Source organism: Pyxicephalus adspersus, chromosome 5, assembly GCF_032062135.1.
Source record: "Pyxicephalus adspersus chromosome 5, UCB_Pads_2.0, whole genome shotgun sequence".
In the NCBI taxonomy this organism is placed as follows: Eukaryota; Metazoa; Chordata; class Amphibia; order Anura; family Pyxicephalidae; genus Pyxicephalus; species Pyxicephalus adspersus.
The window spans coordinates 28,713,742-28,780,148 of NC_092862.1; the positions used below are offsets into that span (position 1 = coordinate 28,713,742).

At 38.0% G+C, this 66,407-nt stretch overlaps 1 protein-coding gene across 2 annotated transcripts; it reads left to right on the forward strand.

The window, feature by feature from the left end:
• The first annotated feature begins 17,415 nt into the window (after positions 1-17,415).
• On the forward strand, positions 17,416-57,450 carry LOC140330681 (uncharacterized). Of its 2 annotated transcripts, none has more exons than XM_072411009.1 (11): positions 17,416-17,455; positions 20,315-20,378; positions 24,137-24,226; positions 28,163-28,241; positions 36,320-36,434; positions 37,856-38,040; positions 39,386-39,540; positions 40,189-40,351; positions 45,666-45,824; positions 47,019-47,186; positions 55,189-57,450. In XM_072411009.1, exons 1-11 carry the CDS (start codon positions 17,449-17,451, stop codon positions 55,363-55,365), a joined length of 1,362 nt encoding a protein of 453 aa, XP_072267110.1. In that variant the 5' UTR covers positions 17,416-17,448; the 3' UTR covers positions 55,366-57,450. The 2 variants fall into 2 exon arrangements, with proteins under 2 accessions (XP_072267110.1, XP_072267111.1); XM_072411010.1 differs by lacking the exon at positions 17,416-17,455 and adding an exon at positions 17,514-17,604.
• The last annotated feature ends 8,957 nt before the right edge of the window (positions 57,451-66,407 follow it).

Consider the following 66,407-nt stretch of genomic DNA (forward strand, 5'->3'; position numbering starts at 1 on the left):
TTGCTTCCACATTTTTCATCACATACATCTAGCTACGCTACTCGGGAAGTAACTAAAGTCAATAACATCTTTATTTTACAGAGGTGGCCCTGACAGTTATCAGTTCGCTACAATAAAGAGCTATTAGTCTTACCCGTGCAACTGGGCAGAACTACTTTAACGCAAAATGTAACTTTGTATAGGAACAAGTAGTAATCCCCCAGCAGCATACAGTATACTTACCTTTCCAGTCTGTGTCCCTGCTGGGATTATTACCTCCTAATATTTCTGATGACCATTGTTAGGTAAAAGGTTGTTAGGTAAAAGATTGAAAGTAAAGGAAAATCCAACATAACGAAGCACAAATAGAGGGGTTATCTTTCAATTGAGAATTTTTTCATGGTAACAACTAAGAAAAGTTTCCTAAATTTGGCATATCGAGTTGTCACTGGAGTTCAAAGAGAAGGGTTATCTTGCCGTTGGGAAATTTTTCTTGGTAACAACTAATAAAAGTTTCCAAAAAAGAAACCAAAAAAAAATTTTAGGGTCTCAGGGAAGGTAGGGTAAACATATGCTCTCTTCTTTTCCAGGGTGTTTGCAGAAAAGCTGCTGCATTTCAAAGCGGAACTAAGTTCCTTTTTTAAAAATCCAGAGCAATTAGGTAGGTCATTTTTTCAAAAATGGACAGGCAGTGTACACTCTGCAATAATTTGCTTGATCGATCGGGTTTCTAGCAAAAAACTGAGCTGTGCATTAGCTTTGGTTGCCAGGATACCCGGCGATTCCGGATTCCTGTGCTTGTTGTGGGAATGAATGGACTCCTGTGGTGCCTTCTCAAGAGTTACATCCAGGGTTGTGGAGTCTGTAGATAAATCCTTCCACTCTGATTCTCCCATTCTGACTGCGACTCCTCTGTATTTACAGGGTTTCTCATTTTATCTTCAAACTTTTGCATTCAAACTTCACAAAAAAACTTTAGACCCCCTAATTATTCATAAATTAATACATTTATTATAAAATTAAACAATAATAAAAATATATGAAAATAAATTGATGATTTGTCAGTTATTATGTTTTTTACTTTCTATAATTTTAAAATTAAATATCTTTATTTCAGGGATTTATACTAAGTTTTCAGATAACAATATTATTCATCTTTTTATCTTCAAAGTTATTAGCTTTATATTTAGTATTGCACTTACTTTTATGGCCAGAGAATTATGTAATGCAGAACGTCAAAGAGTGGTAGACAGTTATCTGAGTGGAACTGATGCCTCCCAGATAGCAATGGTTTTGGGTTGTAATCGTACAACCATAACCCCAATTAAGACCTAGGAATCTTCCGGTAGAGTGGAAAAATTACCAAAAGGAGGTACAAGAAATTCAAAGTCCACAAGGAGGAGTTACGCAAGTTAATGTCCGAAGGTAGCAGAATAAGCCTCAGGGAAATGAAGGATCAATTATTTGCCAAATTTGGAATTACTGTATATATTTCAACAATAGATAGATGCATTGATAAATTCCAATGGTCATTAAAAAGAACTTCTTTATATCCTGCAAGGTGCAATGATTCCCACTCTCTTCAAAAAAGGCTTAGCTATGCTAACAAAATCCTTGATCTCATTGCTTAGGAATGGAATAAACATCTACTTTCTTGATGAAGTAGGTTTTAACATTTCAATGAGAACCAAAAGGGGAAGATCTCCTCCTTGGGCAAAGGGCAGTGCATGTTGTGGCTGGAGTGCGTTCTAGAAATTATTCAATTTGTTGTGTGAGGAATAAAAATGGGACAATGCACAAGCATTTAATCAAGATGCATTCCTCAATTTTTTTGATGAAGTTTTGAATGTTTTTAGTGAAAAGAGTGTTCAGCATGCCATCCTATTTATGGATAATGTCACCATTCTTAAAACTAGCCAGGTAAAGAGCTTGGTTGAAAGTAAGGGACACCAACTCTTACTGTCCATTTCATAATCCTGTTGATAACATGTTCTCTAACTGGAAAGAAGTAGTAAGAAGAAATAGGCTAATTAATTCAGGTGCTTTATTAGAAAGCATCAATAGTGTATTTTTAACAATAAGCGAGCAGGATTGCTCAAATTATTATACAAAACTGTTTAGCTTTTTGCCTAAATACCTAAGAGGGGGAAGCATCATTGATTATTAAATCATTTAATTAATTATTACATATTTTTATTTATTGTTTCTTGAGAAAAACTTTTATGGTAAAACTATTTTGTTATATTTATTTTATAATAAATTTATTGATTTATGAATAATTAGGGGACTAAATTTTTTTGTGAAGTTTGGTTGCAAAAGTGTGAATTTCGAATGCAAAATAATTTTTTGACAAGGGTGAATTTTTTTTGAGAAGTTTGGTTGCAAAAGTGTGAAGTTTGAATGCAAAAGTGTGAAGATAAAATGAGAATGCTAATGTATTTTCCACGCTGATTGAAAGAAGGCAACATACACGCCATTTAACCACAGAACTACTGGCTAGGAAGCTGACGCTCTAATGTATTGGCCAGTTTAAACAAAAGACAAATAAATGAAAACAATAAGGTTTTATTTATTGTTTTTATTGAGTTGCTATAAAGTAGTAGCATAGCATGCATAAAAATCAGGAACAGGGAGGTTACCAGTTTAAAAATATGAACCACATTCTCTCTTAGTTTTTAAACAAAAACAAAGCTTAACTACATGAACAAAAACAAAAGCTCAAAAACCTAAAACAGTTTATATATTAAACTTGGAATATAGTTGTAGAATAGATGTTACATGCAATCCAAAACTAACTCAATGTAGTGTTGTTCTAAGAAACAGAATTGCTGCTGCCAGATCCTCTTTCATAGAAGCTCTTAAATCTGACTTGATTATTTTTAGAGCTGAAAACAGTCTTTCAACACTGACTTGGGTGGGTGGCATTGCTATTACGGTTCTAGCCACATCACTAATAATCTCGGGATAAACAAGGATGGCTACTTCTACGGTGAGTTTCGATAAGCGATCATACTTTTCTACTTCTTTTAATTCTTTAAAAGACTAGTGCTGGAATCTCTTTATTTGGACATTTTCTGGTCGTTTATCTCACGCATATGTGTCGTGGCTTTACTGTTGAAAGTTCCATTTTGTCCAAGTAGGAATCAAAGTCTAATTCTTCATTTGAAGAGGATGATCCTGAGTTACCAGTGATCATAGCTTCAAGCAGTGATGGTGTTTCAGGTAGTAATCCTTTCATGTCTTTTTTGCAGTATCAGTCATGCATAACAAAATTTGGCTCATTGGATCAACATAAATAGCAGCTAACAACATTTGATTATCCAGTAAGAGATTATCTCTATTCTTCATTGAAGATACAATACCATCAGCTATTAACCCTCCACTTTTGTTTAGGAAATAAATCAAGCTCTTCCATATCAAGAAGAATTTACCAGATGTTAAATCTTCAGAATGCAAACACTTGGAGACATTAAGGGGATTAGAAAGTAGATTTTCCAGTGCTTTTGCTTATGTCCACTGGCTCTCAGTTAATAAAATATTTTCATTGTCCAGATCTTCAAGAAAGTCTTTTTGTACAAGCAAACGCTTTACCATCAAAAAAGTGTTTCCCCAGCGTGTTGTTTGATCCAAAAGGTCTCCTTTTCCTGCACGTCTTTTAAAAATACCATCTGTTTTAGGGGCCCTGGCTGCAACAGTTACTTGCCTCAATTTGCCAATTAGAGTAGCTGCATGACGATCTTTCAATCCATCTCTTACTGCAAGTTGCAGAGTATGAACAGCACAACGCATATGTTGAAAAGTAGTACGCTTAGATGCTTCAACAATGTTATCCAAAATGTCACTATTCTCTTTGCTTTCACTTTCTCCAATACTTGCAGAACTGTCTTCCTTTAATATCTGTCTGTCCCTTTATTTATCTACTTTATTCATTTTCTCAATTGTGTTCAACATATTAGAAGCATTATCTGTCACAATACATAAAATCTATTCCTTTATAATTTCAAAATTTTCTAGAACATCCTCCACTAACTTCAGAAGATAGTCACTGGTGTGATGTGCCTGGGTGTCCTTTACTCCCAAGATTCACATTATTGTTTTATTATTTTCATCAACAAATCTAACATTAATAGCAAAATAATTAACCCTGTGATGTGTGCATGCATTCATTTTTATGAAGACAAAATGTTCCTTTTTGCATTTAGCCTCTTCAATAATAAGTTTCCCTATACTTTCTCTTTCCAGAGAAACACCAAGTTTTTTAGACATTTTTTTTCCATTCAGGTCTAAAAAGGCCGGCTGTGAAAAGAATGATAGTGGTACACTATTCTTTACTACAATTTCAATAATGTGTTTTTTTAATTTTTCTGGTGTCATTGGTATGGTACCTTTGTCAGATATATAGAATCTTCTTAGTTGTGTTTGGTCCCCAGTAGATTTCTGAACATTTTTTATTCCAAGTGGATGGAATATTTTCATTGATATCCTTCTCATTCACAACTTCTAACACTGTAGGATGAAAACGCTGCAAGTGTCTTTTCAAATTTGATGCTCTTGTAGGTGCATTTTTGTTAGACCCACTGAAACTGCTAAGTTTTGCATCATATTGTTTTTCACCATCATCTTCAAGAATACTTTGGCACACATAATGTTTCCTATCACTTGATAATGTAAAGTGCTCATAAACAGCAGACTTTATCGTGTTTGTGGAAAGACTTTGCACTATTGCAAACATACATACCAGACAGCACTATACACATGAATAAGCTATACCCCTGCACTAAACTTAGACATAATTTGTCCTATACAGAAAAATATGCATAAACATATATACTATTCACACAACACAGAGCCCTACCTTTTACTCAGAAACATACACACAATATGAACTATTCACAACACTGATACATCCCTGCACCATACATACAAACATACACATAGACCTGCAGTTTTATCCAGAAACATGCACACAGCCTTCCATCATAGTACACAGAAGCAGCCATGCAGTTAAAAAAAACATGAACACTTACAGTTGAATCCAAAAAGCTGTTCCTCCAAGTTCTTCTAAGCTCTTTAAGCGTTGCTTCCTTTATCTTTGTTTGCTGATCTTCTGCTGAAGACAGGGCAGTGGGAGTTCTCGGGGCGGGGCTGGGGCACTTAACTAACTTCCTAGTATTAGGTGGTGTGCAAAATGATGTTAAAGTTCAAGTGCACAAATAATTCCAATGCGTTTCTTTTCAAGGGGCTTCTTCAGGGGGTGTGCTTTTTTGAGAGATTTAACAGTCTGTACTCAAGTACAATGTACAGAAATATCAAACATTATTTTTTGCAGAGAAGGTTATAAAGAAATATTATTATGAAACAAAATGATCAACAATATCAATATAATCAGCAATATCAGCAATGTCAATATAGTACAAAACACAAGAATGATCAGCAATGGTGATAGTTTTATGTTGTGGTTGTAGTATATGTATATGGTATATATGTCAGTGTGTGATATGTATAGCTAAAATGTTATTGGGATGTCTATAAGAGGTGTTGTAAGGTCAGGCATAACTAAAGACGTTAGGTGTATTACAAGCAAAATGGTAAAAGTTTGATATGTTAGTAACATAGTATCTTCTAAATATGTGTACATGGAAAATATGTATCCAATATGAGAACAGCTATATTAGATTAGAAGGTTTAAAAAGTAAGGCTACTTTTTTTGAGACAGATATAAACAGGTCACCTTAATTTTCAGGTTATGGGTCAATCATGTATTTACACTCAGATGAACCTGTTAAACATAATATATCTGAAATAAAATGAAAATACTTTTTGTAATGTACATAATCCAGATTACAATCATGTGAATGTCAGGTTGTATAATAGCTCAGCTGAACTTCAAACTAGTAGAAATACAACTATGCACTGGGCTTTATTATTACATCAGAGAAGTACTTAATTATGACTATTGTTTGTGAAATAGGACATTTGAACTTGCTGTATTTTTTATTATAATTTAAATTTATCAGGAGTCGGAGTCGGCACATTTGCATCGACTCCGACTCCAGGTACCCAAAATTGTCTCCGACTCCTCGACTCCAACTCTGACTCCACAGCCCTGGTTACATCATCAGGGCCCCACCAATCTAAATGGCCAAAGATCGTCTACTGGAAGAGATTAAAGAAGAAGTTGCTGGCGCCCTGCGAGGAAACAGGGACAGGTGAGTAAGGTGCGTTTACTTCCACTTTAAATGACACCTATGTACATCTGTCTGGCGTCTCTGCCTTTTTGAGATGATCATAATACTATGCAGAGCTATCCTCCACTTTGGCTGTAAGAAGTCCTATAAGATAGGTAGGGCTCAATCTGTAAATGTTTTTACCCAGGATGCACCCAGTTTTTATCCACGATCCATGCACTTTCTAATTTAATCCAGTGTTAAAAAATTTAACCGTTAAAGAATGAATATTTGCAAAGAAAAATATAAACACAAAAAGTAATACCCAACTTGAAGCAGTCAAGATCTGAGAGTCTGGTGAGAGGACAGGCACAAAAGAAATCTTAAAGGTATAAAGGTTTAGCCTGATAGTTATCCCTACAGAAATGGCAACATTTATATTATTTTACAAAAAGACTAATGTTAGTAGAATGTAACAAAATCATGTTTAATTTCATGTCCATAGCTGCCTTGGTAATGCATGATTCACATTTACTACATTGGAAAAAAGCATAATTACTTATTATCAGTTTGCAGAGGAAATTTGGTTGTCAGGTTACAATGTCATCCACCAAAGTCACAGATTTCCTCTGACAGATCCCAGGAGAGATGGAGATTTACATTTGTCATTAATTCTTTTAATTGAATTCTAAAATATCTCTGGGAGCAGGGGACCTTCATATATATTTTACTGAAATCTCACCAGAGAGAAGCCCACCTTCCCATAAACAATCCATTATTTATTTTAGCAAACAATCCAAATGAATGGTTTACTTCAGTTCCAATTGTATTTACATCTTGATGAAATAGCCAAAATCATATAAAAGGTTGTCTCCATTTTGATGCCATTTGATAAGAAACAGAACAAAAAAGCATACAGGTTACACAGCTTGATACAAATAGGATATTTAAATGTCTGTGTATTTTGTTTTCACTTTGGAGTATAGTATTTCTCTTACATGGGAGCTTTTACATTTTAAATGTACATGAAAAGACAATGAAAGGCAGAATTTTAATGTTTTTGTTGCTTCCAACTCTACTGTGTATAAACAGGATGAGTTCCCTTGTTCTCAATGTCAAATATCTATGCAAGTAACAATATAGTCCGATCCTACATCAGTTATCCCTGGTTTCTGCCAAAAATATCACACAAATGATCTATATATAAAGGGTGTCATTAGTTTACCTGTTGTGTTTTTTCATGGATTTTTTTAGTTATACCTGATTCATGAAACATTTAGAATTCAACATCAACTATACCAATTCCCAAAAATATAGTTGTGCATAAAATTGTAGAGGAAATAAAGGGGGGGAGGGATTTAGATATGGCCAATCATAGATTTGTATGTGGATATTCATACAATTACAATAGTGTAGATACAAAATAGTAAAAAAATAAAGCTAGTACAGCAATAAATTGATACAAAAAAACAACCAAATATATCTTGGAAAATGATTGGTATGGTATCAATTCACATATACTATGTAAAAGTATTACTAGTCTTACTAAACAGATTGCTCCTAGTTTAGTCTAAATTTTGCATAGGGTAAGGGAGGTCTCTGAACCCGACGCATTTCGCCTATTAGGCTTCCTCAGGAGTATTGTAGAGACCATGATAGTATTGTCCTATGGTTTGAGTGCTGGGTAAACCAGAGGAAGTTTAAGACGTCTAGGAGAAAGCTAATCCAAGTGGAGGTATAGAAACTGTAAACTACAGAGTAGACAAGAAAGAGTTCCTTGAAATTAATAGGAGTTAGGGGCTGGTTCCATTAGGAGCATGGTGAAGGATGGCTGGGGAAGGCAGCTGGAGGCACACCTATATACACCTATTGTTGTGCAAAAACACACACTCGGTGCACACCCATGCCATTTTTGTTTTCAAATTTTTTTTAAGAATGAAGGTTTTACAATTATAAAAAAGTCAAATAACAAAAAATAAAGTACAATAACAAAGAGGAAAAGAGGAAAATATTGTCAATATCGCACATGGTGGGTAAACAATCAAGAATTACAATAACTGTGAATCATGTCAGAAAATAAGAAGCTTGGAAGCCAATAATTAGTTTCAGACAATATTAGCATTGGCAAACATAAACAAAAAGAAAATTAAATCGAAAAAAGAAAGAAAAATAAGTGAACAGGAGGAAAGGGAGGGGGGGGGGGGGGAAATAGAGAAAGGGAGGGTAAAGAAAGGGAAAGAGGGGGCATAGAAAGGATACAGATCGGAAGGATAAGGACCCAAAGTTGAATATAACCAACATTATTCGCTGGGGTGAGCACAATAAGAAAACCTTTTAAAACAGGAATAAACCTCTAATAAAATCAGCCGGCAAATAGTTATCTATCCAGGTCGACCACACCCCTTGAGGAAATACTAGTTGGCATTGTGTTTTACTTGGTTCACAGGAGGTTTGCTTGAAGACCATGCCTTAGCAAGTGTTTGTTTAGCAGAGGTAAAAACAAAATTTAGAAGCCTAAATTGGTGCTTCATATAATTTTTAGGTTCCAAGAGTAGTAGCGCTTCATACAGATCTTTCCGCATATTTCATCCCAAAAGTGTGTACACTAGTTGGTAAACCCCTATCCAAAAGCGTCTAATCTTTGGACAAGTCCACCATATGTGATAAAGCGTGCCCACTTCACCGAATTGCCTGAAACACAAATTGGATATCATTTGATTAAATTTCGCCAATCTAACTGGGACCAAGTAATTAGCTTCATGAAAGCCAGCGTGGACAACACTGTGTGCCATCATGTCCCAGATCTGTGCCCATTGTGTATCATCCAATGTTCTAACAATGTCCTCTTCCCATCAAGTCACATACACTGGTTTATCTGACATTTCTTTCAAAGAATTGACATTTGAGAGCAAAGAATTGTAAATTAGAGAGATAATTCCTTTACCCAAGGGGCTTTTAGCACATTTCCCCTCAAAAGTGGTGTGCGACAAAGGATTTTGTGTACACTTGTCACCATTCTCATGGACAGAAATGTTCTACCAAGCTAATATTCCTGTTCATAAACCTTCTGGCCAATCCTTGTGCCTGAGGTTTTCGAGTGGGTATCTTCATAGTGATTCAACTAAAGCTGGAATAGAATATCCAAGAAAATAGGCTGGAAAAATTGAGGCATGTGGGCTAAATGCAGGTAAATGTTGCAATTTTACCAAAGGTAAGGCATGCAAGCAGGTGTTGTAATGCGCCTGGGCACACAAACCACAACCAACTCCAGATATCCTTGAATCAGGTTTATTCAAAACAGCACAGCACAGCAAGGGTTAATTTCAATCAAGCAAGGTACAGAAGGATAAGGCAAATGCAGGTCAGTAACAATCCGAGGTCAGGGCTGGCAGCAGGCAGAATGGTCAATAACAATCCGAGGTCAGGGCTGGCAGAGTTCAATCAGAGTAAAGCTGCGTACACACCTGCAATTTTTCTCGTTGGAAAGGATCTTTCACGATCCTTTCCAACGAGAAAAGACTGCACGATGCATGAACGATGCTGTACATACAGCACCGTTCATGCTCTATGGAGAGGGGAGGGGGAGAGCGACGGAGCGGCACCCTGCTGCGCGCTCTCCCCTTCCCTTTCATTAGGATCGGTCGTCGTCCATCGTCCATGGATCCGCCAGGACGGTCGTCGGACGATGGACGACGACCGACTGTACACACGGCAGATTTTCGCCCGATAATTGGCCGATACCGATTATCGGGCGAGAAAAATTTGCCGTGTGTACGCAGCTTAAGTTTCAGACCAGGTCACTGAGGAGATGACAAGCAGATAACATTTAACATACACAAAGACACACCCAAGCACACTGTGGTAACAGAGGCTATATCGGGCAATGGTGTAAAGGACAGGCTCTCCTTAAATGGCCAGGATGACCAATGACCTTGCGCCACCTGGCACCGTCTGATAGGAGACTGGGTAAATCCCCTGCGGCTGATTGGCAGCAGGGAATTCAAACTAACTATGTCCTGCCCCCGGGCGAGGCAGCCAAGTGCCACGCCCTCGGGGGGTACAAGAGGGACGCATAGTAACACGCGCACCTCTTCCCACAGTACCCCTAGGACGTGCACTACTTTGCACTTGTTGCAAAGGAGTGCTGAGAGCATGAACATCATTAACCACATCTAAAGGGATGCAAGGGCTGCAGCCTGGCTGTACAGTAGTTTGGCCAGGACGGATCCCTCCGCCTGCAGAGACAGACAAGCTGCGGGCAGGGAAGCAGCCTCGACCATGCTGCCTGCTACTGCCGCGTCTCCCTCTGTGGCTGGGAACCCCAGGGACACCGCGGGCTCGCAGGGCGGGTAAGTTCCTTACAGGTGTGACCAGGTACCAGGGCATTCAATGAAGCCTATCGTTGGGTCAGCAAAACAAAGAGAGACGAATAAAGCAAAGTACCAAACAACAGTCAGATAAGCAAGTATATAAGGTTCAATATAACAGTAGTCGAACAATGCAATCAGAGATGGTACAGGGACCAGAATTTCCAGGTATATAGCATTTACTGAAAATAATAGGAAAATCCCATTTATACCAAAATATATCTAAGGGTAATGTTATTTAAATCTTTACTAAATATGAGGGTTTATAACTTAATTTTGTGTAGTCTTATATTGACCTCGCAATTTTTTAAGGTATATTAATGTCTGGTGGTTTATTGAAGTGAAAGATACCTGTATTGTCTTATCTCTGCAGCTTGTATGTATCATGGACCAAAGCTGTTTATACTCTGAAAGGAATTGCTGCGCTTTCTTTGTTTGATTCCATTGTTAGAATTGGCATGCAATTTATATGTATCTGCGTTTTTTTTAATAAACTTTATGCAGTTGTTGCTACTGTTTGTTATTTAAATTCTGTGATCATTATCGTATGTGTTGGCTGACACAGTAATTTGTACCTGACAGCGTGTGAGAGCATCTAGGTGATGTATTATCTTCAGGCGCAGATGGGAGGAAAGCACAGCCCTAGGCTGTAGATTATTCAAGACTTACTTGACATCAAAGGAATATGTTCTCTAAACTACAGCTAACTCTGATATGAAAGAGTGTTTTCTCAATAGACACAAATGTATGTGTAACTGGCTTACCAGCCTTTCCATTCATTTTCTATTCCTAGACAGCTTCTACCTAATATGGATTTTTAACATTTTTGGCAGTTTGGACTATTCCTGTAGCATGATTTTTAGGAGAGGCTTGTGATAGACATACAATGTTTTAGCTTAGTAAAGATACAATTTGTGCCCCTCCCAACACTTTTATCTAAAATATTTAGCCAGTAATTAAATAGTGCAGAAAAGCATGGAAAGAGGAGAGTCATGTGGTCTCTTCCAAACTAAAAATCAAATAACTTTATGCATATCTAAACCAAAAAACATAATAGTAATATACTGTATCTTAACAGTCCCTAGATTTAGTGGTTGCTTTAGTCTTCGGTTTTCAAACTTTGTATCCTTTATTCACATCTGGTAATGCTAAAAATAAGTCAAAATATGTTCAGAAGGACAGTCAAAATAAGTGGCATTGCAGCAGTTAATATTTTGTACCTAAGATCCCTGATTAACACAGAAAATGAATGAGAGCAGTTAAAAAAAAATAATGTGTTTGTTTATTAGCTGTGCGGCTTCAGTATTGTTTATGCTTGCAGCTTTTAAGGTCTTTTACCTGGTAAACTATCTCCAAAGACTTGAATGGAACCCATTCCAACAGCCTGACAAGTAGTTGAAAAGCATTTTGAAATCATTTGGAAATACAACTACCTAATTCCGCTTTTTATACCCCAAATGTGATGCTCAAAAATCTATCTATTGCTGTTTTTAAGTGTTTAGTAAAGACCAGAATGCCTATAAAAACTACTTGTAGCCACTCCTGGTGCTAAGTGGTTGAAATTGCTGATTCGGGATTTGTAACAGAGTGGCAAGTTGACTGTCTGTCAAAACAATGCCCAAAAAACTTCCATTCTCTTTATTTTTCCAAACAGCCATGATTGTTACATAAGACAGACTTTTGTCTGCCTTTGTTCATCTCCATTGCATGGTGGATCAAAAGGACCAATAAGTACAACTAACAAAAAAGATTCTTTATGCTTTCATTTAAACTCACAAAATGTCACCAGGACACAACATCCAGACAAATCAACAATTATTTTCTATAGAAGCTGAAAAAACTATGAAAATGAGTGCAACCACCACCTCTAAAGACTGGCAAGTTGTACTATATATAAAAAAAATTGCTTTTGGGCTTAGATAAACTTTAAGTTTGCATTTTGCAGTCAGTTTCAACAACTTTCGGACCTCAAGTAATAGCCAGATATTAGTGATCTATCACCCAAGTTAAATTTACTACCAGAATTCAGTCAAATATTAGGTGAAGACTGGGAAACAGCTGTCCATCTTTACTATAGTTTATCAAAAGATTGACATGAAGTGGAAACAAAATGGGGAAAATCTATCCCAATTTAAATGTGATTGGATTTTTTTGGACTCTTTAGTTGGAGCAATTTTAAACCCATCTTCTTACACTCAACCAAAACCACCACTTTATGTTCTTGATTGCTTTGGTGACATAGAGAAAAGAAACTTAATCTGAAGTTCAATGGTTCTAACCAATGACCACCTGTATGTGCACTCTAAGGTTTTTAAGGCAAAAAGCATTTTGGCACAGTAAGAAATGCCACATTTACTAAAACATGAAAAAGAGCCGCACAAACAGCAATAAACAATTTGCTAGTAATAACCCAGCGTGTGCTGTATCAGTCCATCCAACAGTTAACCATCAGTGCCGGAGTTGTTGTTAAATCCCATCATCCCTTTGAAGCATCTTCTCTGTAATATAATCTGTCATTTCTTTTTACTCACTGGTACTCACAGTATAGAACTCCTCCAGAGATTCTGATAACCATAATATTTGCCTGACCAAACACAAATGATTATTTTTAAATCATAGAGGCCAACAAGCAGCTGCAAACAACATTCAGTTTGTCCATCAGAACATTGAAAAGATAACAGAGTGTTACAGTGATGATGTATGCAATCATTTCCAGGCCTGTTATATCACACTAGATGGATACAATACACTAGTTGGTTGTTCTGTAATGTTTTATAATGTTTGTGTAAAAGGTGCATGATACTGAATGAAAAAATCCAGTAAATACCATTTATATATTTTTGACAACTCCAGACACAAAATAAACTTGTTAGTTATATACCAAAAAAAATACATGGTCTGCATGGGCAGTTTAGGGAGGGGGGCTAACTGGCTAACCCAGAATGTGACTGGGGGCCTGGCGTACAGGGAACTGGAATGTTGTGCATTTGTGGCCCCCACATTTTATTTCCCCAGAGTCCCATTTAGTCTCTTCTATGTCTTTTCTCAGCATTTATTGGAGCAGCCACAGTTTAGTCTTTGTGAACAGAACAGCTGAGCTGAACTTTTGGTCATGTGCATCTCCCATTCACTGATACACCTTCTTTCTTTGACCGATCATAGAGTGCCTTGCATTGGTCAAGGGGAAAAGGAGGAAAACAAAGGACATGATGATTCACTAAATGAGAGATCCAGATCTGTCAAAATGCAAAAGTCTCAGTAACCTGTGTTTGTTTCTACATATGCACAGTAATAGGGGACTTGGTGGTGGGGGGGGACCCTTAGGAAATATTTTTTACTTACAACTAATATAAAAAGTTTATTATGTCCCTCTAGTATTCAAGGTTCTGGGGTTAGGTGGTGTGAAATATGGTCAGAATGGAGACAGTTTGTGGATTCTCTGGATTATATGCACCACCTGAACCCAGCCTAAACACTGAAATGTATGTTTTCCCCTGTTTGAAGTGTGGGTGTCTAAAGGGGGTGGGCTGGACCCACTTTGTTACCTTTTTCCAATAAATGTGAATAATAGGCTTGGTTTAGTTTTGTTTTCCCTTTTTATACTAATTATTTATGCCCTTAATTCCTCTGTTTGTTCTCTTTTTTTTTTTTTTAGTTGTCTTTTTGTCTTTAGTTGTCTTTTTTCTTTCTTCATTCTCTAGGCCTCCACTTTTGACACATTACAGGAATGGAGTGAAAAGAGCTCCTTGCATAGACAATTATTGTGGTCCTGTTTTTCCAGTGGAATGTATAAACACTGAGCTATTAAGGATGAAACCGACTTGTCTCATACCTTTTCCTTATGTTTTGTTATCTAAATGCACTCTACTTTATCATTTTATGTTTATCAGTGGTGACATTGCTGATTTTATAAATCTTATATAAATAAAGCATGTTATTGTGTATTGTAGGTTTTTTATGTTTAATATTATTGTAAGTCATACCTTATATAAATAAAGCATGTTATTGTGTATTGTAAGCTCATTATGTGGATGGAGTTGTCTTTTAATTAATAACTGCAAGACAGCAATTTATCATAATCATAATCACAAAAATGACTAAAATGATTTTGTTTCAGCATGTCTTTCTATGGGATTATTTGGTAAAATCTATAGTGGCCTCTTGTGGACATATGAGGTAATACATACAATGAAAGCAGTTGATCCTATTATTATTAAATATTAGTAGTAATAATAAACAGTATTTATATAGCGCCAACATATTATGCAGCGCTGTAATTTAAATAGGGGTTGAAAATGACAGACAGATACAGACAGTGACACAGGAAAGGCCCCTGCCTCGAAGAGCTTACAATCAACAATTGCAAAAATGTCAAAATGTAACAAAAATGATACCTGCGTTAACCTGATTTTACCCACGTTACCCTGCATTATAATTTTTGAAATGGTGCAAAGAGCTTTATCCATAACACTGAAAAACGTGCCTTTAGGTAAAGGCTTGGTGTAGATTAGCCTACTGGAATTCATGGGAATTTCAAACATGGGCTTTTAAAGCCTCAGGTTAAACGCTGGGGAAAACGTCCGTGTAGACCCAGCCTAAAGCTCTCCCAGGCTGGAGAGAACACTCTTTCATCAGTGAAGCTGGGTGATCCAGCAAACTTGGAATGGATCTAGTGCAGGAATAAAAACATTTGCTAACAAATAGAAAATGACTTTCAGGAAATCTATTCCACGTTTGCTGGATCACCCAGCTTTACTGATAAAAGTGTATCCTCTCCAGCTTTGGAGAGATTTATTAAATCTGCCCCATAGTATCATAGCACATATTAAATGCCATTTCCAACCTGTGGTGAGACACAGCGTCCTGCTGGGGGTTCAACTACAGTCCCAGCCTCTCCCATTCAAGATAATGGGAGAGGCTGGGAACCCTTTTTTTTTACCTGCGGCTGCAACAAATCAGGGTGTAGTACCCATAAGTGACTTGTTTCTTTTGACCATGCAGGTGTTGCCTCAAAATCGGTGTTGCACCCACAATCATGTGCAAATGTGTTTGCCCGTGGTGTGGTTTATCTCTCCTAGGTGCACAGCAGCAATTTGTTGTGAGCCCAGGGGCTGCCAGCCACATGGACTGAGGGGGGTTGTGTTAGTTAGTGTGTTAGTGTGTGCACTAAACATTTTCTCCAGCACTCAGCCTTGCCTACCGGAAAAAGCCAGCTAATTAAAACCTTCTTTTAAAATTGAAATAAAATAGAAGTCCCGGCTGGATACATTTACAAATACATGTGGAAGTCACACACCACTTCTAAGGTGCCACTGGAAGTCTGGCCTTACTCTGATTTCTGAGAACTTTTAATTGGTCTCCTTTGCTGTCGTGCAGAGATGAGTGATGGGAATTTGTTCAGCATACCTGCAACTAGTTTTAAGGGTACATTTTAGACAAAGAGCTAAATACTCAGTTTTAGTTGTCAGAGGATTTGTATGTCTACCCAGTCCTGAGTCATATAGCTCTATTTCAAAGCACAGCCCTGAATAGGGGGGAAAGGAAGTGTTGTTCCACCTTAATAACAAGTGTCTGAACAAGGACATGCAGTAGGGTCAAACTGGGCAGCCAAGGCTCACTGGAGCTAGTAAAAAGAGCCCACTAGACCACAAAGCTTTCCTCGAATATGGTATTCTTTTTGCCAGAGAAGCAGGGGGTCCACCAAAGAGCACACTCAACTAAGCACTGGGGGGCTGAAAGGGCCCTGACACAGACTGGCCACTTCCAAGCCTTAGATCTCTGTTATATTTATATGTGATAATTATATATTATGAGCGCTTTTCATGAAACTCTATTAAAATCCAACTAATTCACACCACTTGTTTATATATTTAAATAGTATGGATTTAAATATTGTATTTTTATGATTAATTTATATAATAATAAAATATAACTTTTGTTTCTATATAGAATATGCAATGGGTTAAATCCCTGTCAGGGTTTTCCCTTTGTGTTCTCCTCAGTATATTTTGCTTCACTCTCTAATGCAACTGGAAGCAGAGGGAAATCCCCCCAGAATAAAGGGAATATCTATCTATTTGTCATCGTGACATTTGTACCCATAAGAAGAATTCCTCATAGCTCTGTTCCCATAACAATGTTAAAATTTAGGATTGTCATGTACTTTCTGTCTTGTTGACAATGGTTGTCAGAGGCAAATCTCCATAATGGAGGAACGAACTATAAAGAAAACATGGCAGAGGGTTTAACCTTCCATAATCAATAAAAAGCTATTAAAAAAAGATTTTCTTTTACACTTTTTATTATTATTATTTGTATTTATTTCTGAGCATGCTATGAGGCCTTCTCTTATTACCTTTACACAGATTGTTCTAGAACACATAAGTGAGGTAAGTCTGTTACATGATATTATATAATGCAATATATTCTGGGAATTGAATATTTCAAAACATGCAATGCATACCAGGATATACATATGAAATATTTACATACATTCCACTTTATTATACGAATTACTCCAATTAGCTGTTAATTTATGGACATTCAAATAATAATAACTTAAGAAAAGTACAGTGTGAATTAAAATAAAAAATAACTTTTTTTTTTGCATAGATAGGCTCCATAAAAATGGTTTCCAGAAGCGGACATGTTTAGCATACACCTGTGAGCTCTACCTTCACAAAAAACACTAGCTGTAGGTAACAAGATAAGAATATAAATAACTGTTATATAAAGTGATCTGTGAGAACTATAATAAGTATTTACAGGAACTTATTCTTCCTCAGTGTTTGCACAAATCTTGTTATTGGAGTGAATGTTGCCCGTTTCCAAAATGGCGGCTACTGCCTCAATCCCCGCCCCTGCCTGGTGCTCCTGTAGATATAGCTCTGTGTACTGTTGTTACGGTGACGGCGGGAGCTGTGCTGGCAGGCAGGATGTCTGGTGAGTGAGGTTGCAGTGGTGGGCAATAAGGAGCAGAATGAAGACAAAACCTTTACATCTCCACTTATCATAAACCTAATGCTGACCCTGACCTGTACCTGGCTGACTCCATCCAGTCTCTGACAAGCAGTCAGAATTTGTTTGCCATGGTACACAATGTAAACTTTATTACAATTCTGTAAAAGAAATAGGACTGATTTCTCTTAGGTTTGCATGGCATTTACATGGAATGTTCAGATCCTATTTCTGTGATCACATGGAAACACATCATTGTTCTGGATTGTGTACTGGACCAATGATCAGGCAGGCAGCAGGAAGCAAAAGTAAAAGAAAACTCTGCTATTTTGTCAGCTGTTTCATTTAAAAGATTTTCTTTCTGTTCTGTAATATATAAACTGCTTGCACAAAACGATTACCAGTATTTGTCAATATTTATTTGACAGGCAGTAGGAAGAAGCAGCGTTAGCCGAGCCTTGGTTTTAGACGTTACATGAGCATCCAGGGACAGTTTATTGGCAAGCAGAATTTACAACAATTTTAAATTCACTTGGCAAAAAAAGAAAAGGAACTGCTCTGCTAATCTGTGAAAAAACCTGGCGGTGACTGTTATAGATCTTGAGTTCATTGTTATATAGTTAGGTTAAAAAAAATCCATCATGTTCAACCACAATCAAAATAAATACGCTACAAACCTGCATATTCCAAATAAAACCAAATATACATCTCTGATCCAGAAGAAGGCAAAACCCCTATATAAAACATCTTTCAATTAACTCCAACAGTGGGGGAAAAATTCCTTTGTGATCCTGTAAGCCAGGGGTCGGCAAAGGTTTTTGGCCACTTGGGCCATTTATGGGGTGGGCTGGAGCACACTAGGCTGGACCCACCCTAATGGCTCCACCCACCACCAGGGAATCCCCCCTGAAGTGAAATCCCTCTCCTTCGTATGCATTGTGGAGAAGAGGAGGTTTCTCTATTTACCGCGGCGTTGGAAGTATCAACACCGGCCGCAGTAAATAGGGGAGCAACTGCAAGGGGGCGGCACCGGTGCTCCGGTGGCTCCGGTAGTTCCTAACGCCCCTGGCCGATTTGCCGGCAACCCACAGCTTGCCATCCGGCATTAGGCCAGAGTTTGCCAACCCCTGCCGTAAGGCAATCAGTTTTTTCCTGGATCAGAGTTTGACAGTAAGCTTCTGGGAGCAGAGAAAAAAAATTCCATTAATCTGATCCCAGCTGTAGGGCTATATCAGACCCACAGTAAGCCGCAGCCGTCTGATATGACTAACAGCTCTACTATGTTCCTAGCATTTCCTATACCAGTAAATGGCAGTGGTGGGGACCCCTGTTTTTCTTTTTGCAAGTTGCTGCACGTAGCTCTGGCGTTTTGTGGAGCAGTTTGCAAAAGCGACATGTTCCTTATGGCCACAGCGGTTGTGGTCTGAAGATCTGCACCGCAGCTTTGGCCAGAGCAGTGTACAAATCTTGTTGCCTACATGTGGTTGCCTCTTCCCACCACACAGCAGCAATTTGTTGTACACACAAGAGCTGTGAGTGTCTGAAATTAGCCTTAGAGCTATAAAATATAACACAAACCTACGCAATCCATTTAGGATGGAACTAAACTTCAAAGTAATAGAAAAAAAGGGGACGGGTACCTTTTTCTCAGAAGTGACAGACTTAAAGTGGGTCTAAACCTAATGTCTTTATTTACAAAAAAGATAGACAACCCTTTTATATGAAGTCAAAATCAAAATCTTTTATTTCTTTTAGTGCAACCCGTTTTTTTTTTTAAAGTGAAGCACCTCCCCTTTCCGTCTTGATCACCACAGCTTTTTAGACTGAATGGGAGCGCAGAGTTTCCTGGAATAGGTACCTATGCATTCTTGGAGGCTTCAGACATTTTCATTACTAAGGGGAAGGAGATGTCGATCTCACGCGGGCTATGTACGTACGCAGCTGCACAGTGCGAGACTGGGTGATGTAGCAAAAAAAGGGCTGGAGATGGTGGCACTTGGCCCTTTCCTCCACGCCCAGACGAAGAAGAATTCCAGGATGGCATGGGACCGGATCAAGGACAACTACAGCACGATCGAGGGATCTGCAACATTAAGGTGTGATTTTTTTTATTTTTTATCACGCATAAATATTTGATGCACTAAGGCAGCACATTGTTAAAAAAAACAGCTCCAGTGTTCAACCCAGAAATTCTTTAAGCCGGGTGGCAAGAAATTGTAAGTGGGTGGCAGCCCCTGTATTGTGACCTAAATCTTCAGTAAGCACTCAAAAACAGCCAGGTGGTCACTGAAAAATGCTGAGTGGTGCACCCGTCTAAAAGGGGCTGGGGAGAACACTGGTCACCCTAGCATACTTAAAAAGAAAAACATTCCAGCCTGGTCAATCCAGAAGACGCAAACATGGAAGAAGACTGAGTAAAGATGGTGACGCCACCATGAGACATTTAAAGATTGTGACCAGGCAGGTAAGTTTATTTTAATGCAAAAGAGAAATTGCTTGTCTCCTGTGCAATAAACAACCTTTTTTGGTAAAGCAACACACTACTGGCACCACTGTGTTTTGTCATTCACTGTATTGTATTCTACTACATTAGGGTGCCATTACAAATGCCATTACAAATGAATTGGCACTTTAACGCATGTTAAGTGGGTTACTAAAGGTTTCTACCTCAATGCAAAGATCTAAATAAGCCCAATTTTTTTCAAGCTGGCTTTTATGAAGTAATAAAAATAAGTAAAATATATTATAGAAGACAGTTTATAGACACATACAACTTTAATTTTTTGAGCCCTATGTTGCATTAAAGTCATTATGATCATTGCTCTTTTTTACATTTTTTTATAGATATGCTAAGGAAATCCCTGACTGGCAAAGGTCTGACATTCAAGGTGGATCCGACAGTAGCAAGGTTAGACAATGTATCAAAATTGCTCCCACTTTATTCTACCCCATGTGTTTGCTGCTGCTGCTGCTCCCTTTGCTGCTTTCATACAGGAAATAGGAATAAAACCCAAATATTTACTTGGGTGACCACTAGTGTTGATGTTCGAATTCGGGTTGTCCCTATATTCGACCCGAATATGGCTGTTCGAATTCGGGTAGACCCGACCCGAAAATCTTATTTTTTACAGGTTATCCAACAATGACATTATGAATCATAATGTCATTGTGGGATTCCTGGACCGTGGGAACTGTGCTGTCACAGGTAATTGAAAGCAGGTGCCTTCAATTAGCTGTAACCGCAGGCAATACGAGGACAATAGAGGTTGAATGGAGATACTATCTCCATTCATACCTCTACTGCTCTGTGATTTACTAAGAAATAGGAAACCCTGATGACAGCTCAAGCATCATCAGGGTTTCCCTTTCCTCAGCCAATCACAGAGCAGTAGAGGTATGACTGGAGATAGTGTCTCCATTCAACCTCTATTGCCCTCGTATTGCCTCCAGGATCAGGAGAGCAGAGCTGTCAGCATAGTAAAGCTACACTGATTGCTCTGCTCCCTGAGTTGCTGAGGAAAGGGAAATCCTGATGATGCCTTTGCTGTCATCAGGGTTTCCCTTTCCTCAGGGAGCAGAGCAATCAGCGGAGCTTTACTATGCTGACAGCTCTGCTCCCCTGATCCTGGAGGCAATACAAGGGCAATAGAGGTTGAATGGAGACACTATCTCCAGTCATACCTCTACTGCTCTGTGATTGGCTGAGGAAAGGGAAACCCTGGTGATGCTTGAGCTGTCATCAGGATTTTCTATTTCTCAGCCAATCACAGAGCACTAGGGATGAATGGGCACAAGTCTCCCCATTCATCTCTAGTGCTGAATGGCTGAGAAATATAAAACCTCAGCCAGAGCACTAGGGGTGAATGGAGAGGCTTGTCCTTATTTAACCCCTAGTGCCCTGCAATCCCTCAGTGTCAGGAGGATTTCCAGGTTCATTGCAACCCTGGAAATCATCCTGTCATTGGGATAACCTGTAAAAAAAAAAAAAGTTAAATTACACAAACACACACACATTATTAAAATAATTTTAAATTAAAGCCTTGTCCTATTTTTTACTTATATTTTAACCCTTTCAGGGAATGAGTAAGGGGATTGATGTACCCCTGTACTCATTCCCCAGGGTGGGGCGGTGGAGATCTGGGAATCCCCTTATTAAAGGGGCTTCCAGATTCCAAAGTCCTGCTAAAAATGTTTATAAAAGCCTCCATTGAGTTCAATGGAAGCGTTTTCCCGCGTTTATCCAGCGTTTTAATTTTTTAAATGTTGCAAGCAACGTTTAAGATAAGGCTCAAAAACGTGCCTGAAGGAAACGTCCTGGTGTAGATTAGCCCATGGGAATGCAGTCCGTGTAGACTAAAACTGCATACACACGTCCAATAATTATCGTTAGAAACGACTGATGAACAACGGATTGGCCAAAAAAAAAGGAACCAAGGACACCGACAAACGAGGATTGTCGTTGGAAATGAACGACCGTCACGGTGGATCTGATTGGCCGACGATCTTTCACTATCTATCGTGTATGGTAGTCCAGTGATCGTGCATGTTTCTGCGGTACACTTTCTCCTTTACATGTCCCTCCCTGCATCGTTCAAACGATTGTATGTAGCGTGTGGACACTCTTAGTGGATTATATTTGAACGATCATATTGTTACAGCATGTACAGAATTGTGCACAATATGATTGTTCAAGTATAATCATGCATAATCGTTGATCGGTTGTAATCGTTCATTTTCTAACAATAATTATTGGAAGTGTGTACCTAGCTTTAGCCTAAAATAGATTTGACATGTGCTCCTTAATCTTCATGTGAAGTACAGGAGTATGTAATAGTGTTATGTATCTTTTTATATTGTATCTTTTTATGTATCCTTTTACAATGTATCTCTTTACAATGTATCTTTTTATGTATCCTTTTACAATGTATCTTTTTACAATATATCTTTTTATGTATCCTTTTACAATGTATCTTTTTACATCTGTTTGGAGGCTGTAAAAGCTCTACACAGTGCTGAAAAAACCCCAAAATTTTCTCCCATTGACTTTAATGGTGTTCGAATTCGATGTTCGACCACCCAAATTTTTTTGCTATATTCGAGCGAATAGCTGCCGAATCAAATAGTGAGCTATTCGACCAACACTAGTGACCACCTCTGCTTTACTGACATTTCTGCCTCTTGGTTGAAGCTCAAGGAGGCTCTAGAGATGTTGGCAAACAGCTACATATGCTTGTCTATCTCCCTGGCCTATTTGAAGGAAACAATTCAGTAAGTTCTCCAACCTGACTCCCATTCCTACAAACTGTAGTTGACTTTTGCTATTGACGAGAACCCACAGATGTGACAGATGACTAATCTTTACTTAAAGGTAAATACTCTAGTCAAACATAAAATACAAAAATAGTGCAGCTCTATATTTATTAATATATAATTTAATGTATTTATTTAATGCAAGTACCCCAACTGACCAGCCAACAGCCTCTCGCAGCCCCTGCACAGCCTAGGAGAGCAATAGAGCCATTTAGTTGCAGTATAGTTCTCATGCTAGTAAGAAGTCCTGCTGATTGAAGTGAACAGAGAAGTGACAGACAAATTAGTTAATCAGTCTTCTCCTTTCTCCATCAGTCACAGGCTGGGAGAAGGAAAAGTCCAGAAAGTATTACTTAACTGGAGCAGTGAACATTTTGGTCTCTGCCTTTGAGACAGGACAGAGCAAGTAAATTTCAGGACTAGATTAACACTTGAAGAGAGCCAGAGAAGAGAATTAGGAAGCAGCAGATGGTGTGTTGGTAACTGTCACTTATTCTGTAAACTCACTATGCCTACCAAACTATTCTTGCTGAAACTGTTTTACAGAATGCACTTCCCAGCCTGCTCATTCCCTTCACCAAACACATATATCATCTCTGCATTGACTCTGTGGATTGGGTTACCCACAAAGGCCAGAACCAGGTACTGGAAATCTAAAATGGAACGGCCTTGTGTACATAACTCAAAAACACGTCAGGATGCTCATAAAACATTTTTTGTGGTTTTGGAAAAAAATTATATTTTCAAGATGTGTACCCAATTTGTTCATTAAGAACCAGTGCAGCGGTGGGGGCAGCCAAATACTATTTCTGCCACCAGTCCAAACAAAGCCTTAGATGTTTCAAATCTGAAGAAAATTGCCAACCTTCACATACAAAGGTTCTAAAGACGAAGAATGATCACAGGACTACAGTTCCACTTTTTAAAATGTTCACAGAGGTCATAGTGCAGAAAGGGACAGGGGATGTTATTTCTGCAATAATCTTTCTTACCTGCCTGATCGCTTTGTAAACTGTCAAAAAAGCGCATGTCGCACATGGGCAGCTTTGCATTGGTTGCCAGGATTCCTAGCAATCCTTGTATTCCCTGCACCTGCAGGGACTGAATCAACTCCTGCGTACCTGTGCAGGAGCTCTGTCATCCTGGCCCAGCCAATCAAGATTGCCTAAGAATGCAAGAAAGAAGGAGGTGGCAGTGCCCTGCAAGGGAATCGGGACAGGTAAGTATAATGGGTTTAATGCAACTTTATTGTCTATCTTTTGTTTTGCTCCTGGAACAACAAAGACAAGCAACAAAAAATACATTTCAAATGCCACATTTATTATCACCATTATTTTTTACTTTTTCTCTTCCCAGAAATACAGAACAATTTTTGTTAATTGAAAGTGAATACATAAAGAATCTCCAGAAACAAGTTTATCTCCTAGAACTGGAAACATCTTTCCTATATCCTTTAAGCTAAATCAGATATATTTGTGCAGGGAATTGTTACTTTATATTTTTGTTTTTTATAAAGCCTAAATCCTACAGTAAACATTTGAAAAAAATAGTTTTTGTTCTTTTTGTTTGTATAATTTTATTTTTATTATATTCATATCTAGTCCTATTATTATGCACCAAAAAAGTCAGTATGCCTTTCTCCTGCTGGCCACCAGGTGGCGATGTTGTATTCATATTATACCCATGAGATGTCACTGGGGATCACCATGTCATCTACTACAGTGGCCTGAAAACCTACAATCCCCTCTTTCTCTGGGGAGCTAGCATGGCAAGTATAGTAGAGGAAGAATAGAAGCATGTTATTTCCCCTGACACTGTATATTCTCTTACGATTTGTTTCTATAAAAAGAAGCTGCTGGAAAATATATAATGGGAGTGTTTTTAACAGTAGCATTTAGCTTTTCAATTTATAATTTATATAAATATGTAAAATATAGTTGTGACTTGAGGCACTCACAGCAAACAGACAGATCAAGGCATCATCAGATATTCATGGCATAGCAAACACAGTGACAGAAGAGTTGATTACTGTTCTCCTTCACCACTTTTTCTTCAATGTCCTCATACTAATAGTCATCCAGTTATAATTTCATGTTCCGCACTAGTTGAGAAGCCTGCAAATTACCAGTCTGTGCAATCTGGTCAGGTTATCATGGTTGCTGCCCCTGCACAGTTAGGACTGATCTTAGTTTTATAAGGCTTAGCCAGCTGGCAAAGGTATGGAGGGGTGGAACAAATCTTGTGGTTTAGGAGATAGGGAGTGTTAATCCAGCCACGTGCAGGCCCTGATGCAGAGCTTGCAACTTGAGTGTTGTACACATGATGGATAAATGTCGTCTAAGAAGAGTGGTCATGATTGATTTTGGCAAAAAGCTAGTTTACAGCACTCTCCTGATATCATTTAGCAATCCATTGTGCAGATCACTAAATGACTGACCAAATTTAGGGGGACACTACAATAACCCACAAGTGTAGGGGACAATACAATAACCCACAAATGTAGGGGGACACTACAAAAACCCACAAATGTAGGGGGACACTACACTAACCCACAAACAGCAGTAACCCACCAATTTAGTGGAAGCCTACACTGACCACCAAAGTAAGGGAATGCTACACTGACCGGCAATGTACAGGAACAATACACCAACTTGCAATATAAGGTATGCACTGACTATCAGTGTAAGGGAGCTTTCTCCACTTACCTCCAATGTAAAGTAGTATGTACACAACCAAAGTAAATGAACATTACAATGATGACAAATATAGGAGGTAGAATTTCTCGACTGGAGAGTGTTAGAAAATTATCTGTTTTGGGTGTTGAATACACAATGTTATTATTGTGTATTTTCTATAACTTACTAGCAATGCTAATGTGAACTTTAGATATAATCAATATTGAAAGCAGTTCCTAATTTTAAGGGTTCCTCCATGATTAAAGGGTCAAGAAAGGCTAAAGTAGGAGCAGCAGATGGCAGTGTGACTGTCCCAACCCCCACCAGACCTTGTTAATATTGCAACCCCTTAATCCAAGAGACCTTCTGTGCAGTTTGGGAAAAAGACACTTTGAGATACTGGTACATGGAGCTATAAATTAAAAAAGACAGTATCATTGACAAAACTGCAGCATAAAAATAAATACCCTCCATTCTAGAAAACATTTGTCAGAAATCCCATCTGGTATGATCCTTAAATTTATCATTTGTATTTTGGATTGTAAAAAATGAATAACAGGTGTGAATTATCTCATGTACTTTCTTGCACCTGTTCTTCATATTTAAAACACTTATTTGTCCTTTTCTTCATGTAGCCGCTGTTGTATATGCTTCAGGTGCTGCTAAATATGCATTATCTAGTGCACAGCTTCTTTAGGAGAAATTTGCATAGCAAAGCATTATTTCTCCATTCATTACGCATATTGCTTAGAATAAGGTGAGTGAATAGGTACAAATTAATGTAGACAGAGATGTAGAAAATATTTACATGAGCCTCTTCTCTGCTTACCGTGTGATAATATCTTCATGTCTTAGAGAGCTGTGTTAGATTATCATATTTACATTGTCCTAGCCACACAGGAATGATGTCCTCTAATGCAGACTCTGTCCATTTCACTCTGGCCTGATTTATTAAAGCTGTCCATGCTGGAGAGGATACACTTTCATCAGTGAAGCTTGGTGATCCAGCAAACCTGGAATGAATTTCTAAAAGTTATTTGTTAACAAATGTTTTCAATCCTGTGCCAAATACGTTTCAGATTTGCTTGATCACCCAGCTTTACTGATGAAAGTGGACCTTCTCCAGCCTAAGAGAGCTTTAATAAATCAGGTCATAATGCAGATTAACACTACAATGCACCTTTTAAGTTGAAATGTTTGCTTAATGCTCCCACTCACTGCCAGGTGAGAATTAAGAGGTGTATTGTGACTTCTCTATACTAATATAAGATGTTTGAATGATAAAATTCTTGGGGAGTCCCTCCCCAATATAAATACCAAAACTCCAAGTTCTCCCTAATAGATGTTTGGATAGATGGGGGTTTATAGTTGCGATTCTGAACCTAAGAACAAAAATCAATGTATACTTCATGCTTACCAACTCTTAGATGTGATGGCTGCATTAGATTTCTTTTTTTCAGGCTTCTTTCTTTATTTTCAACTGGTGCTCCAGCAAGTAACTGAGTAATGAATATAGAACATCTCTAACTTAGGGTGTTCTGTAGTTCACTGAATTAAACTAGACAGGGCCGATAACTCTGCTGTATTATGGAGTACACAAGACAGCCATAGATTTCCTTCAGGGTCAACAGCTTTTTTTGGACTATAACAGTTATTACAAAATACTTTCAATAAAAAAGGGAGCAAATAAAAGAAGTTCTTTTTAAGGACTTTCAAACATTTTGAAACCCAATCCTGGTCACAATTTTATATTTTTTATGATCTTTAACTTTCACATTATGGCAGTTTTCTGCCTCAGGATGGAGCGATCCCACACAGCTCCCTATGACTGGCACCTTTCCAGCCACTCAAACACACCACAGTGCTGGTTGCGTCAGCACATTTGGCAGCACAATGCTTCCCCCATTCATTCGCAATTGAGCTGCCGCCAGTTGAAGTTACTTGTAGAGTCTCCCGACAGGCAGCAGTTCCCTGGCATAAGGAAAGAGTAAACCCACTGTAACATCATGGCCATTGTGAACATAGCCCTATTTTTTTGAAATTTCTTTAAGAGCTCAATAGGTTGGGCTAAAAGGGCTGATATTGGACGATAATCCGGGGTGTGTACAGCACCCGTCGTCCATTCCCTCCCCTCTCCATAGAGCAGAATGGTGCTGTATGTACAGCACTCATTCATGCATCGTGCAGATCGTGAAAGATCCTTTCCAACGACAATTATTTCATGTGTGTACCCAGCCTTAGGCCCGGATTTAATAAAGCTCTCCAAGGCTGGAGAGGATACACTTTCAGCAGTGAGGCTGGGTGATCCAGCAGTCCTGGAATGGATCTGGTTAAGGGATTGATAACATTTGCTAACAAATAGCAAATGATTTTAATGAAATCTATTACAGGTTTCCTGGTTCACCCAGCTTCACTGCTGAAAGTATATCTTCTCCAGACTTGGTGAGCTTTAATAAATTAGGCCCTAAGAGTAAGAACTTCCTGCGCATCAAGAAATTCAGAAAGCTTTTAAAGATAAATAATAAAAATACAATTAAAAAAGTGTGGTTATGTGAAAAGTAAGGTTTAGAATATTTGTGCCTAGAGATTCAACGCTCCAGCCAAGTGCTTTTTGTAACAAGTATAAATTTACTTCCTAGATGTTATTTATTTATTACATACACACAGAATTGTAAATGAACTTACAGTTGCCTTAACAAGACTGTACAAGGAAACAGGCAAGAAAAGCTACGCAAGACCAACCGAGACTGACTACAGAAGCTGAGCAGATGGTTGCAGAATTAAAGGTTGGTATTCTTTCAGATGTGGTTTATCACAATTAGAGAATAGTTTCTGGCAGTACAATTGCTGTTTAAAATTTTAAAGAGAAATGATTGCTTTTTTTTTTCACTGAGTGTACATTTTGAGTTTTTTTCAGTGCTGATTTTAGTCATGTTTACTATGTTTGCTTTAGCATATTTGAGTTCCTAGTTATTAGATATAGAAATTAGTGGATTACCTGTCTTTCACTGCAATGGCTCAGCCTTCCTGTTTAACAAACCTAAAATAATATATCAGCCACATATAAGGTCGGTTGTTTTCAGTGGATCAGTGGATTCATATGGGTCTGCTTATAAAGCAAACATTCCCTGGCTATGAATCAGTCTCTGCCTTGCATGAAATGCATGGACCTGGAAGATTCTCCACCAGAGAATTTTTTGGTGTCTGTCCGATTTACTGCTGTATAATTATACCCCATAGACTTACATTGTGGAAAGCAACAGTAAAACAAGACTATTTTGTAGTAATGTAAGGCCTGTACATAGAGGAACAGAGGAGTACAAAGTGAGCAAATATAGCCATAACAATTGGCATAAATAATTACAATTTCCCAAGTTTTTAAAACTAGATAACTGCTAAGATAATTACTTGCTAATGTATACTTAAGAAAAACTTCATTTTTTTTTTTTAAATTCTCCTTTAACAAAGAGCCTGCCTCTGTGTTGTCATCAAATGTTATTTAAACTCTTTTACTGTTTACTTTTAGTAGTATCTGGATGGAAACAAACACTTAAAATGATCTTGTCCACCATCCAAGTTAAGATCCTACCCAGGAGTGTGCATTGTTTTTACCCTGTTGGGCAGAAAAACTTCTCTGGGACCTTCTGTAATCCAGAGCAGTGGACACCAGCCTTTCGGACCTCATGAACCACTAAATCCACAGAATCCGGACCACGCATGCAAAGGGAGCCGCGTGTCACTCATAGTGGAAGAAACTTCCAGCTGAGTGACGCCATGATGCCAGAACAACGTTCTGTCCACAGCCATGTGCTACTGTCCTCCCAGGATGTTTAGCAAGCAGGTTGGAGCCTGCAATGGGAAAGTGGGCGGGTTGTATCCATACCGGGGACAGAGCTGCGGACCAACAACATTTTCTCGCAGACAATCGGTTGGCAACCGCTGATCTAGAGGATGGAACCCCCTGATTTATGAGCTAAGCCCACCCTCCTGTTCACACCCTGTCCAATGGAAGTGCCTGTAATGGCCACAGAACTGCTTTTATTGGAAAAGAGAGATGCCAGTTGGGCAGAGCTTATCCAAGATGCCTGGAATGACAGGCCATTAGTAATACAAAGGATCACCAATAGCACAGTTTGCCAGCTAATAAGGGTAGGATGAATGTACCAAGCAGTCAGGGTTGTCATCAGGAGAAACAAGGGGTATTTCTTGCAGTACTCGAACGTGTGTGGGAAGGGGGGGGGGGGGGGGGCAAGAAGTTTATCTATTGTGCGGCTCAGAAATTTCTGATGACGGCCCTGCAAGTAGTGCCTGCTTCTTGGCAAAGCGTTTCAATTTAATGTTTCAAATGGTTGACAGGTTCACTTTCACACTTTCAGTGGGGTGTTCTTGTTTTAGCAATGTGATATTGTAGCTTGAAACCTAGCTCTACATTATCAGCTCTTTATTGTAATGTCTGGCTAATGGAAGATTGAATCCCTGTGAGTATACAGCACTCTCATGTGCTTGAATTCTCCTGGGCAGCTTAGATGGAGCTAATGGCTTGTTATCATCATAGAATAATGACCTGATCCTCATCCTGCATGCATTTGCTTCTAGACCTTTTATATTGACACTCCCTTTTACAGATCTATGTTACTACAATTAAAGAATGTCTGTTAAAGTTGTAAGATCAACCAACCTTTGAGTGGCAGATATGGAGTAAAACTGATACACTGTGAAAGCCGGGCTGTGTATTTATATTAGATTCTGATCCGTATTTGCATGGTTGCTGTTGCTTAAACAGGGATTAACCAATTTCTGATACTTTGGGTGTCAACAAGTTAGAATTTCCCAAGAACTCCGGTGTCCAAAAAATTGTCAATACCCTCACAAATTTTAAGTTACGTGCATCTGGATTTTTTCAACAGTGTTTAGCATATTTGCATTTTTTCACATTATAGAGGTACTTAAAGTTTGTTGGAGCTTTCCGTTTAAAATACATAAATATATTCTAGATCCATCAAAGAAAGGTGTTGATCATCTTACAGTTGTTATTCTTTAGAAAACAGTCACAGATTGAGTAGGTAAGCTTGTTCCCTGGCATTAGGTAGTAGAGAATTATTTTTGCTCCTTTGCAGAATCATTGTTCTCCCTGTAGAGATCCAACACTCCCCTTGTCAAGTCATACCTAAAGCTCTGTAATCAGAACATTCTGATTGGCTGGGCCAGATGACAATCTTTGGCCAGGTGCGCGGGAGTGCATTTATTCCTGGCAGGGGAAGCCGGAATTGCTGGGTATTCTTTCAACCAAAACTGAACTTTGGCAGTTAGGAGAGATTATTGCAGAAAGGGACATTTCCTTTCCATTGCCTGATCGAACATTTTGAAAAAAGAACTTCAGTTCTGCTTTCAAATTTCCTTAGATCTAAAATATATGTCTCACCTATCCAATAACAGTTTCATACTCTCTTTTCCAGTTCTTACGACTGCATTGAGTCCAATATGAGACTGCATTAAGATTTTTGTACATTTCTATTTTAATATAATGGATTGTATAATGAGATTGTAATATGAGTGACTTGCTTTATATTTGGGTCAATCTGTCAGATTTTCATTTTACCTCTTCCCTGCAGTGAATGGATATAGGAGCACTCCTGGGTAAAAAAAAAAGTTTTCACAAGAAGATATTAAATGTAGAGTATTTCATTCAGACAGAAGCATTCCATTGATTTGATCCAGCAGTGAGAGTGTCTGCACTTCAGTACACTTGTCTTATTATTCAAGTGCCAAAGGGAAAAAGCTATTGAGGTTATTATGCTGCTATCCATGGTACTTACACAAAATCTCTCTACAAAGCCTGTGTGCCATCACATTTGTGCCATCTCTTTATGTCTGAAGGAAATAACTTGCATTATTGCAGCAGTACATTCTCTTGTACATAGGACGGTATAATGGAATGTAGATATATTATAGTAAGCTTGGCTTATAGGAAGCACTAGGAAATCTTCATCCGAGTACAGCTATTTGATACACCATACGTGCAAGTGTTTTTTTTATTTTTTTTGCTATAAGAGACAGGATACTATATTCTTTTAAACTACTGATTATAAAAGCTTTTATTTAAATTACTTTTTGTACTGTTAAGAAGAGTGATATTATTTTAAAAGAAGGAAATGCTGAATATGTCAGATGGAAACACCTATAGCCCCATCACTGTGAATTGTGCATTATACTGCAAGTGGAAAAAATGTACAGATCAGTACAATTGTATATGTTGAACAGTGTTAGAGAAAATAAGTGCAGACACAGGCGGAACCATTCCTTATCCATTGTAACATTTTGTTTTTGTATCCCTGTGCTTTTCATTTTGGGTCTCTGCTACAAAAAGGTTTGTCTGCTCCCTTATCATATCAGTATATTTTATAAATACGACTTGTGGAATTCAATTGAACTCTGGACACATAGGACCTGATTTATTAAAAACTGGAGAAGATAAACTGTCATCCTATGATACCCACCAATGGTTCACCTATGATAGTCTATCTTCCCTAGTCTTGATGAGATTTGACAAATCAGGCCCATCGTCATCCAATAAAGCTGTATTCCAAAGGCTACTGGAGGCAAGTTTTTGAACTTTAACACAAGGATTTCTACAAGGATTTCTATAGCACCACATATAAAATGGTGGAGTAATAATGAAGGGGTGATTCGCCCTAGGCTCATAGGTATACAGTCTCCTATGGTACCAGCGATAGGACAGTCACAGATAGATGTCTTGATAGGAACAGGGTACATTCTTTTTCAACATGGAAACTACTGGAACTATTTATTTATTAGTAAATGCTGCAAATATGCAAAAACATCAGCTGTGAATAAAACTTGAATCCTACCAGGCATCTATGTAGCTTAACTTCTGAGAATAATTTTAAATCGGTCATCTTTTTTTTTTCAGCGATTTGACTAAATCTTTATATTAGTGTCCTGTCATATTCCTGTCATATTACAGTAGCTTTGACCTGATCACGTCTCCAGTCTGATGCTTCATTCTAGGTAGACCATATGGACAAAAAGGACTCTTTCAGACAATGGAGATGTGCCAGTTTATTGGTAACTAAGAATATATACACAGATTAGATTTTTTGTCACTGGAAATTATCTTTCATGATCATTTCCAGGGACAAACCAGCAAACAACCAATGTACACACAGCACCATTTCTGTTCTGTGAAGGGAGAGGACCATTGAGTGGCACCCTGCTGTGCTCTCCTGCTTGCATAGTGGACATTTCCGATCATCTTTCATGGCCTCGGGTAATTACTGGACACATGGCAGATTCTCGTCTGAGAAAATGGTTTATCTGACATGTGTATGTTGCGGTAGCTGACCGAGGCAGAGAATTCTCAGCTTGTTGTTCACTGTCCATGCAGTATTTCAGTCTATCTTGCAATGATCCCAGGGAAGTTCAGAACAGGAAGATGTCTCTTCACCTATTCTCAGACAGACATCTACCTGTGAATTACTAGACTTGTTGACTCTTGCTTTAAATCAAGACTCTTTCAAGTTAATATACCAGTCTATCAATACTTGTTTAACAACCATCTTAACTAGAATTTTCATTTTGCAAATCCTGCAATTTGCATTCTACAAAGTACCCCAATGCTCCTTTGTTTGGGTGCAGTGTTCTACCATACAAAGTGCAGGTTTAACTTTTGCACCACTTTAGACAGTCATGTTAGGTGAATGAGGGTCCTTAGTTAATGGCCTCACTGTAGCCCTATTTTTCTGGTGTAATAAACTGGAACCAAGTAGGTCACATCTGTGTATATCTGTATTTGGAGCTTTTATAGAGATTTTTTTTTTACAATTCAAAGGATGGATTATTTTTCTCTTGGTATCTGGAATTGCTTTTTAAGCAAACCTCAAAGTGTTTATACATATTTAACTTTCTTGGACTCCTTTTATCTGAATCATAAAATAAGTAAAAAACTTCAAAGCCATTTCTTTAAATGTTTTATACACATTAAGACACACATTCAATGCTTCCTCCTTTTTCTTTAGTTTTAGCATTGTCCTATAGATCTGTACCTGGCATCTACATTGAAAAGCTCGGGTGTGTCTGATGTTACAAGGCGTCCATGGTGAATGTGGCTAATGTACATTATGCATCCCTATACTCTTCTTAGGGGACAAGATAACATTGTAAAGATGTCTGCAAATGCATTTCAATCTGGAACCTAAACAGAGTTACATAAACATTGAGAGTCTCTTGTAGGAAAGTACGGATAACAGCAACCAAAATGAAACGCCAGTTATACAAGTGCAGCCTAACCATAAATGGTTTGTTATAAGAGGAAGAGGGTTTTATAGCTTTCCTCACTGCCAAATGTAAATTATCCTTTTCCTTAGTAAGTGCTGCAGTCCCAATGTATTGAGCTTATAGTCTACAGACACAGGAGGCTGCAATACAGAGCAAAGAACAGCTCTACAAAGACTGCGCTGTAGATACAAGTGTTCATTCTGACTTTTACAATAAATAGTCAACAGTTTGCATCCCTTTTATGGAAATTATCGTGACTAGAAAATCAATTCCATTATAAATCCCAATTACTAACTATTCAGCTCAGGCAAAATTCAGCAGAATCTGGAAAATGTCATTGTAATGCAAATCAATTCCCTCCTCTCTTATGACCCATTCAGGTCTCATTGTGGTGGTATGGAACCTAACCCTATAAATATATAGTATATATAATATATATATATATATATATATATATATATATATATATATATATAAAAGAAGCATTCATTGTCACAATGAGTATTTTCATTATGTTAAAAAAGCTGTGGTCAGTTGTCTACTTAACTCCACAAAAAATAGAATGTTTTACTTCTTTTGTTTTGTGGTCTGCTGTGTTATAGTCCTTTGATTATCAAATTAACACCTTAATATCTAATGTCCGTCTTGCCATTTTACATACATCTTCATCCAAAGTCTCTGTATAAACTACTAGTGACATTTTTTATTTGTAGCTTCAGGTTGACTTTGTTTACAAAGTTCTACAATGCACCAAGAATGAGCTTCTGTGTTCTGCACTTTTTGTTGATAATAAAAATTGGAATGAGACATTTTTTGGATTATGACAATATTTAGTGTTGGATATTCATAATCTCCTGATCTGACCCTATTTATATGAATCAAGTAGCATTCTCATGTCTTTGGGGCAACTGCAACCAATCCTGGTCAACAGATATCAGGTTCAGAAAGCAATAATCCAAATTGGAAAGATTTGTTGTTTTCTGGTTGTTAGGCCCATGGCTTTTCATGGTTGGCCCCATGATAATTTGACCCCAAAAGAGTGTTCAGTGTGTCGAGTAGCACGCCTCCCCCTTCTTTCTCATTGTCTAAATGGTTGTGACATCTGATGACTTCCGTTCAGATATAAAAGCTGGGTCACATAATAATATGGGATGGTTGTAACACATGTGTCTATGATCCTTTTATGCATCACTAGAGATAGTCTGGTAGTGTGAGGTTAGTAAAAGAGAAGAAATGACTTCAAGTTCCCTGCATCAGCCAAATTAATGGATGCATGGAAAAGAAAAACAGCCAGCCATTCTTTTTACATAAAACTTTCATCTATGAACACAAAAAATAAGAATGACAAAAATGAGACATACCACAACTTTTTATGTTCACATATATGGTCAAAATATATGGGATATAGCACAATGTATTGTCTTTTATTCAAGTCATTAGGATATTTTCATTGCAGTTCACCTAAATGATGAAATGCAGATTAGCATGTTACAAATACAGCACGTGGGACTATTTCCCGGCACACAGCACATTGATGGGAATACTTCCTGGTGGACAATATATTGTCCTTTGTTCTGGCCTTGGAACATGCTTCATCTGTGCAGCGGATGGGAGATCGACCTATCTATGGACTGCCTAACACTGTGATGAAAGCTGGGTGGCTAGTGTGGGTTCCTAATCTATATTCACACTTCCAATCATTTTTGCTGAAAGTGATTGTTAGTAATCATTTCATGACAACTGGAATGAATGAGTACTGTACAGACAACGCTTTTCAGTCTATGAACACTTCTTCACTCAAAACCTCATCACATGCAGGGCTCCAAGACTTTTCTAGAGCTCTTCGACTCTCTGGAATAGTGTTCCATGTACTATTCAACATGCTCCTACATTATGCTCCTTTGAAAGAGCACTTTTAAACCCATCTTCTTAAACTTGCCTACCCATTCTCTTCTGTCTTTTAAAATCCTCACTACCCACCATTTCATATCCCCCTCCTATTGTGTGTTACTTCCCTCACCTCCTAGATTGTAAGCTCTTTGGGGCAGGGTCCTCTTCTCCTCCTGTGTCACTGTCTGTATCTGTCTGTCATTTGAAACCCTGCTGCGTAATATGTTAGTTCTATAGAAATCCTGTTTATTAATATTATTATTAATAATAATAATAATAATAATAATAATAATAATGGGGAAGGCATAGAACTGTGTCCACCTCCAGAGGTAACATCAGTTGTTGTTAACTGTCATTTGTTTAGTGCAGAACGGATTATTAGGCAACATCTGGAGACAGCTGTACAGACATTAGATTTTCACCTGCAACAACCATGAATGTTCGTCTTGGTGGAAAAAAATCTAATGTCTGTACATAGCTTTAGTAATGTTTTTTTCTACTAAATTTCATTATACAACCTTCAATTGTTTATTCATTCAGCCCTATGAACAGCTACATATACTGCCGGTGGATAGCAGAAAATCCTGTAATTTGTGTTTCCAGAACCACTGCAGAGCCTCAGGTCAACTGTAGTTCATCAACTGTTGAAAACCTAAATGTCTCTGTGTGTGCCTTGTAGGAGTTGCAGTCTCTGATAAGCAGCATGCAGCTGGAACTGGCTATGAAGGAAAACTCTATCAGTGTTGTGAAAGGAGAGCTAGAGGCACAGCGCAGACACCTGCACAATGTCTCAGGTATTCTCAATATGTAAATTTAGCTTTCTTTGTCTCTTTAGGTCTGGCTAAATGGAGGGAGTGTCCCGAACACAAAGGTAACAAAGCACCACCTGTCTTGGGGGCTCAACAGCCACCTGTTTATGATATACGTTTTATTGACATGGAGCACAAAGTGTTACATTAGTAGGTTACCGCTCACATTCTCACACTGTTTTTATCTTAGTCTCAATTTACTCCTTACTACATAATATTCAGGAAAGTAAGATAATTGTAATATGAACGAATAGTCCAGAATAGCTATCTTTTAATTACACTTAGTATAACTATTGTTTATGAGCTTATTCGAACTGCTCCTGCACCCTCCCCATATTAGCTATACCCACTAGTGGCATTTACAGAAAGAGCTTTTCCAGTTGAGACATTTAAAGAAAAGCTAAGAATGTACAATACTGCTGTACAGTATTGCATGCTTTTGCAAGTTCAGGATAGAACTGGAGCTTTGCCTAACTCATTGTAGACTGCAACTTCTGTAACAAGATGCCCACTAATGTGACATAACTACACCTGGGCAGAGTTACAATGCAGAAGGCGATGTGGTACTTTAAAGCGAAACTAAACTCTTGACACTCATCTACAGGGTGCTGCTTCCTTCCTCATTCTCCTTTTCCTGGAGACAATCTTCAGCCATCTTTATTTGCCGAGCCAGGATGACATAACTCCCGCGCAGGCAAGCAGTAGGGTAAGCCGGGATTGCCAGGTATCCTGACAACCAAAGCTGAAACTGCACATGCACAGCTCAGCTTTTTTGACAGATACCCTGAGTGATCAGGCAGGTAGGTGGGATTATTGCAGAAGGAACATTGTCTGTCCCTTTCTGCAATATAATGACCTGCCTGATAGTGGATTTTTAGTTCTGCTTTAAGGACTTTCTTTGTGTAATTTCTGTTCATCTCCAATGCACAAATAACGGATATGTGCATTTTGGTCATATTCATTGGTGAAATACAATATGAATAAAAAGACAAAAAATTATAACAAAACCATATAAAGCAGCAACTAGTCTTATAAAACTGCATTATAGCTTGAACTATCAACTTATTCAGACATAAATATAAATATACATAAATTCACCCTCAATATTGACCTCCAAGAAAGTAAGGCCAAAACATCTCTAGGTTTTTTCCATTGACATCACATCTTGCTACCAGTTGCCTAAAGAAGGACGCATGTACTATATTTGATTTAAACCTGTAACGTCATTGGAGATTAGAGAGAGGAGAGAGGGAGACCTAGCACCTTTTGCTTACCCGTGGGTCAGTTTAAAGAGTAAATAGCATTTTGATTTGCAGTAGAGACGCTTCAAATGAATTGATAAAATTGACAAATGTTTGGCATTGCTGTAAAGGCAATTGCAGGTGACAGGTTTCTACTTTCTTCAGATAACCACATGAGAGAAAAGACTGTCCTGGTGGAAGATTTAACACAAGTGAAGAAGCTGGCAGATGTTTCTTCACAAGATCTCACATATAAAGGAGAGGAACACAAGAGCATTCTTCATGAGCTGCACAACACCACTCAGAATGTAAAGGAAAAGGAGAGGGAACTCCGCCTCCTGCAAACACAAGTAATGACTTTTATCTGTTTGTTACAATTACCTATTCCGTGCTAGTAATGAGTAAAAATGGCCACACATGGATAAGATAAAATGATCAGGTATCCCGGTGCAAGAAGAAGGGTCAGTGGTGTGCATTGGAATGCAAATTTTTCTGATTTCTCAGGAGCGTAAGTTGACTAATAAACATATGCTGTCTTTCAAAATAAAACTATTTTATGCGAAAATGCCAGCTTGAGAGCTATGGCAGCATGTGGCCCTTACCCAACAAATTAACACCATGGCTGTAGTCTAGGCATGGCTGCATTCTAAGAGTGGAATAATAATCCTCTAAATACAAACATTAAAATACTGCCCATGTTGGAAATTACCACGTAATTTACAGCTTGTGTAAAACAAGTTGTGAAATATTTTTTTATTAGCATTTACCAGTATAAAGGGATAGTGGGATACAGGTATGGATTTGTTGTGCCTTCACCATCAAATGCAAAAGAGCTAAACTAAGATTTTCAGTGAATGTGAAACTTGCTGAGTTAGGGAAGGGAGTAACTCTATGAAATAATAGGAGGGTACTAAGTTCATCATTTTCATTCTCAGTTAATACCCGGTGTGCTGGTTTTAGTAAAGAGCCCAAGGTGTTAATGCTTTCTGGTAGGGACAAGGTACTTAATTTGGCTATAGGCAGAGTCGAAAGTAGCCTACATTGCTCATGGTTTTTGGTTGTTTTTGAAGATCATGAGGGCGTGAAGGTCATAATACACTTTACATGCTTTTTTTCAAGGAGAAAGAACTGGAAATCTAGCCTTTGGGTTAGGTTCTAGGGCTGAATGTCCCGAAGGGCGGTAGCATGAGGACTTTTGGTGTGGTTCTCCCACACCCATCAGGTTTCTGATTGGGGAGCCTTGACCTGGTACAAGGATACCTCTAGGGCACTCTTTGTAGAGTTCCCACAATACATTACTATTAAGCTGGTAGATCATCATAATGCATATTATTATTATTATTATTATTAATAATAATAGTAATAATAATAATAAACAAGATTTATATAGCCAACATATTTCACAGCGCTGTACATTAAATAGGGATATAGTATAGAATATATATTATACCTGTTTTTTGTGATTTTTAAAACTAATGCTTTCAAAAACACAATGCTTTTTAGCATTTCCAAAACTGCCAGATTGCTTCTGGTAAATTTCCATTGGTAATTAATCACCTTTAGAGCTATGTAGATTCTGTGCCTAAATATACTGAAAGTGTATAACAAAGCTTTATTCTCATATTACAAATAAAAAATAAAAAACTATATTAGTTTTGACAGCGTTATCTTACGCTGGCTTTTTTAATGTTTTAGCTTCAGGAACAAACAAAGCAACATGAAGCTGTGGAAGCACAACTGGAAAAGAAGAGGTCAGAATGTTTATCAGTACGAGCTGCAATACTTCAGCTTGAAGAGCAGTATGTAGCTACCGCTCAGTCTGTGGAAGAGCGCATTATATTCCAGTTACGGTATGTACTAATACAACCGAATTGCATTGTTAGTTGTAAAGTTGAGCCCTCAAGATCAAAATATGTGAGCTTCCTTTTACTGATTTGTTGGAGGTGCCAATTCCAGACTTGTCTTCTTTATCGTTAACTATAGAGTCAATGATCTGAGACAAGTATGGAAATCGGAACTTTTGATTATTGAGTATTAATTACATTATTGTTTCTGGTTATTGAATCATAAGGTAGTTTAGCAAAGGGAAGAATGGCAGCTGGTAACAAGTTGGTTGTGGCACCATCCGTATTGCAGATATTTTTCCTGTAAAAATGTACATTCACTATCACATCTTTACACTGAAAGTGACATATTTACCAAATGAAGACACAAAATAGGAGACAGAGATGAGGAAGGATGAAGCCCAAGCTGTTACCATTTTTAGATAATTGGCAGTCTTTAACCAATATTTTTGGGATGCAGTGGTCATGGGAAGTCTCCCACACTAGGGAATGTGTTGAGCCTGGAGAACTGGTCAAGTCAGTGTGATGTGCATGCTAAGCATAAATATGTAATGCATTCCGGCTTAGGAAATGGAAAGGGTCACTTTTACGTCTTCATACATTTGTAGCTGAGAAGTGTTGTACTAAAGTACTACCTTTGTTGTTTATTGTTAGCAAAGAAGCAGAAAAATTAAGAACTCAGTTGAAAGAAAAGCAGTTGTCAGCTGATGAAGATAAATACTTGAGAAACAAATTGGCAGAAGATTGTGGACGTCTAACCAAAGAAAATGCCCACTTGCTAGCTCGGGTACTGGAAACCACTAAACAACTTGAAGAGGTATGCTCATTTATTGAATCTTTACCATTAGTTGATCACTATTTGCCATCTCTATTTGCCATCTCTAGCCAACCGTTCTTTTAGGAAGACTCAACAGCCAGGTTTTTCTGGCTCACTGCTTTTCTCCTAGATAGACCCGTGTCTAATATATCTTGTGCCTAATATATATATATTCCAAAATTTTGAGACCTGCGCACATGGTGATGTTCCAAAAATATATAAAAATTCATGTGTGATAACTAGCATTGACAAGCTGAGGAACTTCAAGCAATGCTCAAAATTGTAAGGGCAGTAGTTTTTGGCCTTGCAACAGCTCAACTGACAAATCACCATAGTAAAGTATTTTCTTGAAACAACACCTATATAAACAAATAATATTGTTGCTTGATGCCACAGGCATTAAACAGTTTATGACCCTTCATGCATGGCTTTTTCAGTTCTATCTCCCTTTCTCACACCCTTGGTTTATTTATCTTGTCTTGGGTGGCTCCACTAATCAGGCCAGATTAGCTATTTTAGTGCAAATTAACTCCACCCTGAGACTGTCCAGCACACTTTTGATGTTACAAATACAAGTTTCTTCTCTTTGCACAACCAACATCTTATTGCGTGTAATGTGTCTGTTGAAAGTTTTGGTAAACTTTAAATAAATAAATACCTGTCCTGTTTGTGGGATATCTTGTAGCAAGAACAGTGAAACTTACCTGATGGGAGCCCACCTTTCATGTTTATGTCAATTTGTGAATAATATTGAATTGACACTTAAAGGATTATAGGTACTGCGCATTCTATATAATTATTCAGTTATCCTAAGACGCCAGATGGATAAATAAATATCCAATAGTAGTAATTATACAGAGTTTTATAGTCTGGTTTTTAATTTTGTTACTATCTTAAAATTGTCTTTTTCTTCAAACTGCTTGGCTCAAGGATATGGGTTGTTTCAGCTAAATCCTAAAAACACGGCAGCACGGTGGCTCAGGGGTTAGCACTCCAGCCTTTGCAGCGCTAGGTCCTGGGTTCAAATCCCAGCCAGGACACTATCTGCATGGAGTTTGCAGGTTCTCCCCGTGTCTGTGTGGGTTTCCTCCGGTACTCCGGTTTCCTCCCACATCCCAAAAAAACATGCAGTTAAGTTAATTGGCTTCCCCCTAAAATTGACCTTAGACTACATTAACCACATATGACTATAGTAGGGACATTAGATTGTGAGCTCCTTTGAGGGACAGTTAGTGACATGACTATGAACTTTGTACAGCGCTGCATAATATGATGGTGCTATATAAATACTGTATAATAATAATAATAATAATCCTAAAAACACCTTTTCCTATGAATTAGATCAGTGTTTCCTAACTAGAATTCCTCCAGAGGTTACTGGGGGTTCCCTGAGCAAGGAGGAATTTGTGACTCTCAGGTCATTTTACCTAGAATCAATGATCCTTTGGCTATCTGTAAGGTTGGCATTCTTCCCAATGACCACCACATTATAGTACTGTGAACTGTGGATATAGTATTTATAATAGGAGTTCCCTGTAGACCTGAGAGATATTTCAAGGGGTTCCCTCATGTTAAAAAGATCGAGAAACACTGGGATAGGCCTTTATAAAAGTAAAACGAAGATAATCATTATGTTTCCTAAACATCTTAACACCTCTTTATAGAGAAGAGGGGTAGGAAAAGTTGACATTTGGAGGGCTAGTTTATTGTGAGAAAAAGCCAACATGGTCTTTCTGTTCTCCCCCCACCCTAGCCTGGAGTGTTGCAGAATAATGTATGACAAAAAATGACCAATTAACACTTTATATAAGAAAAATGTTCATCGACAATTTAGACACACTTGCCTGTCCTTTGTAGATGCTCATACACAATTCTCTCTAGTAGCAGCACAGATTACCATGTTTTGTAATAATCGAGCATTGTTTGGTGAATAACTTGGCAAGCATTAATGATATTTCCTAAAGGTCTGCATTTTTTTATTTTGAATGAAACGATGAAGCTAAAAATAATAATGCTATTAACATATCCGTTTGTTTCCTTGATTGTGTTTTTTATTTCTGAAGCCTATGTGGTTCAGGTTTCTCCGGTATCTCTTTCCTTTCATATTATCTCATCCAGCTCATCTTGTTGTAGCAGTAAAGGAGAAAAAAACATCAAAAGCAGAAAAGCAATCTCCCTTGTCTACAGAACTGTGTCGGTTCCTATCAGCACGCAGGCTGGAATAACATGATGACATTCCACTGCAGAAAGACAAACACCCACATTTTCATAAAATTCTCCACAGAAACATCAATTTCAGCATCATCGTATACCTAAAAATTGATAAAATGATCTTGTAGTTTATGTTATTAGTCCTTTGCTCCCTGCACAGACAAAATTATTATCCTAGAAATAAGAATATTTCATAATAGCTTCATGGTCTGGTTGGCTTTTTACATCCTCTTCATCATTTCTCAGAAAACAATAATTATTCAATTCATGAACTGAATTCAGATAACAGCAGATAACTACAAACAAAATTTTAATAATATTCAATATAAGTCTAGATAAACCCATACACAATACAACTTTTCTTGTTTAAACACCTCCAGTATCCACTATACTCTATCTTTAATAGAAAAATGCAAATATGCACCTTTTTCTGTGAAGTCTGCAGACCAACAGAGACTTCCAGGAGTATCAATCTCCTGTTCCCCCTGCAGTACTCAGTGGCTGCTCCTACTGGCTTCTACATCAGCTCTATGTCCTAAACTGACCTAAGCTATGTACACACATCAGATGAATCTGTCAAAAACTGACATGTACAGTGGTTCCCGATGTCCTTCATCAGTCTACCACAGCGACTTGATTAATAACTGCTGTACATATTGTTGTTTTAAAAAGAAAACAAATGATACAAGGGATTAAACATAAAAATGATAAAGCTGTGGCAAAGATTTATATTCTGCCTTATGCCACTTCCTATGGAGGAGAGCACAGTGGAGTACCTCTCATCTCCCACCCTCCCTTTTTCATTGAACAGAATTGCACTTGTTCACTTATCTGTATAAATCATTTCCAGCTACAGTTATCTGACATGCATGTGGGGTCTGTAGAGGCGTTAGGGGTCAGTGAGAGGAACCATTGTGTTCTAATGAGAAACATGATATCCACAATCCTGAAAGTGTTTCCAAAAAACATTCATAGAAAGATTTACTGCTGATTGTTGCAGTGCCACCAGCAGAAAGGTAAGTATTTACATTCTTCTTTGTAGGTGGAGATTGTTACCTGACAAAGTTGTTTAAAAACAAACAAATGACACTGGTGGTTGAACAGGGAGATGAAAAAACCAGGGCCTGGATTTATATGCTGTCTTCTGCTGCCTCCTTCTTCCACCAGTTGACTGGCTAGTGCAACATAACTAAAGCTGCGTACACACTTCCAATTTTTGTCGTTCAAAATGAACGACGAACGATCGATTGGGCAAAAATCGTTCGTAAAAAAAGTAACCAACGACGCCGACGAACGAGGAAAGTCATTGGAAACGAACGACCGGACCGGCGGATCGGATTGGACGACGATCGTTGACCATCGTTCGTGTGTACGATCGTTCGTTGATCGTCCATGGTCTGAGCATGCGTGACGAACGAACGTTCGTTCACTTCCTGTGGTGCACGTCACTCCCTGTATCGTTCAAATGATCGTATCTATTGTGTGTACAATATCTACGAACGATCGTGTCGTTATCTGTATGTGCAGGATCGGTGCTATATGATCGTTCGTAGATATCGTGCAGGATCGTTCATCGTTCGTTTAACAACGATAAAAATTGGAAGTGTGTACGTAGCTTTAGGCTGGGTCTACAGGGACTGTTTCCCCAGCTTTTGAAATTCCGATGCATTCCAATGGGCAATCCACACCAGGACATTTCCTTGAAGCACTTATTAGATAACACTCCTTGCAATGTTTTAAAAATTAAAGCACGGGGTAAACATGTCCATTGATTCCAACAGGGCATAGACATTTTGCAGTGGTTTAAAGTCAGGCTTTAAACCACTTGAATTTCAAACATAGGCTTTTAAAGCCTCAGGTTAAACACTGGGGAAACCCAGGCTGTAGACTCAGCCTTAGCTACTCAGAATATGCCAAGGACGATCCCAACAGGACAGATAAAATTTACTTACAGTTTTACTCTGTGTTAGAACATTTGGAACCCACACTTAGGTTGGGGATACTCACATTCTATTCTGTAACAGTATCGCTCTGTATTCTGTATAGAATCCGAGTGGATGTTCCACCAACAAAATTACACAAATTAGGTGCAGGGACTTAATTGCTATACAGTCAATCTCCTGGACAGGAAAAGGTGCAAACTAAAAAATCCAGTGGCGCTAAAATGTCATACTAATCACTCCTGTAAACTGTTAAATTTAATGCAGAAAGAGAAAGGATACAATAAAATCAATCACAATAAAAGCTATCACAATCTCTGTTATGAGTAAAGGTTCATATACATGCTAGATTTTTGGTGATAGTCATGATTGTCCATAACAGTTTCAGGTAAAAACTTAGCTGTAGTGCAGGTGTGATTAATAAGTTAATGACTATTTTAGACCCCACAGTTGTGCTCCTTCTTGCCATCTCCTCTATAAAACCATTCCTGATACCATCCAAAACAATCATTGTTTTGAACAAAAATTATTGAGCATCCATACAAGGCTTGGGAAATGAGTGGGAGCAATTGTTTTAAATCAGGATAACATTTACCTGTTATCTGATGATGGAGCCTGTTCAGAGTAAACATAAATCAGTCTTTCTTGTTTTCCTCCATGACAGGGTGGAATCTGCACTGCCACCTCTCCCCTGTGTTAGACACAAATATTCATGTCTGTACAATGATTGATTATAAGGAGGATCCTTTTATAGTCAGTGCGCTAATGGCCAGTCCTTGTACGAATACTCAATATCATAAACAAGACATTATCATTTTAAAGTTTATCATAATCTGTACAGAAATGTACCTAATTTTTTTCCATATGTCTCTCTATTGTGTGGCAGGAAGCCCAAGGATGGAGTTATGTGCTCCCTGTTGGTCTAATTATAGTAAAATATGGTATTTTTATTAAATATTGAGAGGTAATAGTATGACATCATTACTGGGGAACACAGGGTCAGAAACGATGCCAGAGCTATCTCACCACTGGAGTACTAAAAACATTAATTTCTAATTCTACATCTTAGTTTTAGCAGATTTATTTATTTCTACTTAGTGTGTCTGTTTTATTGTGTCAGGTTTTTCAATACACTGTAAAATTGTGGGACTATTTTGCTTTAGGAACGGCAGCTCCGGGAAAATGAAAGCTTGAACCTTACAAGAAGGATCTCTGAGCTGGTATCAGGGAAGGAGAATGAGAGACAGCTGGCGCTAAAACTATCACACTGGAGAAGACTAGTGCAGGATGAGAAGGACAAAGTTGCTGCTGCACAGGAACAGGTAACATTTCATACCTCTCTTGAGACCTGCAACAAAAAAAAAGTTTTTTTTTTTTTAAGGCATTATCGGAAATATAGAAAAAAGATTTTTCGGTTGAAATGTAGGGTTTGATATTCTTCATATGATTTAAACCTAGAATATTGGATATGTGATTTTTTGGTGACTTAATTGTGTTTGAATGTCCAGTCACCATCTGGCACTTGTAAGAACCTTAAAAAGGAACTAAACTTTAGAAATAAAAAATTGCAATCAGGCAGGTTCTTTTATTGTAGTGGAAAGGACTCATTGGGTTCTATTTATAAAGCAGTAAGTCTGAAAATTCACTGAAGCATTCCCAAGTGGAGAATTTTTCAGGTCCATTTGTTTGTTTTAAATGAAATACAAATTAAATGTTAAATAAATCATATTACATAGTTTTTTTACGCAATACATTTTTATTAGGAAACAGGTAAGAAACATACAAATCAAAGTACAGAACATGGCAATATAAGACAACAGAAGAATCAGTTACACATAAAATATAAAATTTCCAATACAAAATACTGTATGTAGACCAGAAATTAAATCTGTTCATAAACTGAGAGGAATAACATATTCCGAAGCTACATCTAGTGTCTGTCAGTGTGCCTAGCACAAAATCATTCCAAAGTAGCACTGCTCAATATGTTGGTAATAAATAATAATATTACATTAGTTTTGGTCAATCTAATGTTCCCCATTCAAGTTAAGATCTTTTCATACAATCTCTGTACAATCCATTTCACATTTATGGAAACTATGTAATAATAGGACCTACTATAATCTCATTATTTGTATTCAGTCAAGCCTGTTGCACTAGATTTTGGTTGATAGCTCTAAAGACATTTGTTACCATCAGATTGTAATATGTGGTTATACAGTCATATTGTAATGTCTATGGTGAGCCTAGGTACCCGCATTAGGCTCAGAGTAATGTAGATTGTGAGCTCCTCTGAGTGACATTTAGTGATTGTGATGATTATGAGTTCTGTGCTGCATAATATGTTGATGCATATAAATACATTACAATGACTGCAACCAATCTGAAATTAATGTTCGATTGGCATAACCAATTTGATATAGAAGTTTTATTGGTTCATTTATATCCTCTCTGTTTACATTCTGAAATGAATGTCTGTATTTTTAAAGAGATTTGAAATATCCGAATGTTAACAGGTGCTGCAGCTACAACAAGGGAGGAAGTCTGTGGAGATGGCTGGAAGTTCATTGCACAAGCAGCTGACAGATTTACAGAGTAAACACTCTAGCCTTCAGCAGGAAAACTCCCTCTTGCGTGTAGAGAAGAACCATTTGGTGGAGCACATCTCTCAGTTACATAAACAGGTAATGTGCCCGCAGCACACTGAACTCTTCTTCCTGGCTGGGAAAAGGGAGGAAAGTGTAGCTTAGCGTGTATGACCAGTCAGGACAAATGTGAGGTCAGCAGGAACACTGGAATGTTGTTTGTGTCACTCCCTTTGTCAGTGTGCATTTCACACAAATGAGTGTTGGATTAATATTAAACAGTATTTATATAGCGCCAACATATTACGCAGCGCTTTACAAAGTCTGTTGTTATATCACTAACTGTCCCTCAAAGGAGCTCACAATCTAATGTTATGGTCATTAACGTGGTCTAAGGACAATTTTTGAGGGAAAGCCAGTTAACCTAACTGCATGTTTTTTGGATGTGGGAGGAACCCAGAGTACCCGTAGGAAACTCACACAGTCACAGGGAGAACAAACAATCTTCTTTGCAGATATTGTCCTGACCGGAAAACAAACTTGTGACCTAGTGCTGCAAAGGCCAGAATGCTAACCACTAAGCCAATGTGCTGATGGTTAGAATCCATCATATTCAACTTAAGGGATATCAAAAGTCATCCATAGTTAAATATAATTTTAAAATTATCAATTTTCTCACAAATCTCACAAGTGCTGACCATACCTGCAACCTTTTCTGTAATGTTCACTATACATAAATAGCATCTCATTGTGGGCATTACTTGCATTGCAATGAAAACATCATACCTAATACACAGATGTAGATGAATGAGAAACAGAGCTGGACTGAAGGGTGAGGTGGTGGTCCTGGGAATGTTGGAACAAATCCTTGTAAGAGCATAGCCCCCCCCCCCCCCCNAACAACTTGCTTTCGAAGAACTTAGCTAGCAGAATCAATGATATGTAAAAAATTTTAAAATAGATATATAATAATGAGTATAAATAGGGGAATATGCTCTGAGTTTTAGGAAAGTGATTATAAACACTATATATTTTGTCAGTTTTTTTACCAGAGATATGCTTTTAATATAAATACAGTATGTTTCAGCTTGAATAATAATCACCTATATGGGGAACAAACAAAACTTCCTGATGAGACAGACTGCATTGTTCTTAATCCTAGAAGGAGGTCTGCTATATACTAGGTATTGAGTATCTCATGAAATGTTAGGAAGGGTTGCATGTTGGTAATAACAGCCAGTAAATCAGAAACATAACATAATCTATGTGGTTTATATGCAAGCATTAGTTTTAGTTTTTGGAACCTCTGCCTTTTAGTGTGGGGACACTGTGCCTAAATTGGTAATAAAGTTCCACTTGAAAAATTTGGGATCAGGCAGAGCATTATTGCAAAAAGGAACAGGCAATGTCCTTTCTGCAGTAAGTAATCTTACCTGCCCAGGGAACTGTTAAAATTGCTGAGCTGCACACGCGTGTTGCTTGCTGGGAAACCCAGCAATCCCAGCTTCCCCTGCAGTTGCCGGCGTTGTATGAAATCCGTCTGCATGGGAGTTACGTCATACCGGCCTTGCCAATCATAATGACCAAAGATCACAAGAAGGGAGTGAAGATGGAAGAAGATGGCAGCACCCTGCAATAGAAAGAAGACAGCTCGCATTATTGTGTGTGTGTTTCAGATTTTCAGATCTTTGTTCAGTTCCTGCTTACAGTAAGCCTATTAGTAACATAATGTCGCATTACCATAAAGCAGTGTTTCTCAACCAGGGTTCTGTGGATACCCAGGGTCCCTCCAGAAATTGCTAGTGGTTCAATGAGCAATTTGTGCCTCTCAGACACCAATGATCTTTTTGGTTGTCTGTAAGGATGACATTCTTCCCACTGGCCAACAATGTAAGAGGCATTCCTATTACTGACCAACATTGTAATATACTGTGAGCTATGGATATAGTAATTATAGCAGGGGATCCCTAAAGCCTGAAAATAATCTTTACTGGTTCGCCCATATTTAAACGATAGAGAGAAAGCTGTCCTAAAATATAGTTTAGTGTATTAAGTCTTACCATTGCATAATGTGAGGTGGGAGAAAATATTCGCCTTACTTTTTCATGAAAGGTACATGTACTAGATTCCACATCATTAAATACTAGAGCCTGTAATCAAGTTTTATTATTAAGTTAATATTTTCAGCATTTTATGTTACATCCACAGTGATAATAGTTCTTTAAAATTGCATCATGTTTTCGATATAATGCATGATTCTCGGAGTAGATCCTAATGACCCTTGTGTCCGTTGTTCCTTGGCAAACACTGAATTTGTAGCATAAAAACTGAATTCAGGTTACAGATGTTGTAGAGCCTCGGGGTCCTGCCAAACAGAGCACAGAAAGCTTGTGGTCTGTAAACCTGAAATTCTTGTTTCTCCTTTATCTTATTCATGGCAGCTGCAGTACAATGAAAAGGGGGGTTGGCTACCACCAGGCTATGAACCTCTGTCTTCTGGGGGATTGGCTGCAACCAAGCTAAAGGCTTTTCCTTGTCTTCTGGGGGGGGTGGGTACAACCAGCCTTTAGGGCTCTGTCTATCTTCTGGGGGGTTGGGTAACACCAGTAATTGGGGCTCTGTCTTTCTTCTGGGGGTTGTGTATAACCAGCCTTTAGGGCTCTGTCTATCTTCTGGGGGGTTGGGAAACACCAGCCATTGGGGCTCTGTCCATCTTTCATGTTTATGTTTGATTTTTCTTGCATTACAATCACTTTCAAGTAGAGTTTAAATGTTTTCTTTCAACTCCTTGTTTGCCTGCCAGGATATATAGTGCACCTTCAGGGTAAATTAAGGATTCTAAGCTTTGTTCCAAAGCTATATACACTAACAGAGTGGATTGCAGCATTTTCATTGCTGGTATTCCCACTGCTTAATTATTAGGTGGGTCACTATTTTATTTTACGTTAAAAAACAGCTATATAACACTTCATTCTCACTAAGCAAATATTCTACACACATGTTGTATAGTGCTGCATACACACATGCAATTTTCGTAGATGGAAACGATCTTTCAAGATTGACAGATAGATTAACCAGTGCTATACACACAGAGCCCTTCTGCTCTATAGAGGGGGGAGAATGAGCAAGCTGCACCCCACTGTGCCCTCCTCCCTTGACTTGTTTAGCATTTGATCCCCATCAGTCATTCATGGATCTGTCCTGGAGGATCCATGAACGATGTCAGGCAACCGCTGTACACACGTCAGATTCTCACCAGAGATGAGCGTTTGACGTATGTACATAAGTGTATGTGCCTAGGTGTACAGCGGCCGTCTGACGTAATTTATGGATCCATCCTGGCGGTTCCACGAAGAACGGCAATGCAAGTGAAGGTGAGAGAGTGCAGCGTGGTGGCTCTCGCTCGTTCTCCCCCTCTCCATAGAGCAGAACGGCACTATGTACAGTGTTTGTTCATGCATCTTTCAGTGATATGTCAATAGTCATAATTGTTTTTTATCTTCCAAAATACATGTTGGCTGCCTGTATGCTAAACCCTGGTCTTTATCATGTAATTAATACTGATTCTGGGTTAATTACTTGATAAAGCCCAGGGTTTAGCATAACAGGCAGCCAACAAGTATTTTGGAAGATAATCATCAATCAGGACCTCTAAGTTTCTGTTAGGAAAAGTTTAACTTAAAAGGGGAACCTGACACTCTGTCCATTCAATGCAAATTGACCTGTTCTATTTATGCAACAACCCCCACCATCACTAAAACTCACCTTTGTCACTCTCCTCCTTTCTGAGGCCCCAGATCTTTTTCCCTTTTATACAATATTTGGTGAACAGTGCTTACACAGAGATTATAAGTTCTGGAAAACTTGATAAGGACTGCAGGGCTGTGAAGAGAACATGTCGCATTTCACTGAATGTATAAAGGAACAGATTGACTTTGAGGTCACTATGGACAGGTATATATTGTGTCCAAGCATATAGCTAGTGCTCTGTGTATGAAACACCTATCAATGGATGAAAATAAATTGGTCAGGAGGCTCATATCTGCATTGCAAGTAGTCTGGCGGTTTGGAATTTTTCAGTCTCCTATTTTTCTGACAACATAGCAATAAATAAGAATGCCCCAACCCTGGCCTATATACCCTAATTGGAAGGTCAGTTCACAACTTGTGAGTAGTCAAGCTTTGTACAGACAGCACTGTTTTGATATAATAAGTAAAATCTAATCCAATGCATAAGAATGCTCAGATTCTTAGTGGTATTCTACCATCAATGATATATCCATGTGCCACATCCCAGCTAATATAGTTATATAGAACCAAAATACATACATGGGAGGAAAAGGAACTTTTAGGGAACCAATTAAAAAAAAAAACCCAAACTTTTATTATTAACCTCCTGGGCGTTTCACTGATGTCTGGATTTCTGTACCAAGAGCGGTACACAACAAGGGTCTAGTAGATAATCGTGAATATAAAAAAAGTTTGAAACACACAATCATGTAAAAAAAAAAAAAATTACTTTTAATAAAATTAAAAAAAAAACACAAAAATCAGCTTAAACAAGAATACATAAATAAATCAAAAATACTGAAAATGTGATAATTCGGTATACTGTATAGTAATATATTTTTCTAAAACACCTCCCTAGTGTGGTAAATTTTAAAACAGAGTCCAACGTCACATACATAGACAAAACCACATAAATATATTTTGTATTATTTTGTATTGGATTGGATACAGGACTTTGTATTGAATCCAATACAAAATATTTGAATTTCCCGCTATGACCCCCATTGACGGGCGCATGCACGGACATCATCAGGATTCGCTGAGGGACGCATACGCGAACGCCGGGTGTTCTAATTCTTTCCGAATTTCCGTATTTCCATGCAAAAAGTGTTAAATTTTTTGTATGAAAATTTATTTTAGATTGTGGGCTATAATTCACCGAATTACTCAATAATTACTTATAATTCACCGAATTACCGCATAACTCACCGAAATATGTCCAAAATTTTATAAATTTAATAATAAAATTTTTTTTATAAAACATAAAAAAAATCTTTAAAAAAAATCTTTAAAAAAAATAGTGTATAATGTAATGTAATTGTACAGTAGCTTATATAATATATATATATAATACAATTATATATATATTATTATATTATTTTATTATTTTATTATTATAAAGATTTCTTTGTATTGGACTCAATACAGCTTTTTTGTACTGAGCTCAATACAAAGTTTTTTGAATTTCCCGCCCCGCCTCCCACACTGACGCATGCAACGACGTCACCCGGAAACCCGGGACATAGTCACTGCACTCGCTGGGTGAAGAAGAAGCAAGAGAGAAGACGTGTCCGGAGGAGCTGCGGGGACCGGGTAAGTATATTCCTTCCTACAGTTGTAATCCGGTTGTCATACAATGTATGACAATCAGATTGCAATATAACGTTTGTTTAACCACCTGAGAAAAGTTCGGGTTTAACGGCCGGGTGGTTAATTTACATAAAATATTTTTGTATAAAACATGTTCTTCCTGTTGCTAAAAGAGGGATTCTAAAATTTCAAGATGTACAGACATTTTAAAGCCATAATAATAGTCTCACATATATCATATGCGGCGCATTTTGCAGACTTTTGGTATGCTTCTTCAGGAATTATCAGTGAGATCTATGAATACAATATATTATAATTAATAAATGAACTTATACATCAATAACAAATGTTATCTTAGATTCCACATTTACTTATCTATTCTATGTTCTATGTTTTACATTTGGTGCCTTAAAAGTCCCTTTTTTCCCCCATGTTTGTATAATAAGTGAAATGTTGGCACTTTATTGTCACTTTTTTCAGGGTTCGAAATTCAGCCAGGACACTATCTGCATGGAGTTTGTATGTTTCCCTGTGTTAGTATGGGTTTCCTCCAGGCACTTCCCTTACATCTCCAAAATCATGCAGTTAGGGTAACGCGGACCTATCACTAATTTTTTTTGCTTTACATAAAAGGGTAAACAAACCTTTTTTGTATGGAGAAAATGATCCCCTTTTTTTTCGTTTAACACCCTTTTCTTTTTCTTTATAAAAAAAGAGTGAAGGCCTTCCCTGTCTGTCTTTATCGCCACAGGAATGGGACCGCAGAGCCTCCTGGGAAACCCATGTCAGGCACCCCAGGAGGCTCCCGGCTGCTTTAATCTCGGTCATGCACTGAAGGGGCGCATCGAGATTGGCGCTCTCTTTTTCCCTTTACGGCGGGCTACGTCGCCTGTTCTTGCAGCTGCGCAGTGTATAGCTTGAAGAAGGACAAGGATGGCAGTACTTCCTCCGGGGCACAGTTTGATTACAGGATGGCACAGGACCCAGTTGAGAACTCATCTCTGGCTGAATCAAGGGAAAAAATTTTAGGTTGGTGGTAGCCCCTGTATTGTGACCCAACTCATAAGTAACCATCCAAAAACAGCCGGTTGATTACTGAAAAGTTCCCAGTGGTATGCCCGGCTAAAAAGGGCTGGGGATAACACTGATGTTCCTGTGTTTGTACTGTATACGTATCTGTGCATGGTGGCATCGTACTAGTCCATTACATATACAGCCTCTGCTGGCAGTGCTGAATGGTGGAGATTTGTTGATGTTTCTACACATCAGCTTAAAGCTGTCGGTTATCTCAGACTCTCCATGTGGATAGTAAATATTTTTGTGTGTTTATATAGTGCTGACATATTACTAGTGCTCTAATTGATCTCATTTAGCATGGCTGCTGACTATACTACTTTGACATACAACTAGCCTCTAGGACAACCTTTCAGGTCTTCGGGGATCCCCTACTATAATACTATATTCACAGCTCACAGTACATTAGTGTGGTGGTCATTGGGAAGGTATGCGTTTTACATTGCTGGCCAGTGGAAAGAATGTCACTCTTACAGATGGACAAAAAGATAATTGGCATTAGCGGTATTTGACCTGAGAGGGACAAATTGCTCTTTGTTCAAGGACCCTCTAGCAACCTCTGGAGGAACCCTGGTCTAGGAGGTGATTTTGCACATATGCAGATGCAGAAGACTAGTAAAACTGAGATAGTCACACCAAAATTTACCTTGTGACCTGATATTTGCCTAAAAACAATAGGAATGGAGATAACTGACCTTCCCAGCACAACCCATCTAAGGCCATTTACCTCCTATGTTACTATGATACCTACAGAGTCCTATGCACTATGCTTGTAATCCATCACTATTATCTCTATTAAGACCCTGACCCACTCTCAGGGTGATTTTCTAAAACTTTACAAAATCTGCTTGTGTACATCAGTAGGACATATTATCCCCCTCTAAAACAGTGGTAACTGCTGAGAAGCACAGGCCACGTTTGTAATGAGAAACATTGCTTTCATATATTGTATCAAACAGCCTTACAATAATGTCCCCAAATAATGTCGCCAAGACTGGAGAGGATACACTTTCATCAGTGAAGCTGAATTAATTTCTTCAAAGTCATTTGCTATTTGCTATCAAATGTTTTGAATCCTGCTCATTTCTTGTTTTTTGTTGTTTATTTATCTGTTGTTTCCGTATTTTTATAGTCTATGGGGTTTGATAGGCCGGTACAGTACGGCCACTGTTTTTTACTGTTACTTACGCCAGAGTTTTATGTACCATTATCGGATGTACCTATCACCCTGTATGCTGTGTTTACGAGATGTTTTGCTGTATAAGCCTGGTTGTCTTTGAATGTGAAAATGTTCAATAAAAATTCAGTTTAAAAAAAAAAAATGTTTTGAATCCTGGACCAGATCCATTCCAGGTTTGCTGGATCATCCAGCTCCACTGATAAAAGTGTATTCTCTCCAGTCTTTGAGAGCTTTAATAAATCAGGCCCAATATATTTAGATGTCTCATATATTTAGATGTTTCATCTGGACATAAAATGATCACATGTTTTATGTGCTTCAGGATCACAAGTCACTCGTCCGTGCACATTTCTACACCGGTGTCGTGTCTTCTGTGTTCATTAATAAACCACCCTGCCCACATCACACAACCATACATCATGTTATCAATTCTGTGCATTAAACAACAAACATCCCTATTCTTCCTAGATTGCCGAGAAAAATGATGAAATCCGCCTCATGCAGGGTCATGTGGACAGCTTGTGCTCCAATTTTAATAGCCTGAAGCTCCACAGAGATCTGGATGAGTCTTCTGAGAAACAAGCCTGGCAGCAGCTTTCTAATATCATGCGTGATATTGCAACTACAAATGAGCAAATCTTTTAAAATCTTTTCTGTATGTGTGGTAAACTTTTCTGTTCTACTGTGGTCACATCCTTGTTTTTTATGCTTAGAATTTAAAACACTATTGTGCTGACACTCATTCCATTCCTGAATATACTCCTACACCAAGATGGTCTATGAGTGTTCACATCTTCTGCTCCTCTGCTATCAGCACACTGGCTCTTCTGCAGCACTGGTGCCACCAATTAGCTGGCACAGTATTGTAGGGTGGCTTGTGTGCATCCTACCTGCCCCACCCTTTTTTATAGTAAACCTAAACTTAGAAAACAAAAAGTCACTGTGAGGTTGTACAGAAGAGACATTACATGTCTCAAAAGAAACATAAATTGTCTCTTATGTAAGAAAAAAAAAAAATCTGGTTCCCCGTGGCTTTTTGTTTAAGATCCGCACTGTATGGTGGATCCCAGTGGCCTGGCACAGGATTTAAATCATCAGTGGTTATCCAAAGGCTGGAGCGGATCGTTGTCTTCATAGATGTCTGTGGGGAAGATGTGGTGCCTTGCGAGCATACAATGATGACAGAATGCTGGGCCTATTATCGCTGCAGGATGGCTGTAGGTATGTGCCATATGCTGTAAGTATGCTTTGTATACTTGCCGATTATGGCAAAAGCTCACCAACGAGTTTAGTTCCCCTTTATACCTGGATCATGTTTTTAGTAAGCTGATAGAGATTTTTTTTTCTGTGTCTAGCCTTTGAGAGCTTTAATATATCAGGCCCAATCAATCTATCAGTATTTTCTTTTAAAGCTGGCCACACTCATGATAATTGTATACAGTGATTAAACTCAATTAATTAACTCAAAATCACAAAGTAATCACAGACAATAGAATGCAGGTTTCAGCCGACCAGAAAGAGATGGGTTTGGAATTAGCATCATCAGTGGAAAAATGATCACTTTTGATGAAATCGCTGTTGTCTTTATCATTTTCGATCATTCAATAAGCTGTATTGGAGCTATTAATTTATTTCCTAGTTTCAACTGGTCAATCCAAAAAATTTTGATGGTCGATCAAAATAATAGATGGTAGATTTTTTTGTTTCTTCTGAATACATTTGTAATTCCCGATTTATTAGGAATAACACTAATATTTATTAATATTAATAATATTCACAAACAGAATTGTTTATAGCGCCAACATATTACACAACACTGTGTAATAGAGGTTGAAGATGTAATGTAATGTAATGTAATAGAGGTTGAAGATGACAGACAGATACAGACAGTGACACAGGAGAAGGAGAGGACCCTGCCCTGAAGAGCTTACAATCTTGGCACTGATTGAAAATTTGACATGTATATGGCCCCCTAAAGTGTAACCAATCCCAACAAAAATTATAGCAGTGTACCAATATTTAGATGTGTTGGCTACATTAGTTGTAATTTTCTGCTAGTAACACACAATCTGTCCTCCAATAAGGATGTTCACTCGTTGTAGAGGAGCAGTGTTGTCACCCTCTGACAGGAAGTGTGTTCAGACTATTAACTTACCCTGGTATTCTGTAATTCAAACAAGTGCACTGGGCAGGGCTGATATCACTTGGGATGGCAGCATCAACTGATACGTTTTCACACATACTACATATATATAAGAGAATGCTCTCAATTTTTTATTTAGCACACATGCATTGTTAGCATTGCATACACTTTAAGTGCCGGTTTACCCAAACAATGGTTTAGGCTGTTGTAGTTTTTTACTTTTCAAATTATATTTTAAAATATTTTTTTCAATATATTAAAATGTTAGTGCATTATATTTGATTATACAAATTTGTGGCATTTTATATAAAAATAAAGATTTCCATACTGACCAGATATAAGTGGGTACACAATATTTGATTTTTTGATGACCTGTGATTCCCTCCATTGATTTTTTTATATAGAGTTTAATAGGAATAGGAGTTTCATATATAGAGTTTAATAGGAATCTGTAGACAGGAAGATTTTTATATAACACAGAAAGGTTTCTTGACATTTAAATGCTGATCCCCAATATTTTCTCTTTGGTTGTGAATTATTGAAATAAACCATGTTTGCTGTGATTTAATAAATCATGTTCAAGCAAATCTGCCTGTTTTCAATATATTTGTGTAATACATGATAATGATTAGTGAATTATAAGCAAGAGTGTTCCAATATAGGTGCCGCCTAAAACTTGATGGTACAATTTTTAATATATATATATATGTTTATATATTATGAAGATTCAACTTTTTCAAAATCTGTAACTACTGCCTGATAATAAACTTTCAGCCACTGAAAACACGTCATCAGAAAAGATATATTGTCTCATCATACAATGGTTTATAAAATTTGGTTATAAAAACAATGGCAGAAAGTATGTGGGAGGGGGCTTTGGACTTGATGCACAAAATTAGCAACATCACAACTATCAAAATGAGAACAATTTTTGGGTAAATTATATCACATAGCATTGTTGTATGATTGTTATATTTCTACTTATATCATCCATTAATGGATACAGGAATCTGATAACTTCGGGTTAGTCTGCAACCTTCATATGGATTGGACCCTATCAAACAAAAGCTTGTAGGCCAACCCAGGACAACCCATCCTACTACCAGCATATCCATGTCCTGGAAGGATGGATGCAACTGCAGCTCTGCTGTTTGAAAGACTTTTCAATTTTTGCTAGCCTGATCTTCAAATTTTCTCCAGATTGCTAGCTGGTCTCTCACATTGGGCCTGAATTATTAAAGCTCTGCAAGGCTAGAAAGGATAAACTTTCATCAGCTACTGGGTCATTCAGCAAACCTGGAATGGATCTGATCCAGAATTGAAAACGTTTCCTAACAAATAGCAAACGACTTTTAAGAAATCCATTCCAGGTTTGCTGGTTCACCCAGCTTCATTGATGAAACGGTATCCTCTCCAGCCTTAAAGAGCTTTAATAAATCAGGCCCATAGAGTTCTCAATAAACTTTGACCTAATAAAGCTATTTCTAGACCCATAGTTTTATCATTGATCTGCCAATTGTTTCCTGTAAAGGGCCTGCCATGCATCTTCATTCTCATTTCCACATACTCTACATCCTATACAATTGTTGCTGCACTTTACATGATCTGCCCTTTTGGATTTTAGGCTTGAAAGCCTCGTTTGCATTTGCTCCAACTTCTGGGGAATTGTTATAGTTTCTGAGGCAAATTCCTGAAAATTCTAACTTGGCAAATTTGGACATTTCTAATAATAAATATACCCAACTGTAATCATCACAAGCCTGCTAGCAAACTAGATGAAGTGCAGACGTGCATATGTGTCTATTGTCAGTCTGGTGTGTGTTTGGGGGTTGGGGGGGAGGATGAGACTGCTTGGGGCCACCTGTTGCTTATCACTGTCTCAGATTATCTGTAGAATATAATGGACCGTGTAGGACTGACCAGTACAAAACCCATGGTCTCACCAGAGATAAAGATTTTGGAATCCAGTAATTAAGTTCTTAGTGGTCTTTACTGGAGCATATTGATTGGCTGATTGCTAATTTTTTAAACAGTGAGATTCAGGATTGTGACTGCTGTGTATAGGGTGTGAAGGTCACTCTGTGTGTTCCATCTGTCACAAAGTTTTCCCTAAACATCCTACTGGCATGGATCCATTCTTATTCCTATATCATCAAATTGGAATGCCAAAAATACAATAGGTGTAATATAAACTGTAAATATATTTGCATTTATAGTAGTATCTAGTTAGAATGCCTGGCTAAATAATGTTAAAATTATATAATATACATGCATTATATATGGTAATAAGTATGATGTATACAAACAGTTATATTTATTCATTGGAAAATAAGTTTAGAAACTTAACACTCAAAAAACTTAAATACAACATACAAAGAAGAGATGACTATTGCTTGGCTGCTGAAAGATTTTAATCTCATCATGATGGGAGTTGCAAAAGTTTTCACCTTGCACAAGGTGCACCTGGTGTGTTAGCAACACACCTCTCCCCCGACAAACTCCTCCCCAGGGTTACACCCCCTTGCTGGTATGAATAGATTGGTTTGTTCAGACCCATTCATAATAAATAGTTGTAAAAATGAACAAATCCATTCATACAATTCAGCATGTAAAATGAGGACAATCACTGCAGAGTTCTATGAACGGATTTGATTACAATCATAAAAAGATATAACATTTAAAAATGGTATTTGATTCTGTCTCAATTTTTTGGCTGATTTTTTGTGGTATTTTATTATTTGAAGCATTTAATCAATAAGAAAATAAATAGCAACTTAAATTTACTACAACTACAAACTAGAAATTTAAAGAGAAATCAACACAAGCACATGCCTAGTTAGTTATGGGAAATGAAGTATTTTTGTAAATTTTAGTCTTTTTTTTTTTACTTAATTCCAACTCTCACTTACTAACTCGCCTCTACTGAAGCTCCACTACTACCCTGTGCTTATCCATTGGGAAGAGTAGTCAGGGCAGCATGAACCTGTCACTCACCTACAATACTGTTTCCAATGTGTGTAAGGTTGCATGAAAAGACACAGGAGCAAAATGGAGGTGAGCAACAGTGGGTGGTGCACTGCATTGGGGGAAGAAAGAACTCAGTGGCTGCACAGGGGAGGGGCCCAATTACATTTAGCTTGGGGGTCTCATATATGTAGCCATGCCCCTTTACTTTGCATTGGTATTCAGTGGTTTCTTTTCCCATCCCGTGTTACTTATCTAAGAATGTGGAGCCGCTTCTCCTAACCCCACTGCTGTCTCACAATGGTGGCACCAGATCTTAATGGGTCCCATTAGTCAAATATCAGTCAGTGATACCCAGAGGTGGAATAGAAGACATTGTTGGACTGAGATAAATCTACTTCAGCATTACCACAGCAAGGGGAACATTGACGCCACCACTGGTTTGATGGATATGAATCTGCATCAGCTGTAGCCAGAGGAACAGTTGCAACAATTATATTTCATGGAACACTGTTGAAGAAACCTTGTCCTCTAAGATAATAGCCTATGAGTATCCCATTCATAAGATACAGTTTAGGCATTTGATTATTATGTTAGCTGTAAGGAAAAAATACATGACAAAAAAAGAAATCTATTTTAGTATATATATATATATATATATATATATATATATATATATATATATAAAAAGAAAACCTCAGTGTGTGATTTACCCCTCTAAGCAATGTTGGCTAAGCTTCTTTTCCTCATGTTCTGTGACCCTACATTTGAGGTTTCCTCTGTAAGAATACAAACACAATCTCTAAGCTCCCTCCTAGCTGTCAGAGATTCAGTTAACATCTATTTCAAGTCAAGCTCATGATCCATTTGTGTTTCACCCTAATATACCCAATTGGGATATAATTACAATTGTGCTGCCTTCTCCTTTTTCTTTTTTTAGCCAAGATAAATAAAAATAAATACCAGGATCAGTACTATAGCGCCAACTATGAGCAAATCTGCCCCTTGTTTTAGGCTTCATGGTGAAGTAGGGAGTCACATTCAATTATAGGCAACAAATTTCCTAATTTGGCTGGAGCTCCATATCCCTCTCCCTAAAACACAAAGACAATATTATGTAAAATGAATTACCAATGGTATATAACAGCTCTTGTAAGGCTGCTACCACTCAGCCCTGCTATCTGCCATCTGTTCTGTGTTTTATTGTCTGTCTCCTGGCAGCAGTTGGTAAAATTACACCCCCAGCCAAAAGTCTGACTGCCCCTCTTACCTCTGTGAATTATAGGCCATGATGCAGAAGATTTGGCTTTTAAAATATTTGGTGCCCTTGTGTTTTAGGTATATTTTGGTTATTCTGGCAGCATTTTATTTAAAAAGACCAAAGACAATACATCACAAGGTCACATCAATCTAATGATTTCTGTAAATCAGAATGGAAATATTTGTTGTCTGTGCATGTGTCATCAGGATTGGTTTCTACAGGGAACAAACTTACTAGGAGTCTCTATTATGTTGTTCCCTAAAACTATTTTGTCCCTGTCGTTTCCTATAGCAGAACTAAGTTTCTACTTCTAAAATTTTTTAATCAGAAAGGGTATTGGTGCAAATAGGGGCAGCAATGTCCCTTCTGTAATAAATTTTCATACTTTCCTGATCCCTTTAGTGAACAGTCAAAAACATTGAGCTGTATAAATGCAGCTCAGCGTTAGTTATTGTTCCCGGTTGTCTCTAAGGACTACAAAACACCTCTGACTTAATATAGAGATGAGAAGGAAGAGGGGGGTTGATCCTGTCCAAAGTCTATAGTACAGTACGATGAGCAAGCATTGTACCCCAGGGGAGTAAATGTTACTGGTAAGATCATCAGGATAAAAGAGGAAATATAATAGAAAACTTTAAACTGCCACAACATCTAAGGACAGATAAGTTTTAATATATTATACTTGTGTTCTTGGATATAACTCATTATACATTTTAATATAGAAGAAAAGAGTGTGATCATCATTGCTGCCCATATTTGGTTAGCCATCCTCCATACCTTTTTTTAGTGGCCACCAAGGACCATTGTGGGTGGGAATACAACGAGAGCTCCACAAAACTGAGCTATACCTGAGCCGCAACAAAAAAACCTGAGCTCACCTACCTAATCATTAAAAATTTTGGCATAAACAATGGGAAGTCTTTAGAAAAATATTGTATTCCAGCTTTACAACCTTCACATGTGTTCTGGTTTGCCCACTACTGTTTAGTTGGAGTGAGTAGCTTCATGATTGAGGTAAGCCAGTAAAAAATTTGCAGGTATGCCCCCTGGGTTGTTTGTTTGCTCAACTTTGGAACCCTGAAATGTTAAATACTTACCGCACTTTCCTGCACTCCTCACTGTGCCCTGTCCAGCATGCACACAGGCTTTCATATGATAACATCCAACATTCCTCTTACAACTACATATTTCACCCCAGCCCCATTTATTCCTATGAGTAAGCCATGATAAAACCATTCTGTAAAATATGGCTCATCCACAGGAATAAACGGAGTAGCAGCACCCAAGTGTACTAAGAAGATGAGCTTGCAGGGATTTTTTTTTCCAAAGGCAGTCCAGCACATGTAAATGCTTTGTATCAAAATATAGCATAGCCTTTACACCAATCCCCTACTGCATAGACTGTAAATTCATATACAAACCCTGCATATAGGTCTGATCTGCACGCATATACAGGGAATTGGGAAATGGGTCATAACACAATGGACTGTGGGCAGGCCAGACAGTAAAATATATATTTACACATTCGATTTATGGGCAATTTTCAACATGAGGGCAAAGGTTGCCCATTTGCCTACCCCACTAATCTACTTAAATGTCCCTTTTCCCTTAAAATAAACATCCAACAACTCTTGTACTGTATAATGTGATTAAACTCTTCCTGTCTCACATTGCTGGCTTTTCATTTTTCTTTGACCTGATGTGCAGTGAAATAAAGTAAGCAATCATAAAGATATTTAGGTATTATTACATACATTTAAACATTTTTGCAATTTACTGATGAATGCATTGTTGACTTAATGAATAGATTAGTGGGTGTTAATTTTGATTTGATATTTGCCTGGCTGCAAGATTTAGGTTTTGACAGACAAGAGATAGGAGATGCTACTTTCACGATCCTTTCCAACGACTAAGGACTGCACGATGCATGAACGAGTGCTGTACATACATCAAAATTCTGCTCTATGGAGAGGGGAGGGGGAGACAGACGGAGCGGCACCCTGCTGCACTCTCTCCCTCTTCCCTTGCATTAGGATAGTTTGTCGTCCACCGTCTGTGAATCCGCCAGGACGATCGTTCGGACGACGCGTGCTGTACACACGTCTGAATCTTGCCCGATATCAGCCCTGAGCTGATTATCTGACGAGAACCATTGGATGTATGTACGTAGCGTTAGCTCTGGGTAGTAGTTGCCTAGTAAACAAACTGTAGGCAAAGAGTAAAAGTCTGTCTGTCTGGCTTCTGCTAACCAATTAATAAATTAAAGTCCACTCCTGTCACCTTAATTATAAGGTACATTGTTCCTCAGGCTTTTCACAAGGCTTCTGGATAATGCTACTCATCAACAGGAAACCACAGTATAAACCAGTGAACATACTGGCTTACATCTATCACATACTCTGATCCAAGACCAGTCAGAAAATTACTTTTACAGTTACTGCAGGGAAATAAAAGAAACAGAACCCCCTTATTATGAGATCGATATCATGTGTCAAAAATGCCATATCCCAAAGAAATACCAGACAAAAAAGGGGAGCAGTCCTACCCACCTAACAGATTAAGTGGACTAAAGCAGGGAATTACTGGCATAACCATATCTAAAAAAGCATAGTTTTATTTCAACAAACATACAAAATATACATAACACATTAGCAATAAAATCCTAGATACATGGCCTTGAATCACAATGTATGATACAAGACAAAAAGGCCATCAAGCAGACTATAATCAACACACCCGACGCGTTTTTTGGTAATTGCCGCTTCTTCAGGGGATTTGATAACAGAGTGGTAATTACTGCTTCTTCAGGGGACATGATAGCAGAGCTATACCAAAGTATTTGATGCATATCTTGCCATCCCTTCCCACCGCTAGCAAGGGAGAGAACCCAATCTTTCTCCATTACGGTTCTACATCAACTTACAGGTCCTAACCCAGTGACTAGACAGTGAAAGAAGTAACAATACACTGATGAGTTCAGCTTTCTGTCGCTGCTGTTTTCTCCAATCAGCATATTTCTTGCGTTGTAACTCATCTAATTGCTCCCTGTGCTACTGCTTCCTTCCAGTCTGTGCTGTACTGTTTGCATTCACATAATGACTGGTAAATCGCTTTGGAGTTGAGCTTTAAAGGTAATTAGTCAGAAAAGCTCCAAAGAAGCAGCCATTATTGATTTATTTTTCACAAAGAGTCCTTCCTTCACCTCTTTGGGCTTGTTCACATAGGTGCGATGGCAGCACGACAGCGTAAATCCTATACAGTGGTGCAATGTGTGCGGATTATGAAAGAGAATAATAACATGGCAAATTTAGGAATACAAGATGTTGTGTGGATCGATATTTAAGGTAGTATACATATATAAAAAACAAGTATAACATACATTATAAGTTATCCAGCAATTTATGATGAATGAGGTTTTAACATTAGTAAAAGTCAAAGGGAAGCTAATCCAAGACAGCACCTACAACCTGCAATTTGCAGGAATTACATGCTATCACTTGTACCTAATTATTAATGTTACATATGTATTTAAAATAATTAGTCTAAACTTAGTATCCTAAGCACCTTAGCAATCACAGAGCTCAGGTAAATAGTAGTACTGAACATAAGAACCAGGTTTTTGGCTGGATTTATTTATTTCCTTGCGATTGGCTGTTTTCAGCAATAAGGACATGGTTTCAATGTAATTGTTGTGGCTTGCTCTCACTGATTGCTATTTCTGTTGGAAAGATTTTTACAAAGAAACAATCTGTGTCTCTTATTATTCTAGACACATTTCCATTTAGATTTTAAAGTGTGCTCATGGTATTTACAAACTCAACAAGGTTTCCACTTATGGTGCTGAACCATAAGGGGGTCTCTACCCAAGGAATAGCCCACCTATTGAGGAAAACAGAAAAAAAAAGTAAGTTACTTATTTTATCCTAAAATTGGTATGACCTTAGAAAGAAAAAAGGAATCAAATTGTAGTAGTAAGTAAGCCATAAGACTATATATATTCTACAAAATGTTTAGTTATATATTATGTTATGGATGTACAAACTAAAATATACACATACATAACCAACAGGCTAACAGTAAGACGACACACCATGGGCCATGTGATAGAACAAATACATCTTCCCATGTGTTAAAACTTGGATTATTTTTTATTTTGAACACTTTTTGCTTATTCTGTGTCCCCTCCAGGGAAATTCATTCTATTTGTCCTTGTGACTATAACTACGCAACTAAAAGTGAGTTTCTGTCACTAGAAACAATCTTTTGTCATCATTTCCAGTGACAGATAAAAGAATGAGTACTGTACACTCAGTTACATTCTGTTTTATGGAAAGGGGAAGGGGCTGATGTGTCCTCCATGCTGTGGTGTCCTCCATAGAAGGTTGTTCTTACTTGGCCATTCATTGATACACCAGAATGTTTCAATGAACAACACTGGGTGACTACTGTACACGTCAGATTTTCACCCAAAAGAAGCACAACCATTTATCTCTTTCAACGGCCTTAGGATACATTTTCAGGTTCATGTGTTCAGATAACTTTTAAATCATTTTAAGGAGATTGCTTCTCACTATGGCCTAGTCTCTGGAGCAAATTTCAGGCTACGTAGTGATGAAAACATTGCTTTGCTCTGTTTCCATTTCAGAACACAGAGCAGCTTTCTTGAAATTAAAGCAAAGTGAAGCTAAAATAACCATGGTGACTACCAAAGTGTACTCCATGGATACACATTAGAGAAGACTTGGCCTTACTGTTGGGTGTACCAGGGAAAAGTGGATGGTAATCTCTCACAAACATTAATTTACCCATCCACAAGTTCAGTCACATGATTTGACACACAATGAGCAGCTGATACATCAGTGGTGGACATAGCCAACAGTGGGCCCCTGTACAGAAAAGACCTGGGGCCCCTGTGGGGGCTCTCCTGTTTGCTTAAGAGGCTATGAGGCCCTCATGCAGTGGCACACTTTGCACCTCCCTATGTCTGCCCCCGTGCTACAGGTAATTTGTCTTTTTACTGGCAAGTCAGCAATAAAACTAAAGCTGTGGAACTACAGGTGAAACTATGGCCTTAACACCTTAGGCTTTTACAAAATGTTAGAACTTGTAGATTTTATATACATTGCCACCAGTAACACCGGACTGCTAAACAGTGCCAAGATGGAAGTATTGATCTGTACAAACTATTGCTGAACATCTGCACAGGTCAATTTGTACGGACTTCTATAGGGTGCCAGTATACGGGTCTCTACATACAGCCTATTGTAGGGGATCTGTATACGGGTCTCTACATACAGGCTATTGTAGGGGATCAGTATA

Coding starts and splice junctions, on each gene's coding strand:
- LOC140330681 (XM_072411009.1), top strand. Junction 39,541..40,188: donor CGCATTATATTCCAGTTACG/GTATGTACTAAT, acceptor GTTTATTGTTAG/CAAAGAAGCAGAAAAATTAA. Junction 40,352..45,665: donor CCACTAAACAACTTGAAGAG/GTATGCTCATTT, acceptor ATTTTGCTTTAG/GAACGGCAGCTCCGGGAAAA.